General features: G+C 41.5%; 1 long non-coding RNA gene across 1 annotated transcript; it reads right to left on the reverse strand.

Moving 5' to 3' along the window:
• Window positions 1-34,314: 34,314 nt before the first annotated feature.
• LOC130608454 (uncharacterized) lies at window positions 34,315-42,765 on the reverse strand. Its single transcript, XR_008974538.1, has 4 exons — window positions 42,594-42,765; window positions 42,346-42,480; window positions 35,496-35,670; window positions 34,315-34,833 (listed from the first exon to the last, which is right to left on the reverse strand). It is a non-coding gene; the product is annotated as an uncharacterized LOC130608454 (long non-coding RNA).
• Window positions 42,766-72,089: the final 29,324 nt, after the last annotated feature.

Genomic DNA, 72,089 nt, shown 5'->3' on the forward strand with positions numbered 1-72,089 from the left:
AGAGACAGGAAACATGTGCCCTTCGGAGCTGCTCGTGGCCTTCCCTGCCTCAGGACTGCACCAGGACTGGAAGAGGAGGGACGGGGGCTGGCTTCTCTGGTCAGCGCAGTCACATCCACCTTTGAGCAGAAACCAGCTTGCTGTAAACTGCAAGTGCAATCTTGACCAAAAAAAAATGAACTTCCCTCCCTGCCAATTCAGAGAGCCACACCATTTATGCTTGGTCACACTGCGAGCCACCCTGTCTGCCCACAGAGAGGAAAAGGGAGTAGGGTAGGACGCAGCAGACCTTACCTCCCCTGCACAAGCCTCTTGCACCGGTCTGAGAGTTTTGCCCTCTGCGTTGAAGCAATTTCTCATGCATTCATATGAAGAGCAGAGCACAGAGACTGAGTTCTTTCCCCCTTTCGGCACAGCACTCTTCCAGGTTGATGGCAGGCTGATGCTTCTGGGCCAAAACGTTAATCCTCATGTCTTTGCTCAGCTTTTGTGTACCTTCCCCCCGCAGTCTGCAGGTCTTTTCTCTCCAACTGCTTATTACTGTCCTTGAGCTGGCAGCTACTACCCACAGCAGAAGGAAAATCTGCCATCCTTCATGATTTAATCCAGCTGGTCCCCACAGGGCTGCAAACTCCAAGCATCCCCACACAGGCTCTGCTCTGTTCCTGCACTGGGCACTGGACCTAGGCACAAATCCTGGCCAGCCCTGAAACTAACCTAGGGTGACTGTTCACAAGGGTTAGGAGGTTTGGGACACAGAGGTTCTCATTCTCCTGTCACCTGTATAGGTATCTCCACATGCCAGTGGAGGGGGAGCGGCTGAGAGATGCTCTGAAGAAGGCTAAAGCCCCCACCTGACAGATGTGCTTCAATAAGCCTGTCCATGAATGGATCTCCATTAACATTTAACTCCAGATTTGCATGGGGGTGGATAGAAACAGAGTGGAGTTAAGCTGAGACAAATCCAGGCACAGAACCACTTTCTCTGAGACCCCAGGACACCCACACAAGTAGCTAGTGAAGAGTGAAAGAATGAAAAAAGAAAAAGCACTTTTCCTCAGGGCACATGAGCTCTGACAGGAAACTTTAGAGAAACTTTGGGGGAGGGATAAGTCATTTGGATGATGAATCGCCCACTGCCTCCCAGGGTTGTTCCCTATCAAACTGTCTTTAGGAAGCTTCCCTGAGAGCAGAGCACAAAATCGTCTTCAAAATACACATGGTCTCAGGGTGAAGAAGCTGGGTGTATAACCTTAGAGGTGGGCTCTGCTCGAACAAATTGCTTGTTCATAGCTAGTTGTTCAGCTGCTTCGTCTTTCCTTTGTCAGTCTCCTGTTTTAGCAAAACCAAAGTCTATCAGTTTGTCCCTCACTGCTGAACATTCATTGACAAAAAGGTGATTATTTGCTGACAGAAAGAAAGACAAGAGATAGGAGTGGTTCTCCCAACCCAGGTGTGCCAAGTCAGCCACAGAAGGGCTGAAAAGGCATTTTGCCGTTTTCAGCTCAAAACAACCAAGCCTTCCATTCTGTCCAGCCAAAGCCAAGCACCCCTCTGCAATGCTCACTTTGTAAACGTCCTGCCAAGGAAACTTGCTTTGGGAGTTTGCAGTAAAACTTTACGTTTCAACACTTTGCAGAGTCTGATTCTGCAATTAACAAGATCAAAATCTTTCAAGTGGAAGATTAAGCCCCAGGATGCTCCTCACACCATTCACATCCAAACTGCTGCCTCGTTCATTCATGCTGCTTGCTTTAAGCTCCCCCAGACCCCTGCCACCCTTCCACGTAACCCGGTTCACAGCGTCTTATCCCTGCAGTATTTCCCCCGTTCTCCCCCGCTGTCCGGAAGCAGATGGGACCTCTCCAACTCAGTATCCGCAGTGCCACCTTCTGGTCTGCGACACGAATCCCAGCCACCCAGCAAGGCCCTGCAGCAAAAAGGCTTCCCAAGCCGCCTGTCCCCTCTGAGGCTGCCAGCTCGCATGCCCACATGCAAAATCACATTTTAAGATGGCCCCCAAGGAGCACCAGCCGCACTGCTTTAGTTCACCAGACTGAAGAGCTCGGAGCACTTGGGTCCCTTCTGGTGTGCCCAACACAAGCAATGCCACAGGAACCACTCCTAACTCCGCTCCACCCTGTGTCATAAACAAGTGCCACTCTTTTCTCCAGCTCCACACAGATCAGCTTGGGAATCCTCACACTGTTTTCCTCCACAGGAAGATATATAAGAGAAGGAGTAGCTGCCAATTCCCTGTACTCTTTTCTTGGCGTGGTGTCCCAGAATCCAGAAATAGGCTCCTGCTGCTGCTGCAAGTAGCAGTGTGTGAGTGATGCTTTAGTGTTAGTTCCCTGTGTCCTGAAAGGAGCAGCATCCTGCGAACAGCACTGGCATTTTACATACTTCAGGCTATCCCCCAGCTTGCAGAAGTGCCTCGGTCATTTCACACCCTCTGCGTGTGGGCAGGTGCATTTCTATTGAGGAGAAGTTCAGGTCTGTACCCTGAAGTGCAGCACTATCAGCTACTAACTAAGGTGAAAACACATTGTCAGGAGCATGTCTCTAAGTTGTTCTTTGTACTTCAGGATTAATTCTCTACAACATTATTTACAGCCATGCTAAAAGATAAAGTGCTTCATGGAGCTTCTCTGTGGGTTTTGGCTACATGGAACAAATGCGATTTCCTGATGCTTGTATCATGTTGGCAGCATTTCAGCAATTTCAGTGCATCTCTCTAAATAAGAGCTTAATTTATTACAGGTCCCATTACACCACTGGCAGTGGCTAAAGCGGCTTTATTTTTTGGCAGAAATGTCATGTATACCTGCCTTATGTCGTTTTTATGGCACATCTGATCTGCTATAAAAGAGACTGTACTGTACAGCTCCATGTTGCATCCTGGAAGCCAGAAGTTTTCCACTACCCCTGGCTTTGGTGAACTGGGAAGACAATTCAAGTGCCTGGTCTCTACTACTACTCTTATTTTTCTCTTTTTTGCATCTGTCAAGCCCTTTATAAAGCTCTATTAGAGTAACAGGTAAAAACAATAGAGGGGAAGCAGAACTTGTGCTGGAAAGGATGGTATTCTCTCTCTTCATAGGGGAGATGTAGGTCTGGCACCTGGAAGAGGTCTGGGGGATTGCATCCTTTTGCTCCTGTGCAGCAAGTGAAGTGAAGGGGAAACCCTGCCTGGAAAAGGCCTTTTCAGAGACAAGCACTTCTCCACCTGTGGAACTACAGCATGAAGGTGGAGTGTGCAAGACCCCTGCCTGCAATCCAAACCCAGAAGTATAACTTTCCTCCTGGTGCTGTTTCAAGGCGACCATGGATCCACCATGTGACCTTAGACTTTTTATCCTGCTCTATAAAACAGGGACAGGAATGCTACCTTCCTCTTCATTGCCTTCTGCAGACTGGAAGGTCTTCAAGGCATGCCTCCTACATGCATGGACCATGCCTGGCACAGTGAACTCTGATCTTGGCTGGCCACTACTGTAACACACAATAATATTTGGATGAGGAGAGTTTACACATATGGGAAGTCCCACTGGCTTCTAGAATAAGTCTCCTGACTTAGCCTGGGAACTGCAATTGGGAGATGTAATCATAACAACACACAGCCTTTTATCTCCCAGTGGGAAATCTTCCAACTTCCATTTTTCTTAAGCCTTATCCATCCCTTTGTAAAATACATATATTTAAAAAATGAAGATCTTCCAAAATGAACTCACATTTCTAAATATGATTTTAAAATTCATGTACAATTTTGGGGATAAACTGGCAAAATTCCAATTGAACTATCACCACTGCAATTAAAGTGATTTTTCCATCTGAATATATCCCTGACATGGAAAGAAATTACACTATCACTGTGTAAAGCAGTTTTGATAGATCAGTTCCCTCACTGAGCATATTTTATACTCAGCAAAACTATTTATACATCCTCACATAACAGAGCTATTCTAGGAATTTCAAATCTGAATAATAATATTATTCGTTCCTGAAAGAACAAACACATGCAGTATCCTTATTAATGCAAAGTACAAATACCTATGAAGAAACCGATTCCCTTTTTTTTCTGCCTGCTCTTATGTACACATGCACATACATGCATGCATGCACAGATCACACATCCCAGTATAGATTCCACTAAGCTTAATTGAAGAGCAACAAAAGGAAGCAGTTTCAGTCTATTTTTAAACATTCAGGCTCTAAACATGCACCAAAACAAAACTCCTTAACATATGCTCCTAAGAGCTTTTGTAAAATCCAGATTAAGGGAATTAGGCATTCAGATCTAATTGAATTTCAGTGCGATATGGACACCTAAATCCTTGAAGCTCCTTTGCAAACTCCTGTCTTGTCCAATATAGGGTTCATTTTCCAGCTGAGAAATACCTTAGTAATGGTACACTTAACACTCAACAGTCATTTGACCTATTTTACTAATGTGTTTGGGAAGGAGGTTAATTAACAGTGGATAGCTATATCCTTAAGCTTAATTTTTCCAACAACCCTGCTCATAAAAGGAAAAATTGAGTACATATTAAAGGAAGCAAGCAATTAAGTTGCACAAATAGTGAGCTCATTGAACTGCAGCTGACTTCTATCATGTCAAAGAACAACTAAACACAGAAGCAATGAAAAGATTGTTGCCACGACCGCCACTGAGAACTGCCTGGCAATAAAGATGAATAACTTCCTACTTGAAGATTACTGATTAAAGCTCTTAGAAACCAAAAGGTTAGACATAGGCATATCTGGAGCAAAATATTTTAATGCATGTTTGGCAGATTCTGTAACGTATTTACAGTGGATTTAAAACAAAGATTTATACAACTGGTAAACTCTGTTTCAAGCAGCCTTTAAAATCACAGCAGTTCCAAACATCACAAGCACAGGGGTAGCTTGCTCATTTTGATTCCTTAGAGAATGAAGGAGCTACCCTTACCATTTTCTAAAGACAGAGGTGAGGAAATGGAAGACCAAGTAATCATAGGGCTGAGCACACTGTGGGAGGGAAGTGGGCTTAGCGGGATGAATGGTGTATAGAAAGTACCAGGCCAACACTGGCTGGACCATTTTCATTGAGCTCCATGGCAGAATTTATTATCCTCTGTAAGACCAGGGCAATGCAAAGATGTACAGCTCTAGAGCCTCACAGTAACTAAATAAATCGTATCTTGATTCTTGATCCAGTGTGACCTAAGGATAAGGAATTAATGATAGCCCTGTGTCTGGCACAGTTTACCAGCCTGCCTGCCTGTCTGCTATACACCCAAACACCCATGACTGGGGCCACAGGGCAGCTTCAGCTGTTTGATTCGGTTGTCTTGCAACAGATCTCACCACTATGCATGTTGAAAAATATTCACCACTGAACTGGGGGGCAACCTGGACAGTGCAGAGACATTACAAAGTTCTTGGAGAAATCCCCTGCTGATAGCAGGGAGTATGAATAGGGAGAGAACTGTAACTGTGGCATTGTAACAGACACCAGAGTTTTCATTAGCCAGAAAGGCCCTTTTTGACAGCCAGTACAACATCGTGTTTGTTACAGTGACTGGGTATACAAATGAAAGCCAAGTAATTGGGGGCAGTGGATGCACTGAGCTGGTGTTTTGCATTGTGTATTTGCAAAGCAGCAGCAGAGCTCAAAGCCAAAAGATAAGGAGACTCCTGCAGAGCTGTAGCTCTTAGCTGATGAAAAGTCTGCTCTGCAATACATATAAATACAGTTTTAACCCCAAGAAGGGGTTGTCCTCATTTTCTCTTATCTATACAGACAAGACCAACAACCTGGGGAGCAAAATTCCTTTGAGCATTATTTCAGAGACTTTTTATTTACATTTCTTCCTATCCTTCTTTAGAGTGTTTCCACAGAAAGAAATGCTGTTTGGTTGAAAATGAATTTTGTTTTTAATGACGATACTGCACAGTGGTTCCCTGATGGAAATGCTTAGCTGCGTGCTTCTGGTTCACCTGGCCCACCAAGGTTACAACAGCCAAAATACAGTGCCCCACAGCAATCAATGAGATAGTTGCTCTATTAGAAAATCAGAAAACCTACCAACTGGCAACTTCTAAACAAAACAGATACCTAGAAGCCACTTCAGGAGAGAATCTGACACAGTAGTGGTTGGGAAGAGCATACCCCTGTCCCAGAGGGGTGATTCTGTAACATGCCCATAAGGCAGGAGCCATGCAGCACGGCGATATATTCCTTCTCCTCCTCCACAACACAACTTGCAACAACACTTCTGGATTTCCAGCCCTTTAAAGTTTTCACATGGGAGTGCAGGCCATGCACTAGCGAATCTAACAGTTAAGTGTGCTTTCCTGATGACATCTCATAGGACTCTACAGAGGCAAAACTGTGGCAGCCACGTCTTCCTGCACACTGAGACTCCCTGCACAGCAATCTGAAAGCCACTGGCCTAAACAGATGTGTATAGGCAAGAGAGAGACATCAAACAAAACGGTTGGGCCCCAGTAGTAGAATGAGGGCAATGAACTATGCAGAAATGTAGGGAAAAGAACTGGAAAGGCAGTTTGGCTGGGAACAGACAGTGAGAACATTCAGGCAGAAGACTCAGGAAAATTTTATTCAGATAAATTCTGATTATTTGCCGTCTGTGACTAAGCATGAGGCACCTGCAAATGCAATAGAGCAAAAATCTACAAAGCAGAAAGCTACTTCATCCAGTGTCCAGGGAACAACTGGCTTTGTCCAGCAGACACTTCATTTTAGGTAGACTAGGTAGAGAATCTATATGCAGTTCCATGACAATTTCATTAAATATGGTTATTACTCTCTTACCTCTCCCTGTAAAATACTCTGTGCATTAATGACTTGAATTTTGAGTTTACATTTTTAAACAACAGATCTAAAAACCAGAAAGAGATCTGTGGGTTCAAACAACAGTTAGCCCGTTGGCTTTTAAGTGCTTGACCTTTATTTGTCTCACATACACCTCCCCCTATTAACTCCTTGAAGTCAACTGGCATCTTCTGAGTTAGGGAGCTTTTGGTAATGCCCCAAGAGCAAATATCATACTATTTCCAGCACTGAATGCTGATGGAAGCAAGACTCGCTCTTACAGTGCTTTTAAATCTGACTTGGAAATAAATAACTCAGAAAAAGACCTCCATTTCCACCTACTTGCCCCTCTGACTTGTGTCTTTTTGCCCTTAAAAATTTTCTGAACCCATTTTCCCTGCAGTGAATCACATGAGGAAGTAAAAATCTTAATTGTAACATGAAAGCTAAACAGCAAGACATGACTTCATTACAGTGGAGATAAAAGGGCAAGGTATTGCTGGCATTTTCACCTCATCTTAATTCACTGGGCTTCTTGGGATTGATACAATACAAGCACATTTGAGTGCAGGAAAGAATTTCTTCTTTTTTTTTTTTATGCTTTTCTCTCAGTGCCTTTCCCCACCTAGCCCCCTCAGCTGCAGCCCTGAGCTTTGGGAACACATGGCTACACTCACACCAAGTTACTAACACAAAGCAGAGAAATAAAATGTCATGTTGGTTCAGAACAGGCAAGACTTGCATATCCAATGTGCCCACTCACCTATATTAAGGTAACAACAAGTGTTTAACTAGCCAAGGAGTGCCTCATTAGCATGAAGGTGATAGTGAGACTTGGAAACATGAAAGAGTGGCAAGATAAAAGGACAGTAGTGGGAAATAGATGAACTCTAATTACATTAGCAGCAGGAAAAAGAAACTCAGGTGGTTTGCAGTGACTGTGTAACTCACTGACGAGCGCATATTGCATGTGCCATCTCTGTCCAATGCAAACAGTTGATTATAGTTGTGCCACTGCCCACCCTGGCCAAACTATAGGTTCTCCTGTATCTAATTTCAGAAATACCCAATATTGGTCAACATGCTACATGTTAGAAACAGCACGCCCCCTTACTGTCCCTTCTAGCCTTATGATCTATGAATCCTCCCTACATTTATGGGGAGGAATCAGTTTTTCAATAGTTAAGACTGATCCTGATAAGACTAATTTACAGTCTCCCATCACCAAACACACTGAATTGCTTTTAAAAATAAATCAGCTTTGCATTTAGCATCTGCATTCACTGGCCAGTGGGTATTTTTGACAAAATAAAAACTGATACAAGGCATTTCCTATCTATGAATGTTTAAAAAGGTAAATAGCTGTGGCATTTTGCACAGCTTTTGTAGTTTAGCCTAGAAACATCAAAAAGTTTCTTTTGAAACTAAAACTAGTTTCAAAAGTTTTGAAACTAAAACTAGTTTCAAAACCAATTAATTTTAGTTCGCTTCAAAACTAGTTAGTTTCTTTTGAAACATAATTTCCTTACTAATGCTGTATACTTGTAGGATTTCTTTCTGTATATTTAAACTCATGTCTTCATATGATGCACATCTGCAATTTTAAATTCTATTCCTATTTGTCAATACATTAAACTGCATTTGTCTATGCAGCACTCAGCATTGTTGCAGCAATTCACACAGTATGTGCCTGCAAGAGTATTGGAGCAAACCAATTCCCTAGGATGTACCTCCTGTGACAAGAAGAACTGGGAGGAAACAAAAGGCACATCACATGCATGAGCATATGGCCAGTTCTTCTGGGGAAATCCATGATATCTCAGATGAGTGGATGCTTTTCATTTTGAGTGTCATAAGTGCATGAATAGGCACTTTTGTGCAGAGCCTTCTGATTAAAAAATGTCAGACTGATATAGAGGGAAGGCAGAAAAGCCAATAAGGCTAAATGAAGCATACTTCTAAAGGAGGTTTTCATGCCCCTTAAATCACAAAAACTTTCAAGTCTGCTTCCGTAGGCTCAGCTTTTTATATCTTACTAGTTGACAGTGTTGTAAAATCTACTTGGAAAAGATAAAAATTCAAGAGAGAACCATAAAAATTGACATTAAAATAAATGAAAGCAAAAACGCCACATACCACCTTGACCAATTGTGCTGACATGAACAGTGTTTCTGGAGACCCTGCATGATGATGGAAGCTCTGCAAAGTCAGACAAGGACAGATTTTGGCCATTTTCAATTTAGCAACATGTTATTATTTTTGCTGACATTTCAGTTAATGCATCCAGCCAAGGATCAGGGTTTTAAGGCTAAGGTGCAAACTATTTCATCCATCACAACACTGAAACAATTTGATGAAAGAAAGAAAGATGAAGAGAGGTCTCTTAGGTGTTCAGTATCCAGATGATGACAAAGCCTGTCCAAAGGCCAGAGGAGTGGCAGTGCTACTTTTCTGGTCATTCCTTAGGAGGTGCAGCATCTGCAGAAGTAACACAATAAATGAAAATTATTTTCTTGCTGAAGAGACTAACTCCATGATGAGGTAACATGGCATGACTGGGTTCCCAGCAGACAAGAATTCTACAAGAACAGGGAGTATTTTGTAGAAGCCAGAAGACCCTCCACTGCTCTTTGTTTTGCCAAAAAAAAAAGCGTCAGTTTAAAGATTTGGATTTCTGCTGGAGACCTAAGCTTGATCTTGCTGTTTTCCATGTAACAGCCCTCTTGTCATGGAAAAGAAAAGAGTGAACAAATACAGGAAGAAAATCGCACCCTCCAGAAAACTGTGTCTGACTCGTTGGCACTGGAAAACTCAGCAGCAAAAGTTCTGCTTACTAAGCAAGCAAGCCTGTTATCTAGCTAATTCAGGTAGAATCTGGAACAGCAAATGCAATTTTTTTACGATGGGATTTAAACTTTTTTATATAATCAGCCACCACATCAATATACCTGGCAAACAAAGGCCATGAATAGTACCTCCCTCACCAACTCATTCTTGGAGAGGGATGAGAGAAGAATGTGCTTGCTGGTACTTCTCACCTCCAGAAAAACAGAATGGAAACAAGTCTGCTTGTCACACTAGAAATTAAGGGGATGTAGATAAAAATGAAATTCATGTGATTACTGAAAAGTAACTCTTTTTGGTACAGGCATTAGTTCTCAGCTCATTATGAGGAACTATGAACTCAGCTTGACCACTGTGTTGGCGGGAGTTACTGCAGGAGTGGGGGGAACTGAAGGGGAAAAAGGATATCAAATATACAAGATTATGATAATAAACAATAAGGTTATTTTAATGCTATTCTAGGATGTTTTTTCAAGCAATTTTAAAATTCAGATGAAAAATACAGGCACATGAGAAATTTAGGGTTAGATTTCTTCTTTCTCCACCCCCTGCCTGCAGCTGCTCAGTTTCTCCTGGCCTGCACTGCTTGCTGAGCAATGTTAGTTGTGAGTAGTTTATCTTCATAGCTGTTTTGCTGGTTTGTTTGTGTTTAGCTGAAGTTTTGATCCTTTCTGGTTAGCGTCTTTCACTGGTAATTACAGGCAGTGTACCATGAAAAGGTTAGTTTGGTCAGTGGAGCAGAGGGTTGGGCAGGGGGGAGAGGGTTAGGAGAGTTTATCAAATGATCAGAGATGCCTTGTTGGCGCTCATCCTTTGTAAACAATAAGAAATGTCAGCGTTGCTGGTTGCTGTCACTGCTGACAGTATAAAGAGCAGAGAGTGCAGCATTCTTTTGGAAGCTGGTTTACTGGGAGAGGAAACACGGCTATGGGATGAAGGCACTTCATGGATATCCGAGTACCTTGGGAAAAGAGAGGAGTTTGGGCTTCTCACTCAGCAACCTAATGAAAACTAGACAAATAATCTTGCATTTAATATATAGTTTCCACCAATTCATGCTTCTTTTGTTAGGAACAATTCTGGTCTGTATTGGAAAGAGACAGTCAAATATAAAGAAATCATTTCACATTGACAAGCAAGTTTCAGATTAAGAAGCCAAAGGAAGTTTGTGAAAGAAAAGAGAGCTGCATTTGGATAGATAAATTTCCATTGCCTGACCTTGCATTCGTCCAACTTTGCAACAAAAAGAGCAAGAAAATCTGATGCATGAACAAATAATCAAATGTGATCAAGATCACTAAATAAGTGGTCTGCATTATGAAATGCTGGGATACAAACAGCTACAAGTAAAACAGAAACTTAAATGCCTGTGAAAGGGGAACTACAGCAGAAATAGAACCAACATGAAACAATTTACAAACACAAAGCTATACCTGCGGGCAAACATTTATCTAAAGGAACAGAATGTTCTGCTATTTAGGGTCTCAAAAGAATATGTCCTGTAAAAACACAGATACATCTCCAGGATTCAACTTGATCAGCATTATGCAGCATTTCTAATATGTGGCTGATATTCTTAAACTAAAAAAAAACCCTAACATTGTAAAATAAAGGCAGTCTTCCTCCAGGAAAACAAATTACACATGTTGCATTGTAATAAACAACATACTGTCAAAACAGTGTTACTTAAAACAACTGACAAGAGTCCATATTCACAAAAAGCAGTGAACGGATTTTGAGAGTTACCAGTCTATCAGTCACCCTGGGAGACTTATCGCACTCCAGTCAAATAAAACTCACAGAACTGTTTAACTCTTGATCTTCTAGACTCCACAGAAGGAAAGGAGAATGAAATTAATCTGGGAAAACAGGTAGGCTCTCTGAAGCATAACTTTAGCTGGTGTTAACTGTCACAGCTCCATTGCACTCCACTCATGTATCTATAGATAGTCCATAGGGACAGTCCATATCCACCTGTACTCCATGGCATTGTCACATACACATGCGTATAAAGCCACATAGTAAATTCACTTACATACTCAAGCCACAGACATTTAGAAACATTTAGGTGTGGAAACATTCTCAACAGTTTAGTGATTCTTAACTCCAGACTTGGGAAACCTGGCGCCAGAGATACCTTCCTCTGAAAATCACAGCCCTAACAGATGCCCTGAACTGGGCATCAGCATTGTTGTGTTTCACATTTTACATGTTCCACTGTGAAAATCATGTTTGACCTGTAAGAGACACTGGAACAAAGCCCTAGTGACCCCAACAGCCTGGAATTTTCCCCTTTTTTCAGGAACCGTGCTCTGAGTCACAACAGTTAGAGTGCCCTTAAATATAGACACAGGTGAGGCCTCTAACCTTCCACTTGCATTGGTTTAGACCACTGAAGTCAGCAAGCATGCCAGAAACTTTACTGGGCATGGGATCAGGGCCATATGTCTCATACCCCAAAACTGCTTTCTTTCCTGTGAAATCCTACAGCCAGTGAAATCAACAGGAGTTTCACCTAAAAAATTAACAATTCATTTTAGGTTTCTTATTCCTCAATGATAAGCTCAAAACAAAGCAAGCTTTATCAGCAACCTAGTACTGCACAGGGGTAAGTGGAACTCTAAAATATTTCTTTTTATTTTTTTTTTTTTTCTTTCTTTCTTTTTTTTAATTGCAAAATAACAGAAAAGGACTTCTCACAGTTTGGATCTCTTTTCATGCAGGAAAACGACAGACCCAGTCTTAACAAACAATTGCTCTTGAACTGCTTTCTGAACTAACAAATAGTAAAAATAAAATAAAATAAAAAAGATTTGCCTGTCATGGGAGTTGTTCAATAAAATGCAACAGTGTTTATTACAACATTTAAAGTCTGTGATTAAGAACACCAAAAGGCCTAAACTAGAAAGGGTTTTAGCCTGTAATTTCCCTACAGTCCTGGCCTGTACTTCCTTATGAGCTAGCTCAGCAGGGCTTTTCTTCCATGTCCATCATCAGCTTGTAATTATTGCCATTCTCAAAGCTATGCCAGATGGGCTCTTTAGAAGCCGGCATGCAGCTTGTTTATGAGAGAGCGAGCTGTAATATTACTCTACACAGAGACCTATCTGGTCCCAGTCAAAGAGCCATCGTGTTCACCCCTCCCCATCCCTCCTCACTCTCCCTGCTTCCCTAGACAAGCCTCTCGGTTTCAGCTTGCTTCCCCCACCGAATGGGGACAGCATGGGGGATACCCTAACCCGGAGCAGGGAGGCCGATCTCCCTCTCTCACTGCTCCTTCCTCGAAAAAGGTGCACTGAAATGGCACAGACCATTTCAGATGCCCAGGCAAGACACTGACTTTGGGGACATTTCCTTCTTTCGTGCACTTCCTTCCTCCTCTCTGTGCTTATATTTCTTCCTTTAAGTGAGCTCAGATGTTTAGGGACTGACTCCCCCATTGCTGCGCCTAGCGGAGAGGATAAACATTTGTGGAGAGCTTGAGGTTAAGCAGTTGTGCCCGGCAACACAGGGAACGGGCAAGTGGGAATAACTCAGAGTTCATCTTGTTACAGGCGGTCAGCGTTAGGTATCTTGGAAGGCCAAGACAGTGCTTCTATCAGTAGTTAATGAGGCAGGACTTGCAACAGACAGCCACTTTTAACTTACAAAAGCTTTTAGACGTCTCTGTTTACTTTGATCCATTTCAGTTCATTTGAGCCTTTTTTCTTTTCCTTTCTTAAAACCTTCCCCCTCCCCGCAGTCACCACAGATAAACTGCCTTCCCCCTCTCCGCCCTCCCCCCTTAACTCAAACAATAGTATCATTTACCAACTTTTATACTTAACAAGTTTGAAGATCTTTAGTCAGGTTCTGCTACAATGGCATAAAGAAAAAAACATGGCTCTTGAGAACACCATCATAAAGAGCGGGAGGGGAATCTGGCTGCAGAAACGTAATTAAAAAGTCCGACTGCCGAAAGATAAATGAAAGGAAGGGGGGTGAGGGGGTGGGAATAACAGGAAAGGCTGCATTTTCAGGAGAGATTTAAAGTTATTTGTTCCTGATTGGGGGAACTGCTCATTCTTTTATCCCTTGTTATTTTATCCATGTGATGCCAAAAGAACTTTCTTTGTTAAAATGTTCTCAGAACGGATAAAACTAATTTGCTGGAATGTGAAATAATCCAGAAAGTAAGAGGACTGTGCCTAATGTTCACAGACTGAGAACGGCAAATTAACCGTCCACGGTTTCCAGTCCCTGGGGCACAAGACTGGAATTTAAAGCTTCCGAAGAGAGCTCTGGTGCTAATGGATTTGCATGAAACTTGGCATGCTAATGGAGATTGTCTCTTGTAATGAGCTTTTAATTAGGTCTGCTTGGTGCTTGACCTTCTTGTAATATGGGGCCACTCCTCAGATGACAGCATTTCTAACCCACAGGTGTGGATAAACAGAGCTGTAAAGAGTCAGGATTTCCCCAGCATTCTCCAAATCCAGCCTCTTGTTTCCCTCAGGTTGCTTGCCTCTTCATCATCAGTTATTATTCCTTTCCTCCTGTGACAATCCTTGCTTCCTTGATGATTATCTTGAAAGAGATTTTAAGTCAGTTGTTCTCATTTTCTTGTCTGTTTAAAGACAATACTCCTACCTAATTAGAAAACAAAACAAAAACAGGAAGAGGAACGTGATGTTGTAAGCACACATGGGCAGCCCCAGCACAGCACAAGGATGGGGCACAGGATCTAAGAGTTCTTGTGATTCCCACTGTCCTTCCAGAAAATAAACCTGGGGAAAAGCACTTTAAAAAAAGGCGGGCAAAAGAGCCATCTCTAGACATACACACATGAGCCCAGTTACTGAGGGCTGTCCCTTCCTTGATATTCTGAGTAGCCCTGAACACAACAAGTATACGTATTTTGTGTTTTTATATTCCACCATGAAGAGTTTCTTACCTCTGTCTGGCTTTCTGAATCACTGCTTCTGCTTTTCACGCTTGCAGGGTGCCCTTCAAATACTGCCAAGATGTGGTAACATGCTGGAAGGCAGCACCTTTTCAGAACTGTCTGAATCACTTCTCAAAGCATCAGATTCTCACAGTGGAGGATCTCAGTGACCATGCTTTCCCAAATACTCCAGCTCCTCTCATAGACCTTAAAAACCTGGGTGTGAACCATCTGAATATGTAGCTAAAGAACAATGGATACCAGTAAATAAATTTAAACCCCTCTTTTGAAGCAGCCTCTGCCTATTCCACTGTCTAGGAATATCTGAGCTGTCAGCCTCAGAGGATACATATTCACAGATTCATAGAGTGTGAGGCTAGAAGAAACCATTAGATCATCTAGTGTGATTTCCTATATATCACAGGTCATTAACTTTCACTGGGTTACCCCTGTGCTGAACCCAATAATTTGTGTTTGACCGGAGTGTCACTTGTAGCTGGCTGACACATACGTTTCATAAAGGCAGCCAGTCTTGATGTGATGACATCAAAAGATGGAGCATCTATCAATCCTTTTGCTACAATCATTGGGTTGCTTGAATGATTAAGTACCCCTTTCATTAAAAAAGGTCTCATTTTCAGTTCAAATATATCTAGCTTCCTACTAGCAGGTTTCAGTGTGCCTTTCTCCAATAGATTAAAAAAATCCTACTAAGTATTTTATATCTGTGAAGGTATTTATACTTTGAGATAATTTATTATCGATCTTATTTTGACAAGCTAATCAAATTGAAATTATGAAGTCCTTGCTTAATTTATACCTACTGGGAAAGGCTGCAGATCTGCCTCCCAGCAATACAAGTGCAAAGGCTCTGAGGAACAAAATCTAACAAACTCTGTAATGGAGGAAGGTTACTAAAGTTACATTAGATACCCACACTGGAAATATTTGAGCTTGTCAGAGAAACAAATGAAATAGGCCTTTTAGGAAACATATAGTCTGAATCGGTTTAGGTGAGTATGGTGGGAAGAGACTGATACACCTCAGTTCTCTTCATTCACTATTTTGGAATCTAGACTAGTAGCTGAGGTGTAGACAACTTGCTGCTAACATCTCTATGCATCCCCACTGTAACTATTAACATTCAAGTAAAAATTCTCTTCATGCAAAAGCTAATTTGTATCAACCTAAAATAGAATAAAATCAGCTTTCCTCTTTAAAACTTATACACAAAAATAGAAGTCTGAAGTATCTTCCCAAACAGCAAAGTTCTATCCAAAGTAATTGTTATTACTGCCACAGTATGAAGCTTCCCTTCTCTTTCTGAAGCAAAGGCTTCAGATGGAAAATCTGGAATTGAAGATTATAATTTAAGCAGAATTCAGATACTCCTCTTGGCAAATGCTTTGGATAAAGATAAAGGACAAGCATAAGACAAGTTTGCCTTTGTGGAATGAGCCATGGGAAGATCAGCTGTCAAGGCCTACAACTCATTCAGTTCTTCTCACAGATGTTTTTACAATTAAGAAAAGTGACTTGAGTGTCAAGTGGGAAGAAGAGTATCCCCCCAGGATTTATCCATTAACTCTGTCAGCAGTACCCAAGCCTCCACAGGTTCCTTGACTGTTGACAACACAATAAAGAATGACTATTTACCATATGGTAATTATAGTTCAAGATGTGTTGTCCACATGGATTCTACTTCTGCTTCTCATGAATCCATGCAGGCAGTTAAGGTCTCTTGGATAGCAGTGCCTGATCTTTATGGTTGGATATGTATTTCTTTTGTCTTCAGATGAGCTACCATGACACAAAACACTTGGTGAACGCCTCAGGGCTGTGAAAAGGTCAAAGAGAAAACCCCATACTGGAATCCTAGTGAGATATCCTAGGCAACTCGAGGTACTTTCTGTAACACGAATGAATGAGCAGATGAAAGACAGCATCTTGCCACCAACTCTGTAATGAGGTATTAGGGAGGAGTGTCGAAAAACCTAGAAAGTTGTTGAGATATCCAAAACCCAGATGGGGATGGTAAATCTTTCTTGTGAGTGAAAAAATATTAGGAATGAAAAAAAGTGTCCTGATATACTGCATTCAGCTCGGGGGCCCTCAACATAAGAAGGATGTGGACCTGTCAGAACAAGCCCAGAGGAGGCCACGAAGATGCTCAAAGGGCTGGAGCACCTCTCCTGTGGAGACAGGTCGAGAGAGATGGGGTTGTTGAGCCTGGAGAAGAGAAGGTTCCGGGAAGACCTTAGGGCAGTTTCCAGTACCTAAAGGGGCCAACAAGAAATCTGAAGAGGGACTTTTGACAAGGCCTGTAGGTATAGGACAAGAGGCAATGGCTTTAAACTGACAGAAGGGAGATTTAGATTAGATATTAAGAAGTTCTTCCCCGTGAGGGTGGTGAGGCCCTGAGTGGTGGTTGCCCAGAGAAGCTGTGGCTGCCACAACCCTGGCAGTGTTCAAGGCCAGGTTGAATGGGGCTTGGAGCAACCTGCTCTAGTGGAAGATGTCCCTGCCTGTGGCAGGGGATTAGAACTGGATGAGCTTTAAGGTCCCTACCAACCCAAACTATCCTGAGATTCTAAGATTGTAAATTCTGAGGCTATCTCTTTTGGATCTGCAAGTTACAGTAGAGTCTACAGTACAGACAGCCGAGAGCAAAGTATGGAGAGATTTTGTGTCTAGCACATTGCTAAGACGAACAGTTTCTGTACAAGTAAGGAACTGTTTCTTCTTTTTCCAGTGATTATAAATCATAAATAGATTCCTCTGCATACTCCAAGTGTTACAATGGCTGTAAAACTTTCTTCTGAAGTCTGTAGCAGCTTGGATGCTCTGACGATATGACTTATATGAACACATTAAAATTGACAAATGATCAAAATTAGAAATTTCTTCCAGAATTTTTTTTTTCTCCCCAGTTGGCCTAAACTCTCCTGGTGAAACAAGCAGCAATGTCCTGCGGATGTCTGCAAGTCTGACAGATAACATCCACTCCAGATAGTTATGGAAACCAAAATCAAGATTCTCAGTACTGAAAAGCCTTGTTCTTTTATTTTCCAGTAAGCAACATGGACAGGATCCAATCTGTATAATCCATTTCACTGAAGTGAGGGTGTCTCATGTATATCCAGTTTATTAAACTTGCTCCTATCCCTGATGTTTCATAGCGCCAGCAAAAATAATTAACAAACATATTTACTACTTGAATACTTAAGGTGGAAATCTGTTCATTCATTGGACAAGAATTCAGGATAAGCCTTAATAAAATGTCTTTCTTGTAAAATAAAAAACGGTATGAAAGAGATCTACCATTGGCGATTTTCCCTCCCCCTTCCTTCTTATGGCTCAGAAGAAATCAGTATTGCTGGACAACTGAAATGAGAATAGAAGGGTAATAAGTAAAAGGACTCATGAGTATGGTCAGAATTCAAGTAAATCTCAGATAAAAACAATTCCTTTGCAGGTAAGTCCTCTTTAAGGCTTTTAGTGACCTTTTTAACAGAGGTGCGAAAATACTGAGCATTTCTCAAAGAGCTGCCAGCTGAAACTGGATCCATCAAAGCTGGATCCACCAAAGGCTCATTACAATTTCAGCAGGTATTCCCAATTGTTTTGAATCTGCCTTCTAGATGGAAAGGGCAGATGACAACAGGCCTAGATAGAAAATTTCTTTATTTACGTTCAAAGTACACTGTTCTAATCTTTCCAGCTAGGGAGATATTTTATGCACTTTCAGAAGCAGCCTTCCAGTATCTGAAGGGGGCCTATAAGGATGCTGGGGAGGGACTCTTCATTAGGGACTGTAGTGACAGGACAAGGGGTAATGGTTTCAAACTTAAACAGGGGAAGTTTCATTGGATATAAGGAAGAAATTCTTTACTGTAAGAGTGGTGAGGCACTGGAATGGGTTGCCCAAGGAAGTTGTGAATGCTCCATCCCTGGCAGTGTTCAAGTCCAGGTTGGACAGAGCCTTGGGTGACATGGCTTAGTGTGAGGTGTCCCTACCCATGGCAGGGGGTTTGAAACTAGATAATCTTAAGGTCCTTTCCAACCCTAACTATTCTAAGATTCTAACAGCCTCACTTTGCCTCAGTGAAATTAGCAACTCACTATCTAAACTGTGGAGTGAAAACACTGCAAATGGGGATACAAAGTCCAGCTACGTTATGGTGATGTTGCATCCTCAAAAAAAAAAAAAACACCAGCATTAGATGAATCATCACCTTTTGCAGACAAGAAAACCAGTGCTGTTTTGGTTAACAAATCATAGAATCACAGAATGGTTTGGGCTGGAAGGGACCTGAAAGATCAACCAGTTCCCATCCCCCTGCCATGGCAGGGCAACCTTCCACTAGACCAGGTTGATCCAAGCCCGGTCCAGGCTGGCCTTGAACACCCTCAGGGATGGGGCAGCTATAGCTTCTCTGGGCAACTTGTGCTGGTCACTCACCACCCTCACAGAGAAAAACTTCCTTATATCTAACCTAAATTTACCCTGTTTCAGTATAAAGCCATTCCCCCTTGTCCTATCACTAAGACTCTCAAAATCTTCTTAGCATGTTTTTGTGCCAGCTTTTTGAATTAACAGGAATTGGATGGAATGTGGATAGCATTTTCAGTCTCCACAGGGAGAATTTTCCAGTTTCTGGTCTCCACTCATTAAAGAGGCCAGGATAAAATCAGCTACAATTTTGGTCCTGAAACAAAAGCATTGATATTTTCTTTTACCTCTGACTGCAAATTAGGGTGCATCAAGAACTGTTATTTCAGGAATACTGATCATACTGTCTAGTTTCTCAGGGCCAACATCCTTTGAACTTCTTCATGAGGTGATCTGTAGAGAGGCCTTCTGCCCTTGAAAGCTAAGATTATGAGACTGTAATATTATGACCATAATTAAGAGATAATGCTGGTTTGATCAAGAGCTGAACTGCCTCCTCACCACAGAGATTAGACCTTCCTCTATGGAAGTACACTACATGTAAATCTGAATGGCCAGTGGATGTTTGCCCATAAAGCACATATAGTTAAAAAAGTGAGAATTGTCATACTGGGTCATAGAAAGCATCAATATCCTTTTCCTAGTAATGATGCTAAGGCAACATTCAGGAAAGAGTAAGAACAGGGCAATAATTTATGATACTTGACTGAATAATCTTTCAGCTTCCACCTCTGCTCAGCCTAGTGAATTTCATGGTTCTTCTAGTGTTTAGAAACACTTCACAGATCTCTCTTCCAACTATTTATACATTCTCCCTTCCAACTATTTATACATTCTCCCTTAAAACTATTTTTGCATCCATCTACACATCCTCTTGACAAGGAGCTCCAGAGAGGAACTACCCATCTCTTTAGCTGAGTTTGAACAGAACTCCCATTAGCTGAATTAGCTCCCATTGCCCTCTCATACTGACACCTGAACAGCTGATCCTTATCAATATTCTCCATATCAGTGAGTCTTCATAGTTTTTCCAGGCTAACAGACCTGGAAAAGACCTATCCTGACCACCACCACAGACATTTATCAGCCCTGTTCTTCTCTGAAGGTTTTCTAGTTCTGGTATATTTCTTTCAAGATGACAGTTTAGAATCATATACCACACCAAATGAGTAGGCAACAAATTGATTTATGCAGCTCCGTAAGGATCTTCTCTCTTCATCTCCACTCCTTTCCTAGTCATTTCTAACATATGATTTCGGGGTTTTTGAGTGCTATTGAGCACTGAACTGACACTTTCACAGAAGTATGCAAGAAAACTAATGATCATTGCATCTTCCTCCTGAGCAGTAGTGGTCAGCTTAAAGGTCCTCACTTCATATGTGAAGCCTGAGTTACTTCTCCCAGTGTGCATCTGTTCACAGGTGTCTGTTGAATTTCACCCTCTATTTTGCTGACCAGTCACTCAGTCTTGCAAGCTCTTTTACATTCTTCCACTGTCTATCAACAACTTTATTCCCCTGACTAAATCCTGCCTCACCAACAGATTTTCTCATTGTTATTCTCTCCTCCCCATCCAACTCATGAATAAGTTGAACAGCACCAGCCCCAGATCAGTCCACTAGTGAACTTCCCTCACTGCAAGAACTATTTATTTCAGTTCTCTGTATCCTGTAATTTTATGTTGGTTATTTATCTATGCAAAAAGCTTCTCTCCTGTCCTATGGCTGCTAAGTTTCATTGAAAGCCTTTAGTGGGAGATTCTTTGTAAAGCCTTTTGGATTTCCCAAGCTGATTCTATCTATCAGATCACTGTTATTCACTTGTTTATTGATTCCTCCAAAGAACTCCAAGACATTTGTAAAAAAGATAGAACTTCCATTCCAGGTACCATATTGACTCTTCCCAAGTAAGTCACATTTATGCATGTGCCCATTATTTTTTCTTAATTTGTCCATACAAACATCTGTATTACACTTCCATAGTTCCCTGGATCCTGGCTAAAGTCTTTTGAAAAACTGGTGTTATGTTTGTCCCTCCCTATTTTGGAAAGACTGGTAAAGCTGGAAGCTTTACCACACAAGTGACCCATGGAGCAGTAGCAGTTGTTAAGAGATTGTCGTGTTTTTACAGCCCACATAAATGGTCAGAGCTCAGCCAAACTGCTCAGTTCAGGCACCAGAGGTCTTAATTGCAACGGTTACTATTGCTATCTGCATTGTAACTTTATTTACAAGCACCTTACAACATCCAAAACTGTAAAACTCAGTGCTCTGCCTAGGCACTGCCAGTTTACACCCTGAAATACTTAAATTTTGTGGAAGCAGATAATGAAGAGTTTGTTCAAGAAAACTGCAAGTCAACCAACAAATAAACAAGACAAAGATAGACCCTGAGGACAAGCAGTTCAGCTTAGGACATTTACAACATCACCATTTCTGTTAAGAAGCCCAAGTGATCCTGGTGAGCAGGGCAGGAAACCTTCCTGCAGCCATCTCAGTGTGCATGCAGAGGGCAGCCACCAACCCCACAACACCCTACTGTTCTTCATTGGTTTCTAGCCCAGGTGCTCAAAACAGTGTTCTTGAAAATGATGTGGTTTCTCTTCAAAAATGAGTGTTTTTTTCTAGGGGGGTTTACACCTCCTGCTGTCATTCATTCCCCTTTTTATGACTCTGCTTCCAACACCCTCATGTTCTTTCCACTTCTGCCAAATATTTTCCAGGACCCCGTCTCCCTGCCCCGCCTTGTCCGTCCCCAAACCTGAAGCCATTTACTTTAGTTCTTTCCAATTAGTTCATCTCCTCATGGTAGATATTCCTTTCCCTTGGGTTCTCAACATTTTAATAGCTGACTCTTAACATTTCTTTAATTCATTTTCTTTTATGTGCATTAGTGATGAAAGGTCAGGCCATTACCACTATTTTACACATGACAGTGAATCACAGCAAATCTGAGTTATTTACTGAGTTTCACAGAGAAAATCTGTGAGGGAGTAAAAACCTGAACCCATGTCTCCCAGGTCCAAAGGAAATGCTCTTACTATGGAGCAGTCCTCCTCTCTCAGGTGGTGACTCCATTGTGGAAGTGGTGATGGCATGTGACAGAAAGAAATGAATTATTCTAAATTCACATACCTCACCCTGGTCAGTGTTCAGACCTCTGTAAGGGTCATATTCCAGATCTTTTCAAGCATACACAAAGGTTGGAAAAACAGAGCAGTTGCAGCCCCATCCTGAAATAAACCACTATTGGCACTCTATAGCTCAGCTAAATGAAGGCATTCAAAAGAAATACATTTGCCAGCAGAGCAGGGCAGTGATTTCGTGTAAAACGAGTCTCAGCAGCGGGTAAGCCCAGCAGCTCTGGCAGCACCAGCCTGTTTGTGCTAATGATGACAGCTGCACAGGAGAACTGGGAAAGTTTTAAACTTTGCATGTTTCCAACTCATCTAGTTGCCCTTTTCAGGAGTGCTGTCCAACTGGAATGGCCTGAGGCTTTGTCTTACCCCTCCCTGAAAATGAAAAGGCAGCTGGTATATTCCACACTGTGTACCAACAGCCTATAAAAATTAATGTTATCCAGCTGCCCATGAACCGGATGACTTTATAGAGCTGGAGTCACACTCTGGCACCGGTGCATTTGCCTAGTGCCTATGCAATGAAAGGAAGATGGGTCTCAGCCTCAGGACTCCACTCCTGCTCATGGGTCCCATGCCTAGGGACCACTTGCCGTGCAAGCATTCCCAGACAGATCAGGGAACAAAGTGTCAGACTTCCCTAGATTATTCACACTAGCCAAACAAGCAGAATTTGGCCTGAATACAGGAATCAGTCAGTTGTTATCCACTGCTAAAATATAGTGGATAATTGAAGATGAAAGGCAGCTGTAAATGAACAGCAGACCAGAATATTACACTATTCAACAACATTAGCAATGAGCTGCACATGAAAAAGTACATTCCTATTCATGTGAAATGAAAGGATAAACTTTGATAAACAGGACATCATTGTCAAATTATGAGTCAGATAAAGTGTTCTCTTCCACACAGACAAGAGTGAATGTTGTCACCCACAGAAGAGGCTATGCCAGGAACTGCCTCCTCTTGCCTGGAAACAGGTAGAGCTGAAAGCTGGGAAGAAGGGAAAGGGGAGGAAGCTGTGAAGAGTGCTGTTTGCTGCTCCTGCTGCTAGATGAGAATGAGAGGATAGCAAGATAGCTGCTGCTGCTGCTGCTAAGAAAGGCACCCTCCTCCACACACCCCAGCTCCTCCACAGAAGCAGCAGAGAAAGAGCTGGCCCTCCAGAGATCTAGCATGCACCGATGAGGTGGCAGGGCCAAGGAGTCTGCCGACTCCAAGACAACTGCTCTGTCTTGAAATACAACCAGCCCTGGTCTAACTCAGTGTTCAGACAAGATGCTTGAGTCTGCTGAGGAACATATCCCGGCCTTGGTTTTTCATCTCACCAACAGAGAGCGAGAGCCAGCATTAGATGCTGGGGGATCCCCACCTCTTCATTTGACTACTCACACACTGGATATCTTACCCTGTTCTTGAACACCAGGGACCTCACGCAATCATTGCAGCCACATTACAGCACATCCAGAAGCAGAGAAATACCTCCTGACACCCTGTGATGACATCCCTGTGCTCTCCATGGCACAGAGCATCTGCTAAAAACCACCATCATGCCACATGTGCATGTCCCAGTTGGACAGCTCTAAAGACCAGCCCTGCCAGGTCTTGCACAACCCTGTCTACAGACCAGCTGATCTGAACAGGAAAAGAGAAGTGTCAGTCTAATTTACTATGAATGACACAGCCTATAGTGTGAGACAGTTTTGGCTCAAAGCCTTGGGTGTGCTCATTCCTGCACCACCCCCAAGTTGCTGAAAGAATAAAGTATGACTCCTTCCCTGTTCACCACTTATTGCAGAGTGGGGGGAAACACAGCAGACCTGTGGCCAGATCAGCTTGCTCCTCCCTCAGTCCAGCTCAGCTCCAGGAACACTGCAGGAGAAATGAAATAGCCTGAGATTCTTCATTATCTTCTCCACCACTTGCCTGCTCGTCTCTGTGCCCCATCTCTAACCTGTCCCTTTGTCTCTGGGTGAGGTGGGAAACCAGAGGCTCCCATGCTAGGTGGGAACATTGCACATCCTGGTGCAGCTGCACTGTGGCTGATCCAGTTGAGCACATACTACAGAGATGATTCAGGTGCAACAGACTCACCACAATTTGTGTCTTTTCCTTTTTTAAACATTATCATCCAGTTTCCAAGAACAGACCAATAGCTTTTATAAGCCCTCCAAATATTCACCTTTAAAAATATGCTCCTTCTTTCTGGAGAAATTACTTTTATGTCTATTTTTAAAGCACAAAGGAGTTGTGGTTCTCCATGCGGTTTTACAGTTTATGGTCCCACACATTCTGCAAACTGTGAAATACGGATGTTACCCTAGCGGAAAAATTTCACTATAAAAAAATTCATGGAGTTTCCTGTTTTCACATGGGGCTTCAGTATTTTCTCTTTTAAAAAATATCATCCCTATGGAAGAATATGGCAGAGTTTAATGGCAAAGAAGCAGCATGCTACAGATGTGATAAGTGTCCATCAAAATGCAACAGAAAACAATAACTTCTGTTAAGAAAGCCATAGAGTAATTCAGAAGTCCCTATTACTCTTTTCATTTACTGATCTGTACCTTTCCGTAGAAGGCTGTTTTTCACTACAAACTGCCTGGTTTCAACCTTGTTACATCTCATTTTCCACTGAGATAGAATGAAGTAACACCGGTATAGAACAGATTGCACTGTCCAGGAGTGCCTTGGGACACTGGCACACACAGGCCACAAGGGCAAAGAGATCACCCTGAAGGCACTGGCATCCTGGAGTATACACTAGTGTGACAGTGACTTCACAGAGTGGGGCTGATAAGAGGGACCACGTCAGTCCCTGAGAAAGGAATCAGCAGGACACTCAGTGTACATGGGGCATGGGACCCACAGCACATGCTGCATAGGGCCATACTAGCAGAGGGACTGAAACATCTTACCCCATCCTCAGGAAATATCCCCTGGTTAGTACCAGCTGGAAGAGCTTCTGAGGGGCAAAGGGAAAAAAGTGCCACAAGGGAGTCACCCAGAACCTGAGGTCTCGTAGGCTGTCTGCAGGGTTGATGCAACTTAGATACCACTCCTCACTCGAGGCTTAAAGTGCTTAAAAGCAAATCGTCTTTCTACTTAACTGCTACCTTCTATCCTTCACACTTGTATATAAGAGTGATATTTTGACTCATGGCAGCACCAGGATGGTTCTCCATACCCACTCTGGAAGAGAGCATTTTGTGCAAGATGAGGACTGCTCCAACAGCCCAAAGAGATATGGGAACAGTCTGCCCACTGTCTGTGGTGAGAATTCGCTACCTTTCTCACCTTTTCCTCCTTGAAAGGAAGATCCTTGATTACAGTAATAACAATAACTATAGTAATACCCACACTGTGTCTTCAGAGGCCTGCCCTTTTCTTTTTTCTAGCTATACAAATGGGCCTGTTGATAAATATTACACGCAGGCTTTATTTCTCTTGTATCAGTAAATCACCATGTCTGCAGCAAAGCTACAAGTATTTGTCTCACAGTACTTCACATACAGTCATGATCCAAGCACTCACAGCAGCCTTTTTCACTCTATTTTAGTTTCAGCAACACAGGGATACATGTACAAAGTTATGGCCTTGCTTATCACATACTTACCTATAATGCTTGTCACATAATGCTTGTCACATAACACTATTAGCATTTTCAGTGTAACTCTTAGGGGAAGCCCACCAGCTGGGCAAGAAATCTTTTCCAGAACTTTTTGCACCTGGAAGAATATCTTCAAACTTCTACAAAACTCCGTGAAAGGGATTCTTTTGTCACAGAAAGAATTATTGGTTTTTTCCTGTCATTTCTGTCATCCCAGAGGAATTTGCCAAATGAGAAAATCCAGTACTGCCAATGGAGATCATCCTAGTTCATTTCATAGAATCATAGAACCACAGAATGGTTTGGGTTGGAAAGGACCTGAGAGATCATCCAGTTCCAATCCCCCTTGCTCAAAGCCCTGTCCAACCTGGCCTTGAACGCTGCCAGGGATGGGGCAGCCACAGCTTCTCTGGGCAACCTGTGCCAGCGCCTCACCAACCTCGCAGGGAAGAACTTCGTCCTAATATCTAATCTAAATCTCCCCTCTGTCAGTTTGAAGCCATTCCCCCTTGTCCTGTCACTACATGCTCTTGTAAAAAGTCCAAAAATTTCAAGATTTTCAATCTAGAATAAGTTCAAATCTGCAAATAACATGAGGTTGCTGCAGTACCTCAAGAGACCTAGGAGCCACACTGGAATATCTTCCTTCCCTACACAGAAGCCCTGGAAATTTAGGTATGGGGAGACAGAAGTTCAGAGACTTACTACAGCCACACAGCCAGGCAGCACAGAGCCATCAACTGAGCAATTTATTTTTTAACTTATTTCTCTCTTTCTCTCTCTCCTTTTTTCAATTTTGGAAGTATTCTCTGCATTCTCTCTGAAATTCTCTGCTTTTCCATACTGGCTTAGAGGCTGACTGCAGGTAGGGACAGGCATTTTTCTGCAGGTTCATTTGTATACATACAGGCTACCACAGGCAGGCTGAGAGGGCTGTGGTGCATGAGCTGGTAATAGATTTCTCCACACGCAAGGCCTCCAACAAGCTTTTCTCCTTGGGCTGTGAAACAACACAGCTCCACATCCCAGAACTCAAACTCCATTCACTTCCTACTCCCCCTCTATATTCCTCTTTGGTTTTGTTTTTTTTTTTCTTAACTGAATGGCTATAAACTTCACCAACAGATTCCATACGGGTTATGTTACACCACCACCACCTGACTCCAAATCAATTACAGTCCAAAGGGATAGAGTTGCAGAGAGTCTGCAAAGCCCAGCCCTGGGGTTTCCATGAGGGACAGAGAAACTACAGTGCTAAGAACAGAGCCTGGAGATCCAGCTGAAAGAACTGAGTGATTTCACGATGAAAGCATGGGACTAGGGGGCAGGAGACCCAGGCCTGTGTCTTAGCCCTGCTGCAGACAGCTTGTGTGAGATTGATCTCTATTTCATGTCTCAATATATGACCCCTTGCATATCAGAGTCCCCATCGTTGGGGCTTCTCAGTGCTATCATACCCCCGATGTTTCATGATAAAGATGCAGAATGCTTTCTGGAAGACTAAGGCACTGTGAGGGTCTGGGATTCTGTTTCAACACAACATCAGAGATTTTCACTGTAGCTTTAAGAAATATGAGCATGCTGATCAGTAAGAACTACCAGAATAAACCATACTCTTCTCTGACATCTGTCATTAGAAGGGAAATCACAGGAAGATGAGGCTGGAAGGGACTTAATTCACTAGGTTCTGTTTCCTGCTATTACAAGCATATAACCCTTTTCTTAAGCTGGACCCATTTGTTTGTCAGGTGGGTCTTATTAGGCTGAACTTAAGGTGTAACATAAGAAAGCAAACAACACTTTCTCTGCAAGCAACGGCTGTGAAAGATACAGCCAGAGACATAAGCGATGAGGTAGGTTGTGGCTACCATAGATATCATGAATGACGCCCCTCCACCACCAACACAGGATGGAAAGCTGTCCTCCACACCAGTGAAAAGACACACGGAGTACATCAGGCATGTGGCTTTGTCGCTTATATATGGGAAAGGCTGAACACAAAGATTGGTTGCCTCCCCTCCTTCATGTCTTCTCAAGACTGGAAATGGGATAGAAAAGATTGTGCTTCTCACAACCCTGGTAAACATGACATACAGCGCAGCACTATGCAGTTCAATGTTGAGATATCAAAGTTATCTCTGACAGAGAAGCAGAAACTATCTAGCCAAGGCAGAGCCCTTCTACATTCAAGCCACCTCACTGAAAGGGCACTGTGTTCTGCAGTAAAGAGAAAATATTTTGAAGGCTGCTGCCAAACAGGGAGAAATAAATAGCTGCTTTGCAGTGTCTGAAGACATGCGCATGTCCTACACATGTTGTTTGGGCAAGGATACTTCTAATACAGAAACCGTGGCTTTTAAAAAGTGGTCAAGAGAAGTCACACTGTGCCGCAGCTGTGAACAACCTGAATCACTGCTGAAGTCTGCTGCCTGTCAGCTCAGGTCTGCAGCCTTTGGGGCTCACTTGTTTTCTGTCATTGTCAGCAGAAGCTGGAACATTTCTAATGAAATGAAGTTCAGCTCCTTACCACTGAAGTCCTCTTCAGCTGCAACAGCTTAAGGTTGAGACTCACAGCTCTTCATCCTTCATTTACCTCCCTGAATTGAGAAACACAACAATTACCAGGCACTGTCATAAGAAAGAAATGGATCGTATCCATTGTATCCTGGTGAAACATGCTGCGTACCTGCGTGTCCCAGTGGGGCACAGCCTGAAGCCTTGGCTCAGTTTCTAACTCAACACAGCTTGGAAGATTATTAAAGAATGGATAAAAAAAGAAAGAAGTGAAGATATCTGGATAAACTAGTGGAAGATGCTGTTGCTAAGCACCTGTTTGATAAGTTAAATAAAGAAACACAACACATCACCCAAAAGCCTGAAGCAAAATTTCTCTCTGGCATAACTCTACTAAATCAATCAAATTACATGAGGAATGAACTTAGTTTAACACACCTCTGCCTAGCAGCCACTCAGGATCTGCCCTTCCCAGTTTTAGCGCTGTTTTCTCCAAAAGAATTGCAGTGTAGACCAGGGAGTTCACCAGAAAGTCAGCCTTTGTAGATCTGAAGTTATGGGGAGGGAGGGGATGGGGGTTACTGTTCCTCTCCTGCCTAACCTGCCTTGAACTTCTCTGCTTCAGAAACTCAGAGATCAGCACATATGTTAGCGCCTTTCAGTGCATTCATACTAGCATAAGCACAGAAAGAAAAAAAATCTTCACTCGCCAGCTTTTGATACAACCTGGAAAACAAACAGCTTGGAAGAATTCCTCTTTCCTCAGCAGTGAAAATCGTGGTAAAGCACCATCTTGATAGTTCCCAAAGAGATTCACTTACAAAGATCAGTATAGGGGAGGCTTGTTTGGTCTCCCGAGATGTATCTCATCCTCTGACAATTCACTGAGACCTTTGCTGTATCTAGCTATATGTGTACAATTATCTGCTCTGATACCTGAGCTTCTATGCAACAGTCTTACTCCAAGTAATCCAAACTATCCCCAAGGCATGGCACACACAGAATGGCCAGGGGAGAGAGGGGAGGAGGGGCAGCGGACTTCCCTGGTTTGCTGCTGGAAATCGGCATTTTAGGGCCTTGTAGTCATTTCCTTGCTAGTGTGAGGAAACTTTTTGTACATTTATATAAAATAGGAGGCCAGAAGTGCACACCCCCATCTTACTTCCTAATATATTATGTTCCCCCCTGCCGAGTCCTGGGACTTAGTCTGGATTTGGTAACTGAAGTAATATAAATGTTAGCTAAGAAGTATTCCAGCAATATGGTTCCAATTTTAGCTTGTTTTGAAGTCTAAAGGACTAATATGTCTCAGAGATTCTTCACTAGATGTTTAGCTCTAACGTAATTTGTACAGGAGTGCACACTGCTCTCTAGAAGCCCTTCTGCAACGCTCCAGAAAACAGGTTCCTTCCCAAGCAGGACACAGAACAATCAGGAGTCCTGGCTCTTGCTGATAACTCACTTGCTTCTTCTGAATTTTGGGGCTCTGCTTGGGAAACGGTGTCATATTTGCCAGGTCTTGCGGATAAATGAAGGTGCAGCGGCACTGCATATTGCCACTGGTTTCACTCCCCTCTTCCTCTTGCTTTTCAGGGATGAAGCAAGCCACCTCTGAAGGAAGCCATGCTCTGCAAGCTGTTTGCACTTTACTTCAATAACATGCTTCTTGCAATGCTGGCTTTATTTGTGTAGACATGCATTCTCAAGGTTTGCCTGCCCCCTTTTCCTCCCTCACACCCCTATGGAGCCCCTGCCTGAATCCAAGTAATGAGCTAACCCATGGAACTCATTGCCCTTTATCTTGCTGGGGAACGTGCACCTTTTGAACTGCCATCTGCAGATTGTGTTGATGCACTGACTTGTTAACTGTGCCATACTGTGAAGGAAATGGCATGATTTAGATCAAGTGCTCTGGACGGCTGTTCATAAGAAACACTTGAGCCAAGCTGTTACTGCTCAGGATGTGCCCTGGGGAGAGGGGTTTCGTTTCGGGTCATGCTCTTGCCTTGTATGAGGGCAGGCGCAAAGTACTGAAATCACAGTCCTTCCCTGAAGCTGAGGGGAGGGGGGAGGAGAAACATTATGAAACCATAGAAGCGAAGCTGCCAAATTAACTTCTCACCCTTTCAATCACACTCCAGAGGATAAAAGCCTAACATTTCTGCCTCAGAAATAGGCTCAGCTTACACAAAACAAGTTATTTCTCTAATTTATCAGACTTGCCAGCTATCATTCTAATTATTGGAAACCTCAGACTTTTTATGAAGTCAGAAGTACAGCATTATTTGCATGGCTGTAACATATCACTAGATAAATAGGTTTGGGGGAAAGAAAGGGTTTTTAGAAAGGAATCTGCAGGTTTCTTTACACAGGGGTTTAAGAACACTATCACTGAAAATAAAAAGGTTCTGGATTTAATTTTCAAAAAAAAAAAAAAAAGCAAATTCCAACATAATGTAACATAGTTCAAGTCAACATGAGAGGAGGAGACCATGACGGAAAGCTCATCAAAAGACTCCCATTGACTTTCACTGGCTTTGGATCAGCCCTTAATTCTTTACCTTCACTTGCATAGCAGCATAATCACAGAAACAGCCTAACACCTTGCAGTCAGGCTAGGCAGAGGACTCAGAAAGAGCCATCCAGACAGGCTGTTCACCAGGCCTTTCAAAACGCAAACACTGATTTGTCCACTATATGTAAATGGATGATTAGAGTCATTCTCTAAGACAAATTAACTTTTCTACACACTCTAAATCTGTTTAGTCACTTTAAAGGTGTCAATTATTGGAGCATGCTAAGACTATGAATTTCTTAGTAATAGCTTTAATAGCATTTTGAAATGAAAAGCAGATACCTTGAAGTTGGCTTACTTTGAAAAGACATATGAGTAGATCTGGTTTTAATTTATGTCCTATTCTACATCTGGAATCCCTTATAATTAAAACTAAAAGCTGGACTACTACTTCCACCTGTCAAATGATGAAAAGATGAATGCACTAATAGCTTACTAAATAGCCTAACATGATAGAGTTTACTTTCCCATTCTATACAGTAAAAAAGGATTTTGGACAGGAGGCTAAAGGTCTTTGGTCATTACTAATAGCACACTTTCAGTATTAACCTACGTACCCCACTACCATCACCACCAGTGCCTTTTAGCACCAAGATCTCTAAACTGCACTTTGCATTTTGATTAGATACGTGTATTCATCTCTGCTGCTGCAGTGTTTCAGGCTTTCCCGATCTACAGGTGGATTCTCTCCCCTATAACTATTTTAAACCACTCCCCATTTTCCTTCCTCTCATTTTATTCTCTAATTAACTACTTTAATCCATCAAGTTTTCTATCCACGTTTCTGAAGCATTCTTATTCCAAATGACAGCGTTCCTGTTGATGTGAGCTGTCCAGGGCATGTGACAACTTGGACTCTATTTTCTCATCTTCTTATGCCGTTTCTGTTTGATCTCATCCCCTCCTCTTCCTGTTGATTCACCTGTCTCATCTTACTACACTGTCTCACTCAAGAGAATTTTAACACATGTATTTGTACAGAATCAAACAGAACTAGACCCTCAGAAGATAAGCAGGGCCTTGATGTACAGACAGTATCAATAAAATGACACCTGTTAGATTAACAAGTTAAAACACAATAAAAATATTCTTCTATAGAAATACTGAACACTTTTCCCCTATTGTGTTGATACATCACCCATGAGTCTTCATAGATGTCCAGTCAGATTAGGAACCTCCTATGGGAATCCATGAGATTACAGCTCTCGAGTGTGAGCCTACAGCCTTTTTTTGGCTCTTAAGAGCCATCCTTTCCAGCACAAGCTTGCCCATTTATCATTAAAGTTGTATAAAAACCTAACCAAACCACAGAGGGGTGAATCCATTTGCAATGCTATACAGTAATTTTTAAAATAAATGAAGAGCAAGGGAGTGAGTTTCCAAAGGAAAACTTTGGTTCTGTCCTCACACAGTCCTTGCAGTGGACAGCCAGCTGTGTGGGCAGTCTCTGAAGATTGCCTCATTGCCTGCTCTTGTTTCCTCTATTCATAGAAATATGAAAACAGGATTTTACTCTGCTTGAAAAATAGTTTGGAACAGTCCAAAATATGAAGGTGTTTACTCTAGATAAAGCAGTCTTATTAACACTTTTAGCATTAATGCTATACTCACTGTTTCCAGTGGACAAAGAGCCCCAGTAGTTCTTACAGTTCTGCATACTGTTAAATAAATTATTTTCATATTACTGTATTCCTCAAAGGAAAATAAAAGTCTTGTCTCCTGAGTCTCTAAACAGCTGCTCAAAAGCCTCCATGGCATATTGATGCCAAGAGACAGGAATATTCCAGCAAAATGTTTTACTAAGACAGACAGCTATGGAAAAAGCTGTCCCAAATATTACAAACGCACAGCACTCAACTTCTTACGTCAAAGCAAAGAGTAATGTTTCAACTGCCCCAGCAAGTAGGAAATGATGCAGGTATTAAACACTATTACGAGAACAGAGACACATTAGTTACTGCTTATGCAGTAGGACTGTGAATGGAGCTTTTTGTTGTGGAGGATTTTCAGGGGGAAAGTTAATACACTTTGTCCAGACCATGAGATGGTACAAATCAGTGTAGTTCCATCTAAATCAATGGATCAGTGTTGATTTACAGCAGCTGAGGATCAACCCCCTCTTTTTTGGCCTGCTGAGGATTGTATAACATATACTGCCTAGAAACACTGATGACAAATTTGAAACTGTGTAGGGATATGCTGAACCAAAAGCCTGATTCAAACTCAAACTGGCTACTCTCCTTTTAAATCACTAAGAGCTGCTGTCTTAAATGTTACTGTCAAACCAGAATTTTTAAACATGTATCAAAATCTAGCAATGCACCCTCTGGTCTGTGCCACGGATGCTGCATTCCATACAAACTCAAACCCGCCTAGTGCCAATTCATAAACGATGTGTTGGTTTAATCTATTTTTCACAGGGGGTGTTTCAGAGCAGGAAAATTAGAAACAGGTAGAAGGGACTATTATTACTGTCTCATAGTGTGCTCTTGTACATGAGGATCAGATTAAGATAACATCTGGTCTATATTTCTTGAACTATTTCCCTTTTATCACAAGAAAATCGGCAACCCATCTCACAACTGCTCCTAATTTAGATCTAAATGTCACTGATGAAACATTGTACAACATGCTGTTATCTATTAAAATGATTTCCCTGAAGGAACAGTGGATACTTTTATATTTTCCAGTGAAGCCAACCATATTCCCCCTTAGCACTAACTAGTTGCCTTATAATCATATACTCAAATGGTAAAGGCAAAATCACTTTGGAAAAAACAAATGAGTCCCCACCAAATCTTCAGCTGGTGGAAATTAATGCCTGCTCACTGATTTCAGTGAAGCAAGCTCCATTTACACCACCCTCCTTACGATAATGGCTTTGATTCACACACGGTCCAAACCTGCAAGGTGCTAAGGCTGTTCTGCACTCACTGGTTTTAAGAGGAACTGATTAAAGCCAGGGCCAGGCTCAAATGCATAATTTAGCAACGTTTTTAAGTATGTGCTTCAGGGCTTGACTTTCATGCACACAGCAGAGGAACAATGAACAGTCCAGAGATTTTTGCTGGGAAGCAGAAAGGCAGAGCACAGCACACTGTCATCCCTCTCATTTGGTTCAAACAGAAAAACTGTCAGTGGAATGCAGTAATCTTTTTTTCAGCACTTTGCAGAGTTCAAGTCCCCAGAAAGTAGCCTATTGAGTTCAGCAAATAAAAACTTCTGTTTTCTTCACAAGTCTATAATTCATTTTCATGGACAGTAAATCAGAAAATGGAGGGGAAAAGTACTTTACAATCTCAAACTATTTTGCATACCTTTGCTGCACATCAGTTTTAGCCATTTCCATCATATCGTTACCACTTAAAAAGGGGGGAATTAGATAAGCATACGTCCCCTGTATTAACTGGTTTAATTTAAAAGTAATTTCTGCCATCTGGAATTACTATTTACTGTTGTTTGGAGGAAGAGGGAAAAAAAGAGAATCTGAAACTGTAGAAAAGATCATCACAATTTCTTTCAAAGAATAACCAGTCTGAAGGAGGGTGAAGCATACAAGGAATGTAATTGATTACCCACCAGTCAACTTGTATATTTTGGAGGGAATTCCAAGAATAAAAAGTTTCTAGCAGTTATCAGCGGTCAGACTGGAGCCATTCATTTTTCACCTGCTTATGTTTGTTGTCTGGCACCCAGTCAAGGGTGCTATTAGCAGAATTAAGCTCCAGAAGAAAAGATTACCCTGTAGGAGGTAAGATAAAGACTGGAAAGTGTGGCTTGTTATCAGTATCACAGTAAGGACCAGGTCAGAAAGGATTCAGTGTGGGTTTTCATTTCAAACAGGTAATCTCTACTGAAATAATAGAGTAATTGTTGCTTTGAAACCTTTATGTGCTGCAGCATACTACAGATCATTTGATGCAGATTCTGGATTAATGAAGAACTCCAACAAGCCTGAAACAGACACACAGAGAAAGCAAGAAAAGAACAGTGCACCAGTGGAAAATGTCTTTATCCTCTAATTCCAGGTCAATATAGTGAAACATAAAATATTATTCAGGGCAGTTTTATACCTTGATTTATGTATCCCCTCCTTCTCAGTCTGCTTTCTATCTGTCTATAAAGTTTTGGTCTATAAACATGCAGTAATGTAATACAAAATATTGCAAGAGTAATAACATATGCAATTACAGTACATCTCACAAATCCTGAACACAAGCAATGAATCAAAGCTTTCCAGGACTATTCCTTGAAAAAAAATTTTTCTTAGGTTTTATTCAAAGGCTTGAAACCAGTCACTGGGACAAGCTGCAAGAGCAAGATGCACATTGCAGATGATGGACAGCATTTTATGTTTTTCTGGCAAATTGCTTTAATGTTTGCCTTGAAAAGTAATTGTTGAGTGGGCTTTTCATTTTTTTTTTCTTTATAAAGATAGTGCACCTTTCTTTTGGTTTGGAAATTAACCTGCACTTTGGTTTCTTACTGTCTGCAGAAAGTGCTAACCAGCAAAATACTTGAACTTCTTAGTCTCAAAATACAAAGGATGAACTGGTAAACACTGGCAAAGTACAAAGAAAATACAGCAAAGAGTTCTTTCATCTATAGCTTCTTACCTTATGGCAATCTTCAGTTTTCAAGCCTTGAAGGCATTTAAAGAAAGCTCTACTTTGGTGTGGACTTCATCAGTCTTACACATAGTCCTTTTCCAGCCATGCCACAAGGAAGGAAGCCAGGTAAAAAGCAGGCCAAGGCTATAATATCTTCTGCTGGAGAAATTCTGAGTTCTGGCTGTGGAGGAGAAAACAGTAGATTTTGCAGGGTTATTTCACATGAAGGCAGTTCCCTGATCCTACTTCAATTACCACAGGGTAATTTACAGCCCTCAAAACAACCTGAAGAGGACATAGACTATGATTTCAGCCAAGAATTCCAGTGGCAAATCCACAGACATGGCTATAATGCCCATTGTTATGTGATGTATTTATGTGTGCTTGCTCCCTCCCTCAGTTCCTGATAGCACTTAGTATCATATTGGCCTATGCCTGGATTCAGGTATGCTATAATTTACACTTCAGAGTTTTGAAGAGTTGTCCGAGGATCTCTAAGCTTGCACAGTTTTTATTTTAGAAATCTTGCAAAAGCAGGGGATTTGCAGAAAATAATTTATATACCAAGATTTCAGTAGAACTATGGAATTGTGGGTAACTACAAACCGGTCAACACAGCATCAATTCCAGATAAGACTATTATAAGGTTGTGATGAGATGCAATCAGTTATAAAGCCAAAGTCTCACTACCCAGATAGTATCAATCCTCTTGATGAAATAGGAAACAGGTCTTAAATGCTTAAAATGGTTTCATTATTACATGTTTGTTTGGTTAAAAGTAGTGGAGCTGACAGAATAAACCAAAAAAATCTACAGGGTACATTTCACAAAATGTCGATTTTAAAACAGTACTTCATCAAAACTGATTCAGCACCCAGTCTGTGGCTTGAAAATGGCCAAGAAACCACTGCATGTGGAAAATCGAGTCCAAAGGTGCAAAGATCATAGTCTGGGAGCTCCAAGCGACATAGCACAAGGAGTAGTGCAGGGATCTCACTGTGGATAGTGCCATTCAATTATATTCCACAGTTCAGAGGAACAGACAGTATTGCTGCTGATAAAGTTTGCAGATGACAGAACACTGGGTGAAGGAATGAATAACAACAAGGGTATGTCAGTTTTTCAGTTTGTCCTGGGCTGTTTAATAGGTGGAGCTTATTTGTCTATTTACACATCTTGTAATACAACCAGATGCAAGGTCATGGCTCTTGGCAAGGTCAATGCAAGGCTGGCTCAGCATTAAGAGCTATTTGGTTCCTGGTTGGGGTATATTAGCTACAATTTTGCCCCCTGAACAAGGCCAGTCACTTCAGTAACTCCAGACCTGTCCTAGAGGAAATGTTTACACTGTCCAAACATTGTCTGCACTACCTACAGATAACACTAACTAGTTCTAAATCCAGGGAGGAGAAAGGAGCCAGCCTGGAAGGCAAATCTGTGTTCCAGCCTTTTAAAGTTATCACTGAAACAATTACTTACTCAAGTCTTGTATTTTGCTAACCTATTCCGATTACTACTTTTGCTTCTGTGATACCTTAGAGGAAAAGAAATCACCACACAGACCAAAAGAAAAAAAAAAAAAAAGAGAGAAAAGATGGAAAGTTCTTTATTCATAATAAAACTTTGACTCAGATTCTAAAACGAGCTCCACAGGTGCAGCCTCCCGGCTCTCCTGACTCCACTGGAGTCACTGGGGAGTACACAGGCTTGCCTACAGAAGGATCATGGCAGATTTGAGCACATGAGCTGAGGGGGTTGATCCTGCTAACACTTCATACCAGGCATGAAGCCAGGTGCACAGAGATAAACTAAATCCTAATTAAGTGTCTGAATTCCCAGAGAAATTCATGGGTACTTAGATGTCCAAATATCAGCGTGGATATTGAGCCAGATGCTTATCTCTGTGATTATGCCACTGATTTTCAGAGATGATGGCACTTGCCATTTTATTCCGATTTATCTCTTTTTCTTGAAGGGGAGAGAAGTAAGCCCCGAGGATGACTGCACTATCATTCATCGTTCACACACTAGCATTTTCTCAAAGGAAAAGAATGACTTTTATACCTAAGTTTGAACCTGAGCAACACAGGGAGAAAATTAGCACATCACTAGAAAGCACAGGGCTTCAAAATTTTGGCAAATATGTACTATAAAGCCTTATAAAAGAACTAGAAGATCTTATAAAAGAGCTAGAAGAGATTTATATAGTCTGAAACACAAAGACCTATATGCTTTGTACCACATTACCACTGAAATTAGCTGATAAAAATATTTAGTGACTAAACCAAAATAAAAACATTCTGATTTCACACTAAAGGTATGCTCTGCTTCTAACAGGAAATAAGAATCCTGCACATTAGATCATATCTTTGCTACCCACTCAGAGTAAATGATTGATGTAACAGTCATGTTGAATCAAGATGCTCGTTCATTCTTTTCTTTCTCTACAGAGTGACTTTCAGCCAACAGATTTTTTTTCCCTCAGAATATCTGTGATTCCTTAGATTCTTTGAGGCTCTTCCCTTAATAATTGGAGGAGCTGCCTGAGCAAAAAGCTGCAGCGCAATGCTTTCTCTCTGCTGTAAGAGTTCCCTGGGTCAGAGGCACACACACAGTCTGTGCTGCTGCAATCAAACCAGCCCAGCTTGAGAAAGCATAAACACTGTGGTGGGCAGAAGAGACAAAAGTAGGGGGCCAGGAGGGAAAACAGTCATGTCACTGTTATTTCTTTAGCAGATGAGGGGCTGATCCAGGTCCCACTGAAGTCAGTGACACAGTTCCTATCAAGTTCAACAGAAATGATCTTTAAGAGAGTGCTTTCTTGCCAGATACCTGAGTAATATGGCTGGGTCCTAAAGATTTCCACAGCAAAGAGAATCTTCCTTCCCCACCTCCACAGTTCTTCAAAGAATCAGACCTTCTTTAAAGGAGTAGCATCTTCAGGAGCGGGGGTATCCCATTAGCATAAATATTCCTCCCATCCCCAGGCACCTTCCTCCTCTTTGCATATTAGGACTACAGAGAGGATTTTCAGGTTTTTGGTTTGGGGTTTTTTTTTTACAGATGTGGGCAGAGCTTTAAAGACAGCAGCTAATTTTCTTCATTTTGTATTTACATGAAATTTCACTCTTCCTACTCATACCTGGAGAAAAGTAAATCTGCAGAATAATGACTAGAAAGTTATCTATCTCTGCAGTGTAATAGGTAAAAACAGCTATCCCCCCAAACTTCTGCAAACCAAAAGTAAATACTCACAAGCCACAGGGTTTTTTGACCTTGGATTAACAGATCCTCTAACTTTGGGCATCCTGGCTCTCTCCTACACTGTGCCCAAACATGGGGAAGCCATTCCAAGCTTTACACTTTACTGTATTAGTGCATGTGTGTCAGCCAAATCCTGGTGAGAAAAGAGTTAGAGCCATTGCTGCAGTATAGCTCAGAGCCACGGACGTTTTGAGTTTCAAGCTCATGTTGGTAGCACAGCTGTTTACGGACATTTTATATCAAGAAACCTGTCAAAAGTCAGAGGTAAAACTTTACGTACTATTTTATTAAATTACTTGGGATACAACAAAATGGAGTTCCAAGTCTTTCAAAATACAGAACTGTTTCCTGTTGTTTGTGTTCTTTTGCATCTTAAGGGCAGAAATGGGACTTTGCTGAATAGGAAGTGTAAGGTGAATGACATATTTGAGGAAAGAAGTACCCACATCATTACTATCGGGAAATGTGGTACATTAAGAAGGTAGGAAGAAATTTTTCAGTAGTCTAGAAGAGAGATTTTATTAGTTTGGATTATCCCAACGGGTGTTTGTTTCTCTCAAGACTCCAGCAAATTCTTTTCCTCTTTAAACTCCCAAATCAGCATACCTTTGGAAAAACACCTACATTTCCCCCAGTTACTTTCTACTGCCTCTGGTATATCCTTACCCTAAGACCAATGATCTTGCTCTTCCCTTAAAAGGAAAGAATTCTACAAGGATTTCTTCAGAATAAATCCTGAGTTAGTACTTAGCATGGATGAAAATGAATGAGATAAATAAAAAAGCAGAAATAAAGGCAATGCTGTTTCCTACTGTATGTATACCGGCCACATATTCAGCATTTATTACCAATAACATTTCCTTTTGACAGATTCCTGAAATCAGTCTATGTACTGCCTTCCTATTGCACCTTACTGCACCAGGTGTTAAGTAAATGTCACTCACCTGAGTGTATGCTTAAATTTACGATTTGTGTGGATGAAGAGATGGATACGTGGGAAAGCTGTGAGAGTTCACTGTAGTTTTGAAAAACCGGATTTTTAAGATAATTTTTTTTTAAGTTATAAAAAACCGTATTTGACCCACAGATGATTTTAGTGTACATACTCATGCTCTTAACTAAAATACCTCTCTCCAAGGATGCTACTGGCTTTCTACCACTTTCAGTGCGAAAAGCCTACATCTACAGGATCTGGGCAGATTCTATAACCAAACTATTCTGAGAAAACAAATCTTAAAAACAGTATATGCAATACAGCTGTTTAGTAGTTCCTCAGGGCTTACTGGTGCTTACTGCCAGCTCTCAGCTTCTTTGCTTTAAGCTGTTTCTTTAGATTACCTTTTGGAGTACGTACTCTCGCCTCCATGCTGTCACCCTAGATGGCTCTAACAAGTCTCCTGCTGCCACTTTCTTGTTCTCAGGAAGATCTGTTAACATTTTTGTCTCCTTTTGATCTCTGGACCTTTCTCTTAACACTTTTCACAGCCTCTTGAAAATGGGATTCTTGAAGTCAATAATTTGCTTATTGTCTCTCTAGTGTAAACTTAAAATGTTTTTCATCTTGGAAGCTATTTCCGTATGTGTTCTTTTCACATTTCCTCTTGGATTCAAGTGACCTGGGATTTAATAATCATTTTACCACCTGAAATGAACACTAGCACCTGCCTACTGCTCAGTAACTAAGTTGTTTGTCAGTATTCTGGGATTTGTATCTGATAGCTCCTCTCCTTTATACTGTTTGATCAGCACCTCAAAATACTGAGGTGCTGCAGCTGACAGAGGATTTTACATGTGAGGCCACATTTAAGGATGTGATAATAGAGAAGACCTCCTTACTCACAGGGAGTCTTTCCTGGCCTTTAGGGTCTATGACTTCAGACCCCTTCGAAAGATGGAAGCCTGAACAGCCATCCAGCACAGTAAGAAAATACTTCTCAGCCTATTATATACCCTGTAGCACCACCACCCCTCCAATTGATTAAAATAGCACAGTATTCTGTACCACAAAAGACTGTAATTTGTAAGGAATGCTAAGCACTTGGAAAGCACAAGGGGACACTGAGAGTGGGGAGGTCCTACCCCATAGACACTCTGTCCCTTTCAAACCATGGGAATACAGGCCCCTCAAATTGAAATGCAGACTTAGGAGATGAATGCTGTTCTTAGCTTGAACAAAACAAAACCCAATGTTTCCAAAACTGCACAGCTCTCCCTTACCCCAGGATCTTTCTTTTAAAACAATGAAACCTTTTCTAGGTTGCATGCAAAGGAGGAACATGGAAGATAAGTTTATTCTTGCTCCATAAATGAAATCTGATTATATGTCAGTGTATACCAGTGTTTACACATATGGAAAAGAGAATCAGAGAATCATTTAGGTTGGAAAATACTTTTCAGATCATCAAGTCCAACTGTAAGCCCAGCACTGCCAAGTCCACCACTAAACCATGTAAGCACCACCTCTACCTGCCTTTTAAATACCTCCAGGGATGGTGACTCCACACTTTTCTGGGCAGCCTGTTCCGGGGACATCAGACCACAAGTAGCATCTAACGCCACCTCCAACCCACCATGGAACTGTAGGAAGACTAAAATGAAATGGACTGAATCTCCAGTTGATAAGAACAAGAACAATCAACATAAGTACTTCGGGACATTAAAGAATTGTCCTCACCAACTACCTGCAGGAGAACCAGCACCTTAGTTCACAGTTTTCTTTATACAAGCAACAACCAGGAGTCAAAACCTGGATATAGATTTTACACCGGTGATACAATCACAGAACTCTATCTTCCTACTTCCACCGTTCACTCTTCTTTCTGGCTGTCGTGGTTTAAACCCAGTCAGACAGGTTGTTCACTCACTTCCCCCCCCTTCTTGCCCTCCCCCTACTCCCGGAGGGACAGAGAGGAGAATCGAAAAGAATGCAACTCCCACAGGTTGAGATAAGAGCAGTTCAGTAACTAAGGTATAACACAAATCACTACTGCTACCACCAATAATAATAATGATAAAGGAAATAACAAGGGAAGAGAATACAACATCTCACCACCAGCCAACTGATAACTCGCCCCCCCCCCAGCCCGACCAAGCTCTGACCGATGCCTCCTCCAACCCTTCCGGCTAACCCCCAGTTACATCCTGGGCATGACGTGCTGTGGCATGGAATACCTCTTTGGCTAGCTTGGGTCAGGTGTCCTGTCTCTGCTTCCTCCCGGCCTCCCCTCCTCCCTGGCAGAGCATGAGGTTCACAAAGTCCTTGGCCAAACCAAAACATCGCTATCAGCTCTGCTCCCAGGCCGAAAGTCAAAACACTGCACTGTACCAGCTACCAAGAAGGAAAAACATGACTGCTACTGCTGAACCCAGGACACTGGCCTACAAGAAAATCTTCTGCTGAGATATTTTTTCTTTGCAAAAAGTCTGAAGAAGGAAAAGAGTCTCTGGCTCAAAAATTAAAATATGATTAGAAAAGAAAAAATACCAGAAGAATTAACGACATCTGTTATAACTCATTGTACCTCTCCCTCATAAGGAAAGAAAAATGCTACAGTTACTACAGACATGAGTGAAATCACATTAGTCATAGTACCTTTGAGAAATACCATCAGATTTCATGAGCTACGCAGGTCAGGTGGGACCAGGACAGAGTTTCAGGCAGCAAGCTCTGAAGAGCGCCTGAACTGCTGCATGTGCTGCTGCTGAGCCAGTAGCTGCATCCTACTTTCTAAATAGATGACCCAAAATGGTATTAATGTCAGTTGCTAACAGACACTGTCTCTGACATGAGATGTAAAATCAAGAGACTTAACACTTTTGGTCATTAAAATGAGAAGGTACCTTTTGCGGGAAAAAGATTACTAATTGCAGCATTTCAGCCAAATTCCAACACATTCAGGTTGTGCTATCCAGGAGCATGGAGGCAGGTGGGACTCACCCACCTCTGGGAGCTTCACTTTCAGTTGATTTGAGGCTCATGGAAACACATCACTCTCAAAAGAACTCCAAAGAAGCCACATGTCCACAGTTTTTCCAGGAATGACATGAGGTGAAATTTGCAGGCTGCAGAGTATTGTGCTGTGATCCCTGGCCTTTTGGAATATGGGAAGTTGGACAACCTTCTGAGGCAAACTCTGCTGGAAGGAAAGAATGAATTTTTCACATCACGGTATTCTTTATGTGTTCCCTGGCACTCCCCTGACCCCTGATGCAATTCACAAAGGAAAGTTTTTGCTCCACCCAACCAAAGAAAAAGGGTAATTTTCTTTCAGATTGGTGAATTGGTTCAGTTTTTACCATGCACAAGAAATGCTGCAATAGAGGAAATCAATCCACATAGCTGGGAAGAAGGGCAAGGAAGAGGAGTGAGACTACCCCTTTCACCTGAAGTGAGCTGTTGGACGGATTCATTCTTACCATGTAACTTCCCTGCTGGTCTCTTTAAAAAGAGAGAAGATGGCTCAGTGCATAGAGGACCCAAAGTACCACCTAGAGGAACCTCTCTTCCCTTAGAGGAGAGAGTAAGCCTAACTTACCACTGTACTTAAATCTTTTGCCTAATAAGGACAGAATTAAAGCATCTCCACTAGATGAGGTAAATATGGGCCATGGTATCTATGCCTTAATTCATTCTTGCCAAAAGGTCAGTGTAGATGGACCCAGAGGGACGACTGCATTAAACATCTCATTCGAAAAAAAAATCCTCCTTTTCTTTTGAATGCATGCTTTTTGCTCCTCTGACCAGGCACACCTGTTTTCTCTACTAACTCAAATCCTTGCAGCCATGTGTGCCCAGGGGATGGGACAGGAGGGGTAGGAGAAGAGAGGGAGTGTAATAAATAGCAGAAGCAAATAATTTACCCAGTAAAGAGCATTCCATGCTTTCCGTATGCAAATTCTGCATAAAAATTCTACATATATGGTACAGAACTACTCTGAACTGAACTCTAAAAATGTTTAATGCAAACACAGCTGTTATCAAGTGTTGTTCTTTCCAAGACTCCATTCAGTTTGATAGTTATCACTATGCCAACGACATTCCCAGTACAAATCTCTCTTTCTGAGACTTTAACAACTGCTTTACACAAGAGAATTTCATTTCACTCTGAAACTTGGTGCTCTGGATCTTTACCAAATGTGCTCCTTCCTTCTAACAGCACCAGCTGAGCCCAAATCAACTCTAACAGATATGGACATTTAGCTAATTTAGGAGTTTAAGAATATTCTTAATTTAAGGACACATTTTACAACATCCAACTTCAGCAAAATATTGCAGTGTCTTTGAGCACATACTCAAATCTCAGTGGTGTCCTAAGAGATATGATATATATGTTTAAACCACAGTGTTTCGTAAAATCCAATAAGGTGTTTTGAATTGTAGTAACGCCTTATTCAAATATCAGTTTTTGAAGGTTGAGGTAGATCAGAGTATTCTAACAAAATATTAGTGTGCTATTTTAGTTTACTGGTTAGATTGTTATCTGTATTAGCTTTTAGGAAAGGGGTATTTTTCATCCAGCCATAGAGAAGGATTTTTTTAAGAATCAGAAGTCTTCTAGGTTTATAATTCTGCAAAACTAAAGGAGACAGTACTTCACTTGTATTTCCTTCAAGGGGCTGATCATAGGACCTAGCTGTGCATTGTGTCCTTGAGAAAACACCTAAAATAACGCAGCAGCTGGCATTTTCAAATGTCATAGGAACAGTAAGGTCAGCTCCTCAGCTGAGGTCCATTTAACTCAAATCAGGACCTGAACAGTTAATATAGAATATGGTTTAATATTATATACATGTATGTGATTTTAAAAATCTGAGCTGGAAAATTCTTATTTATTTCACTGAATGCCTACAAGAGAGATGGGAGCTTATCACTTCTTTGCATCCCTGCTTGTTTGTCCACCCTCATGGAATCAACTTCCATGCAGGAAGCAGGGATGGCAGCCTTGTCAGGGCTGCTGCTCTTCATCCTTTTCAGATGGGCGGATCTTTCAGGATCATCCTTCTCCACAAAACAGCCAGCTCCACAGAGCTAATGAGGTGGAGCAGGTCATCTGCACACAAAAAGGAATGGGAACAGACCTCCTTCCACTCTGAAACAGACAAGCATGTGCTGCAATGTGTGTTAGTGAAACATGGAATTAGGAGCATATCTAATATCAAGTCACAAGAGAAGGTAATTCACAGCATTATTGTTGTAAACCCAAATCTTACCGTTCAAACTCCGTTTTTAGAGTGAAGTAAACACTACCCTACACAACTTCAAACCAATCAGGATAGCCTCTTACTACAGCTCATCTCTCTCCCTCATTAGCTCACCAAGCAGCAGCATCAGAGGCAAGTGGGGGGTTACTTACGCACTGTAGTTATCAACTGATAGTCTGCCCCTGGGAAAAGCAGAGAAGTCTCTAATTAACATAGGCCAGTTACTTTCCTCTCTTAAACCTTCTTTTGCTAAGAGCTGGAGCTACAGTAGGGAAGCCCAATAAAAGGCCTGACAGTTTTTGCATCTCTGTGACTGGCAGTAATTTAAACAGGTTTGACTCCATCTGGGCACAAATATAGCTTTGAGAAAAGGAGGAAACAAAGGCATATGGGACTGTCCACTAGAAACTAAGTAATCAAGCCTGACTCCTAATGGTGAACAGCGATGTTAAGGAGTCCTCGTCTGACTTGGCAGTGGGCTGAGTTCCATGATGCCTCTGTCCTCAGTATCACACATGGAGACTGTATAAAGCCCACGCTCAGGATCTTTTGGAGTTCACGTGATTGCTTTTAGGATACTTGTCTGCATCAGGTACAAGGATGTGCTGTAGGTTCTGACTTTGATTTCCTAAGCTAATCTGTAGCCCTTTACAAGAGGGTGGTACTGATGGCATACAAACTGTGCATTTGAAAAGCAAGTGGCTGGCAGTTGACTTTCTGAGAATACTGCCAGAGTTGAACATGAGGCTTTGCTTTGTAGTACAGTTTCCCATCAGCAACACAGATGGACAGAGGGTCATCAGTTATATGACACTACACCGCATGTGCCAAATTTTGGTTCCTCCCTCAAAAGAGATATATTTTTGCCTTTATGAAGTACAAGATAATTGTTCAGGTGTAGAAGAAAGTTTGTGGCTGAGAGAAACATCTTTCCTCAATAGACTATTCCAAATTACTCCACAGGGACTCCACACACTCTCCCAGGGAAATCACACAAAAAGCACAGACAAGGAAACAAAAGATGACTGAAGCCATTTCACAGCAAGGAAGAAGCCCAAAACCTTTACCTCTGGGTGTATTTAATTGTACTTGGCATTTCAACATACGACAAGACTGCCTTGCAAGAATAAGCTGGAATGGCCATTGGCTCAATGCAGACAGACTTCAGAAGTCAAAACACAACCCTCAATTTGCCAAAGTCGATCGATAGTCTGAGAAATCCCTGAAGGAAACTGATGAAGACAATCTGCAAAAGACAGAAGACAGACAGTAGGGAAACTAGTAGTTTTCCAGGAACTAAGGTAATATATAATTACAATGAGTATGGAAGATTCCAAGTTCAGGAAGAACTTTTGGTTACAGTCCACATTGACATCCATGATGTTACACCAGGAACCATCCCAAAGCTCTTGACAGACTACAGAAAATAGTTTTTAAATTATCTTCTCAGAAAACTTTCCAAGCAAGGAGAACAATATGTGAAAGTTTCGTTCATTAAGTAAGTGGTGAGGGGAGAAATCTGGTTTTGTATAGCAGTGGAACAACTTTAAGAGGGTTAACAGCCTCCTGGAAGATTGGCTGAGAATCTCCTATCAAACTGGCTGAAAATGGGATAATTATGATACAAATGCCTCAATGCATACGTAATTGGACAAGGGTTCAATCAGGAAATAGCACTCTGATTCTAGGCATTATCTAGCCTAACAACATGTCACTGCTCCTTTGCTGCAGGTTACAAAACCACAGCTCAGCCAGCAAGAGATCATCAGATTTTACCTGGTGCAAGTATCAGCCTGATTAACAGTTTAGCAGTTCAGAGTAGCAATTGAGATTAGCAGTTCAGACAAGCAATTTTAGGACATGGTCCAATGGTGCTTCTAAGCAATTTAAAAGTAAACTGTCACTAAAAAGGGTGGTTCACCCTTATGCCTTCTCTTGTGCCATGTCTAGTGCTTATCTACCTGTATAAGATGGTTTAGGGTTGTCCTGGGTTCAGCAGTAGCAGTCATTTTTCTCCTTGGTAGCTGGTGCAGTCCAGTGTTTTGACTTTCAGCCTGAGAACAGAGCTGACAACAATGATGTTTTGGTTTGGCCAAGGACTTTGTGAGCCTCATGCTCTGCCAGGGAGGAGGGGAGGCCGGGAGGAAGCAGAGACAGGACACCTGACCCAAACTGACCAAAGAGGTATTCCATACCACAGCACGTCATGCCCAGGATGTAACGGGGAGTTAGCCGGAAGGGCTGGGAGACAGCAGGGTCGGAGGAGGTATCGGTCGGTGCTTGGTCAGGCTGGGGCAGGGCGAGTCATTGGTTGGCTGGTGGTGAGGTGTTGTATTGTCTTCCCTTGTTACTTCCTTTATCATTGTTATTATTGGTGGTAGCAGCAGTGATTTGTGTTATACCTTAGTTACTAAACTGTTCTTATCTCAACCTGTGGGAGTTGCATTCTTTTCGATTCTCCTCTCTGTCCCCCCGGGAGTAGGGGGAGGGAAAGAAGGGGGGGAGCGAGTGAACGAGTTACCTGACTGGGTTTAAACCACGACAAGGGTGCAGTTACACAGGACAGCTATTTAGCTGCTGAAAACTGGTAGATAGCACGACTGTATAGAAGGAACTAGGGAGAAGCAGAAGTACCTCTTTCAACAGCAGGGCAAGATGTTAATTCAGCTCAACTGTATGATATAACTTTATCGTCAGATTTCCTAAAAGGAGAGGTGAAAAATCAGAATTTAGCTTGACTGAATTACTCCCCAGAGATTTCTCCCCAAATTATAAAAGGAACTTAATATGATTGCATCTTAACCCTAAGAAAAAGTGAGTAATTACCAACAGGTTTTCCTTTTTCAAGCTGCCTCACTACACAGCCTCATGTCTACTAAAGCTTGTGGGAAGAAGGGAGTAGGAAAAGCAGAGATGAGTGTGATGCTGAGGCAGTTCTGGTTTAGAAAATAAAAACTTGTGGACATGCACTCTGATTTAATCAGGCTGATTTTTTAAGAGCTGGGGAAGAAGGAATCTTTACATTCTAGTGGTGAATAATAGCTGAGGATAATATCTGAAACTGGCGCTGCCAGACCTAGAAGATGATGTTTAAGGGTAATTTAACGTGTTGTGGTTTGAGAGAGACTAAGCTTAAAAACCTGCTTTCGAGCCTCTGTCTGTAATGGATAGAAAGAAAAACTGTATTATCATGGATGGATCCATTGGCCATTTTAATACATATTGAAACATGCAGGTTTTGTCAGCAAGATGGGAGATTGACTTGGAAAGCAGTAAGGATTCAAGGGGACAGACATGAAGCCCTGACACACTGTGGCAAAAAATAGTTTGTTTGATCATCAGATGTCTATGAAGTGGATGCAGAGATGCAACACTCCCTTTGTATGCAGATGAGACATCTGTTAGAGCAGCTGGTGAGGTCTGATACCCATGCTTTAAAGGAGGTTGGAACATTCCACAGCTATTCAAAGAAGGGCTACAAAAAATATTGAGATATTGAAAACGAAAGCTTATATTATGAGGCTTATTGAGTTCAGTCTATTGAGCTTAATACATGGAGAAAAGACCTGACAGACAGGAACTTCCTGATCTAAAAAAAGTATAGCAAAATCCTGTGGCTGGATGGATGTGGATGGAGTGGAGACAGATGAATTCTACTCTAAAATAAAAAGTAATTTCCTTGTAATAAGCACTATCAAATATTGGAACATCTTAGTACAGGTTATGGCTGACTTTGTTCTTCTTAGCCCTTAATCAAGACCAAATACAGTTCTAATTTAATGCTTTAATCCAGCTTCCAGGAAACACCGTATGGCCTACAGAAACAGGGAGTTGGAAATAAAGGATTGGTGGGGTGGTCCCTTCTGCCCTGAGAGCCTGTGTACAGGTAGCAGGTACTTCTTTAAGAAAATAAACAAAGACCCGCTTTAAAAGCCAGAGTGTAAATTGATCTGACTGATGTGGTCTGATGCAACAGACTTAGCTTTATTGGATTAACTAGCAAACTTTATCAGCTTCCCAAGAGTCCTATGAAAACATTCTAGTGCTCACCTTTTCAAGACTGTTGCTTAAAAAGAACCTGAATATGAGCAACTTTAAAAAAAGGTAGATGAAGAGGGCAGAGTTTTTAACCTTTGTGTGCAGTGGTCTATGAAGGCAGTATGATTCCATTTCTAAAATCCAGCTGCTCTTATGTAAAAGAACAGTCCTTTGAGTAAATAAGCATCAAGGAGCAGAAGTACAACTTGACTTAATCCTTGACTATGGAACAATAACCAATCTTTCATATCACTGACTTGCAACCTGTTATCAACAATTTTTAAGGAGTCATCAGCATAACAACAAAGGCTATTTGCCATGATTTTAAACTCACTGTGCAAGAGTCTACACTGTACAAGAAGTTTCTCCTCTGGGAGACTTCTCAGAGACTGCAAACTGAAATGTTTGGACATCTCTAGCTTAAATTTTCAAGACACCATTTGGAAGCTTCAATTTTTATCAGCATTCTTGTGATTTTATTGTATTTGGTTTTGGGGTTTTTCTTCAGGAGGCAGATCAGTTCCTTTTTTAATCCCAGCAAATTGTCTTTCTGTTTGTTTTTCTTTTCCTTTGCTTTTTCTAAGACCTGTGAACAAATCAGAAAAGCTGTCACACTGTATTTGACAAACCAGTTCTCTAAGAATGAAGGTATATGACCCCAAAAAGCAAGGCGCAAACTCTCTAACAACTGGCTCTTCTTAGAGCTGGTACATCTGCATTGTCAGCTATTCTCTGAATAGGCAGGTTGGAAGGTTTCTGAATGCACAACACACCATGTGGGCTCCCAGCCTACAGTACAGCTCCTGAAAGTAGATTTTGATGGGTCAAAGCCATTTTATTGAATTAGCCCTTTATTGTTTACATTAAATACAAGTGAGCTCAGAAATACCGACTTATCCTTCTGAAAGGCTGGATTATACCGCGTGGCTCGGATGCAAAAAAAGATTAGGGTTTTTATACTAATTACTTCCAGCATGAGGAGTGCCTGGACCAAAGAGTATTGACTTTGGAGACACTCTGCTGGGCATTTCAGTGCAGAAATGTTTGTCATCTTCTCTTGCCACAAGTAAAATGACTGATGATTCCTTAAATTTGGAGTGCCACACTATCATTAAACCCTGCGGATGAGCTCTGCCGTGGCTGTGACAGAGGGTAGCAACAGAGCTTTCCACTTGTTTCTGGTTGTTTTATCCCCTCTCCCACTGTCACTGTTGCTGTGAAGTGCAGTGTAGCATCGCTTCCTCCTACTTCACATCACTCTTTCAGGAAGTAAGAGAACAGAAAAAGATTATCTCATTATCATTAAGTGAGCTTTCATTCATTCATACTTAATCAGCTAAGTAATCCATCAAGAAGCAAAGTTTCCCAGACTACAAAACCCAAGGTATTTTCAGCAGTCTGAAAAATTAGAGTTGAATATAGATATGAATATGTTGGAAATCTGATATGCCACGTATGATTCTATGATTATTGTAGCTCTCAAGCACTATAGGCAGATGAGAAGGACAGACTTTCATGTGATGTGTATTCTTCCCTAAATGGACCCTTATATTTCTCATAATCAAGCAGTCACCTGCCTATGCAGAACAGACATTCAGCTTCTGGGCAGCTTTCATGGCCAGTGGTGGAAATCATTCACAGGCAAATCAAAACTATCAGGGAGTTTAATAATTTCTATGAGCAAAACAGATGTCCCAGAAGTGCACACAGCTTTCAGTGAGTAACTCTGCACACAGTGACATCAGATCTTCCCACTACACAAATTACTACTTGGGGCCTGGGGTCTGCTGGTATTTGTTTGAGTGATGATACCCTGTGTAGCTTGTGAAACAGAACAAACAGAAGGCTTAAATGAGCCTGAAGATTTGTGAACTGCTGATTCTACACAAAGGACACCCTCCATTGCTTTTACATCCAGCAGTATCCCAATACAACATGGGGATCTTAAACGATTGTTCAAATGATATTAAGCAAAACATTTGTGCTCAAACTCTGATGTTACCGAAAAGAAATGCACAGATCTTTACACTCACACCAGCTGTGATGCGGCAGGTAAGGCTCACAAAAGGGTCTTGTTTTAAAACTTGCATTCAATAAACTGGTAGAAGAACAAAATGAAAACAAGCTATTGTGTTAATCTCCAGATTAGCCCTCATAGTCTGTCAATTTAATACTGATTAGTAAACAATGTCCATAATTAAGCTGTTGTTGGAGACACAAATGCCCCACGAGCCCGAGCTAATGCGTAGTATTCAATCCTTTTACAAAGGACGGTAGATACAATTCCAGGAATGTTAATGCTGTCAAGTATCCATGATGTACATAACAAAAGAGAAGGCAGAGAGTTGAGGTAATTAAGTCACACTAGACCTTCTCTCCAGCCTGTACGTGTTTATGGACTAAATGTTATTAGGTGTAGTAAATAAAATGCCACTGAGGCGTGGGAGTTGGGACCAAAATGGTATGAGGTTTACGGGGCCGTCAAACTGTGGATTCCCCTGGCATCAAAGCACACACATACCCCTTGCTAAGGCTAGTGACATTAATGTGCATGACAGGGGTCCATGGGGCCGTGGTCCCCTAATTGTTTAGGAGACCTTTTAGTCTGGTTGCAGACTGCATGTCTTGGTATTTGTGGAGCTAATTGCACTAAAATCCGCCAGCACAGTGTTTGCGGTGATGGGTTAACTCATTTATCCTCAGGATAATACTCAGCTCTTTGTCAGCCTGGGCTCCCACATAACTCCTAGACTGTCACCCCCAATGCAGGAGGAGGAAGGAGGCTTCCAGCAGTGCTGCGATGGAAACTCGCTGCACGTGTCCAAAACCATAAACATTTAAATATGAAACAGTGCCATTTTCCTTAGTGTTTTCTTGACTGGTAACCACTTCTACTTTTCTCATGAGAGTCACAGAGCCAAGACGAGTTTAGAACCTGTCAAACTCCAGCAGTTGGGACCAGCAGAAGGGCTTGGCCTGGGCTCCTCTTATCAGTTTACTTTTCTATACTGAATCTTGTGGCTCTTCAGTTTTGAATTAGCCCTGTGCAGCAGAACCCAGACAGACTAATGCTCTGGGTTCCCCATGGCTTTCTTTTCCCCCCCCTCAAGAAAAGAAAAAATGTGGACATAATTGTAAGCAAACTTTTATCTCCGTATTTTTTAACATGGGGACAAAGTGGCACTAGCCACAGTCTGACAAGTGACATAATGCAGAAAAATATTTTTTCCTAATATGGACTCTAAGATTTACAAACTTCAGAGTGAGAGGAACTAAACATTCTTTCAACATTTTTCCAGAGTTCTTTATGGTATTTTCTCACACTTCTTGCCTCGTGTTTACAAACATAAAAGTAACTAGCAAAATCATAATTATAGCAATTCAGATAGGTGGAGCACTTTCCGTCCAAGAATCCCACACAGGGTGGTACCACGCACATTTCCTATGGGATCAAATGTATTGATAGCCCCATTGTACAGTTTGGACACCTGCAAATTAAATTGTTCTGCCAAAGGTCAGAAACAGCGTAAGTTAGTGGTAGCACTAAGGGAAATACTCAACAGTTTCTTCCCCACTCTCCGTCCTAGACTACCCATGTAAAAGCAGAACAGCACTAGGTGGTTTCCTGGTTGGACATGTGGATTTGATTAAAGCAAGCCACAAGCTCCCAGAATTTTTTGCCAGGTGGTGATTCTGATTCTTGAGTGTTACAGACACACAGCACCTCTGCCATTCCTTCCTGCCACACTACAAACCCCACTGCAATCAGGGAGCAGCCTTGCCTCACCCTCAGCTACAGGCTTGCTAGAGAAAGGGGAGGGGAAGAGATGGGAGTGGGAATGTGCAAGTAGAGGTTAGGGGTAGCACCAGACCACAGAACACCAATTTACTGTGGCTTAAACTGCTATGGAATTACAGCCTCAGTGAAAAATGCTCCTTCTAGAAAGAGAGGCAACCAGCCAGCATCCCCATCCCTTGAATACACTCATTAACATCACTGAGACACTCTTTTATCACAAGTATTAAATGCCTCTCCAAAAAGCCTTTCTTTTCCTTATATAAGGAGTAAGATTTGCTCTCTTTTCACAAAACCTACCAGAAACAAAAAACAAACAAAACCAAAAAACCCCCCCAAAAAAACAAAACGACACATTTCTGCAGCAGTTTCTTTGGGGTGATCTTGCAGGTCAAGAAGAGACAGCACAAAGCATGCTGGAGGCAGATGTCACTGTCACAGCAAGCCTGTTGGAAAGGCAAACAAGATTGCTGTAAGTGTTCCCAGCATACCTTCAGAGTGTTCACCCATCCCTCAGAGCCCTGGGAACTGCGGCCTTGCCAACGAGCTTGCTGGTCTCTGCAGGTTTCCAAAGTTTAAGCCTTAACAGAACCTGCTTCTCTGCCTCATTTGCCCATTTCAGGCTGTCAAAATGACAGCAGGTGAGACAACAAAGCACAAATATGCAGCTCAAATCTCACTGAATCAGACAGTGGTATATCAAAGGGGGCAAAGACAGAAGCTGACATAGAAGGAAATTTGGAGTTGCGACTGAAGTACAGAAGTGAGAACTGGAAGGCAGAAAAGGTTTTCCCATTTGACACAGGAGAGTCACAAAAGAGACTACCAGAGCTTTTACTGAGCCACGCAGGAGATTAATAGAGGAGTAAGTTCCTTTCCACCTACTATCCTGCTTAGATGGAGAAAGGCTGCTTAGGTGAAGACTCCAGTTCTGCTGAAGAAAGCATATGTAGCACATAAATCACACTTTAAGCATGAGCAGAAAAACAAGAGTATGGATAAACTGTAGTTTCACTTCATGATTCAGAATAAAACATGAACTTCTCATTGCCAGGCAAGAAAGGAAAATGTGTTCATATCTGGATTCATAGAAGAAATGGAAGCAGATCTCCTTTCCCCTTGTTCTTTTAATTGTCTCAACATGAAACATACAACTGATTTGATTACAATTTGCAGAGAACTTGGGGGTACTTTGATGAGAGATACAACAGAAGCACTCACACAGTGTATTTCAAAGAAATATTACACCCTTTCTATACATGAATATGGATAGGCATATGAAAATTGCTGTCTCTTTTTCCTACTGGCCACAACTTATAGCTAATGATTCATATGTGAAAGCAAAAATGTCATAACGCCCTTAGCCAGATGTGAAATGCTGAAAATGGAGATGTCAGTGGACAGCTGTCCTTAGCTCCTTACTGTTGTAGTAATTTCTTTCCTTAAGACCTGGAGTAGAAGAGTTTGAAACTTCTCTATACCAGAGACAGCCCCTTTTGGTAACAGAATCAGTACATTTCAAAAATAAATTGTTAGCCATAGTAGTCTCTAAATTAGCTTCATGCTGTCTGAAAACCAGCTCTTTAACATTCACATAGAACAGAGGAGCTTTCGTACCATCAAGTGCACCAAGAGGCAAATAATTACCTGCAGCACACTTCACCAATACGTACCACTGGAAAAGTCTCAGCACAAAAACAAATTCTGCTAACAGCAGCTTTTTCTTGACTCTTCAACCACAGAGAGCTGAAGGGAGGTTCAGGCAGAATGGAAATGTGCAGTTACTTACTCTACAAACATCCTCTCCCAGATCCGGCAATACCTGTGGAAAATGGGACAGCCTTCAGCCCTGTCAGTTTCCTTGGAAAATTGTTCACGGAAGCACCGTATCGCATGCAAAATTAGGGAAGGCCTGTTGCTTTCATCAGTTAAACTAGCCCTGCTCCTTTAGCCTGAAACAGGACTGACAGGAGCACCCCTGTTGGCAGCAACTGCTTGCCCCACCTCAGTCTGCTGTGTAGTGCAGTATCTGTCTCTATCAAGAGGAAGGCAGCCTACTGACCAGAGTGCACCTGCCTCTAGGGAAGTCAAGCCTAGTGAGGCTCTGCTATACAATTCCAATGCGATCTTGGCTGTGCAGCTTGGATTCAGATCCTCTGTGGGACTATTTTTACGGAGCTTTAAGTTACTATTAGGAATTACACACTTAAAAAGCTTTGTCATCTTGGTTGGTCAAAATTTCTCTGCGTTCCAGTTGTTGAAGGGAAAAATAAGACAGCAACCCTTCCATATTTCCCAGGAATGTAACACCTATTAAGTGTCTGAGGTGCTAAGGTAAGTATCAACAGAAAAAGCCACACAAAGCTTGTACTAAACCATCATTTGAAAAACATGGGATCTAGCCCAGTTTTCCAATTACACGGTGTGTGTTTGTCCCCTCCACAAACATTACCCACTTGCCGATTTCAGTGATATGCAACTGGACTGAAGGGAGGAGGCTTCAGAGAAACTGAATACTTGTAATTGTTTAAAAGCTGGTACCTCCCCTCCATTATAGGAGAGAAAGCTTAGCAGTGTATCCTGCCACTGAAGAAAACCCCACATGACACGGTCAGCTCTCAGCAGGCATTGGGAGCCCACAGAGCAAAGAGCCTTTACCTCTGCCCCAAACACAGGAAAATTTCAGTCAGAAGATCCAACCATGAGACACATCAATACAGAAACCAAGACCGTTTGTTCCGCTCTTTGCTGAACTTCTTGCTTAAAAATCCTTTTCACTGCTTCAATCTTTATCACTTTGCTTGTTGCCTTCCTCTCGTTTTTGAGCACCTACCATTTCATCTACATTTCATACAGGGTTACCAGACTGCAGAGGTAAATCTCCCCTTTTTCTTGATCCACCAGCTCAGCAGCAGCAATAAGGCTGAACTATGTGGTGTCTACAGTCTCATGTTTGCTGTGCTTTTGCCCCTGACTCCTTGCTGAGCACTGCCCATATCTGAAATCCCATCCTGGCTGATAGAGGTTCCTACCCTGTAGTCTTTAACCTGTGAAGAACCTCTACAGTCCTTCCCAGTGGGCTTGAGAGACAATGTGGCTATGCAATGCTGCTGAGGCTTTTTTCTCCAACTAGACTGGAACAATCCTACGGGATTGTTATTTTTGAAAAATTAAAGTGCATTTGCCACCTTCTAGTATTGCTTTATTTGATCAGCCAAGGACACAGGTGCTATAGTCACTATTTCAACAATCTGTTGCAAAACAGAAAGGAAATGGTTTCTGTGGTTGCCCAATGGAGAGGATATGGTCTAAGTGACTATGAATGGAAGTGTTTTTACACACATGCTTCCAAAAACTATAACAGCATAACAGCCAACAATGAAGATTGAAGATAAACAGCTGAGCATTTAAGTACACAAGAAAGAGCACGGGAATTGCCCACTGTGTCTGACCTTAAAACCTGCTGAGTTCAGTCTTCAGTCCCTGGGAAGGGAAGAGGGAGAGAGTAGTAGATATCAAAGGAGGAATATAAAATACAGGCCAAATACAGTACACCAGCTTCCAACAATCAAAGAGACATAGAGTTTTTAAGCCAGGGTTGCACCAATCACATGCAAAAGCCACCACAGAACCCTATGAATCTCTCTAATCTCTTCTAAAACTCCATTTTCACTTCTTGCCTTCTTAAGTTGTTGGAAGGTCTGTTGTGATAAAATATCCTGGAACAATTCACAATTATGTTATTTTCTCACATTACTTAGAAAAAGGTAGATTGCTTTATTTCACATCATCCAGTAGTTTCCAATCAGCATGTTAACTACAGACTGATTAGCTGAATTGAATCATTGGTTTTCACACAGTTAAGCCAAACCCAAATGAATAATTTAGTTCTCCTTTTGCAAATTAAGATCCAGCCTTACTCCATTTCCCATTTTATAAGCTTCCAAGAACTGTTGTGGTTTGCTGTAGGTCTTGATCCCTTGATAATTCTGTTACCAATTTCTCCTGCAGTTGCAGAGGCAGAATTCCCAGTCTGCTAAGGAGAAGAGTCTGCTAGATTATTTGCTCATCTTTCAAATCTGACTGTTCCTCATTCCCCACGTACAGGTGTATGGGAGAGATGCACTGAAGCAGAATGAAGAAGGAAACACATTACCCATACCTATAGGCAGTTTAGGTAGAATTAAGAAATTGTGGGATATTTTTCTGTAAACAAGGGCCAAGTTAAAGTTTTCTTTATGCAATGAGAATTTTTCTAACAACTTCAAGGGACTTTGGATCACTTCATAAGTGAAATGAACTGAAGCTTTTGTTTCAGTTTTCATTTACCAAGCAATAATCCTAACAGAGGCAGCAGTTACACCATGGAAGGGTAGAAGATGGGGGCTACAGACAGAATTCACAGCAAGTGTCACCCATTACCTCTGCTCCCAGTTCCAAATATCAGGAATTAAGAATGCCATGGAAAATCATACTGAATTTGCTCCTGAGGCATTCCCTAAGGCAGAAGGAAAGCAGGTTATAATTTGCCCAAGAAAACCGAGCATTACTCCATCAAGACAGGGTGAAAAAAAAAAAGAAAAAAGTGATATTTTAAAAGAAAATTATGAAATCAGATGCCATCTTGTGGCCAAACCCCATTAAATTGCTATGGTAGATACAGTACACGAAGCACACAATAAATACACAGACAAAAGAAATAAGGTCTTAAAAGATCGGCGACATGCAATGGAAGCTTTTCATCTCCAAGTCTTTAGTTGTCTTCACTATTCAGTATGTTTCTGCCCACAGGAATAGAACCAACTCCTCCACGTTTCTGACAGTTAAGACTCCATTAAAAGATAAGTGTTATTACTGAAATTTTCCCCCACACTAGTTTTATGTGCAAAAAACCTCCATACATCCTCTACAAGTTCTGACTGAACTGAAGCAAAAGAAACTGCAGGAGACCAAAGACAACGAGGTCACTGCATGGTGTTACTCCCCGACATAAAGTAGGTGCCTTTCCTGTAAGATAAATGCTCCTACTAGGACATACCTGTGGACTCTGAGACCTAAATGCTTGGAAAATGTCTGCATAGAGGAAATGAGGATATTGATGATAGCAAAAGATCTGAAGGAGAACGAGAAGGTGTATGTAAAGAGACCACCTAAATGTACACTGCACAGGTTATGGAGGGAATAGAACACACTCTGCCAACCATAGATGGAACCAGGATTTTTTCGTGGTCCCTCTGATGTGTCACACTATCAGAGGCATGAAACCATTAGCACTGCCCTCACCCTTCTGTTGAACAACCTTTTTTTCAAACCCATTGTCTGTGTTTTCTCCCTCCTTTCATAGCTGCCAACCTGCCAAAATCTCTGGATGAAGATCATTCACTCCCAAAGCAGCAGAAGCTTTACAACCTGCTATCTCACACCTTACGCAAGGAATGAGAGGTTTATACCACTGCTAGGGAACACCACAAAAATTTGGTGTTAGCTCTTTCAGAACATGAAAATGATCACATATTTATGCATAGAAAAGCTACTTTTGGCCTTTTAGATGATTTCAGGTCACCTTTCATGTTCCATATGGCTGGCTGTAACTAAGTGACCTGTGTGGTCTGGGCAGAATATAAAACCACCACATGCTCAGGTAAAGCCTTTACTGACATATGTTTTGAGTGACTCATTCCTCTTTCATGGTTTGCTTACCAGAAATCATGTGGCCCTCCTCACTGCACTGTGAGAGGACCCCAGTGCCTGACTGTGCTCACTGCAAATATAGAAATAAGTTTCTAACCTAAACACAGGCATCTAGTGACACTGAGAATACCTTACAGTATCAGAGACATCTGCAGAGCACTGGCAGATAGAACAGAGAACCTACAGGAGACCCGTGCCTGTTCCAGAGGGGCAGCTGGAGACCAGGTGGGATACCTTACAGCATGTAAAATGGTGCTAGACGCCTATGTTTAGGCAAATGAACTGTTGCCACCCCATGAAAACATACAGGACTGTACATTTGGACATATAAAGAAATGTACTTGATCTAGTAACAGCAGCAGTTGTGAGTAAGGGGTTAACCAGCAGCCATTATTATATTGAGGAAATTGCCTCAACAGAAGTATAATCCACATAGTAGAAGACAAGTGTTATTCACAAGTTATTAATAAAAGAGACCAAAAAGAAGGCAATGGTATACTGTTCTGTTAATCTCATAAGCCCAGATGTTCATGAAATGAAAAACAGCCCAAGTACATGACCTTTCATACTGATGTAAAGGAATGTTTAAGATATGATGGGATGTTATATATCACAAGATGTTAAAAACATCATGGAAAAATTTAGTAAGGATAGGAAAAATCTAAAGAATTGAATACTTACAAAAAGATGTATCTGATAAGATGCAAAAACATATCAAAACAGATTATACTCTTCCATAATCATAATTTTTCATACTTTTACAGACACCAGTGCGTACACAATGCTGAAGTACAATAATGGCAGGAATCACTATGGCATAGGATTGTTACAGTTTCTTGAGCACTTTCTCTTACAGTGAAAGACAGTGTTCACTCTTGGGAAGACACACGATGTTCTTATGCACAATAAAATGTTACTCAGAAAGCACCCTATGTGCAAATAAAAGATAAAATAATAATAAAATCAATGGCCTCTATTTCAGCCTGCTCTTGGGGTCAGTTCTTGAAGTATTTGAGTCATTTGGAAGCAAACCAATCTGGGGAAGTGAGATTCTGAAATAAAATATTATCCGAATGCTGGTCACCCCTTTCTGTTCTAGCACTGGTGAATGAGCAGATACGAACCACCACAGGCTTTGTGGGGAGATTGGGAGGAAAAGTCTGTGTGCATACAGCAAAGAATTCAGACATAATCTCTTGGTCTTCTGCCTTGTTTCTTTTCTTTTCAGATACTTCAGTGTAAAACATGTGGTTTACACTCCTCTTTGTGTAAACTTCTCCGGAGCAAGTTTCAGACAGAGGGCAGTCCCTCTGTAAACAAGATGGACAAAACTGAGACTCAGAATGTGTGGGAACATGTGTCTATTGTAGCTTTATATTAATAACACCACCTGGTTGATGTGGGTTCTGCAACTGCAGATCAGCACAGGCCTATGGGAAGCAATGGAATAAAGGAAAAGAAACTAACCAAAATGTAAAATGTTGTCCCCCACTCTCCCTTCCCTGCATCCCCACCCTTGCTGATATTGAAGCAATCTGGCCTAGAAGAGGGGAGCGTGGGGCAAGTTTGGGAGGTCAGTTTACACATGGGTCAGCTTATACATGAGTGTATACAGTATCGGGATCTGTTTTCTATTTGCTTGTCAAATACCAACACCATAAAGAAAGGAACAGTACTAAATCCACCATTTTAACCTTACACACACCCACAATTACAGCTGAAATAACTCAGCAATTTTTGAGTTATATGAGTGCAAAGAAAGCATCTGTAACCAATCACCTATTTTTTGTTGGCTATTTTTTTTCTTTGGCAATTCTGTATCTTAAAAATTGTGAATGCAGTTCTATTTTATTTTTTTGTTAAAAAAAAAAACAAACAAAAAAACAACAAACCAACTCGTTAAAAAAAAAAAAACACAACACATGTGCTCCCAGGCTGAAAACACACATGCCAAATTCAGCCTGGAGAGAATTTTTACGGCTGAGTTATAAAACCCTGAAAATAGGGGTTTATAATGGAAATGCTGACAGACCATTAACTACAATAATAACATAAATGGAGCAATAGAATTTCCAAGTTATCTCCTTTTTGTTTGTGTCAGCATTCCTGCACCAAGAGCCTGTGCGAGGCGCACACAGCATTAGCAGCACATCACTTAGGGTTCTCTCTACAGCATTCACAGAATAGAGAGGAAGACACAGAAGAGATAGCAGCAAGGCATAAGGTATGCAGTGTATGTCTCTCGATGCACTCACATCCCTTCAATCAAATTGAATTGTGGTGTTTTTAGATGTATGTTTAGTGAGGAATTGTGCCACCAAGCCAAGGCAAGTAGCAGGATCCTGGTTCACCTGCTTTGCTGGATGCCCTGTCCACAGAGGAGGAAGCCACTGCTTGCTGGTCCCACACAAAAGCTTTCGCTGCCTGAGGTCTACTTTCAGCTTCTTGTGTGACTCACAAAAGAAAGGTGTTGGAAAATGGGGTGCAGAAGGACTACTACAGACTATAACTACATGTTGTATGCTCTTGCCTTAAAAGCTCAAGCTATGTCTTCCCTGGAAAGATGAATATACTGAAAATATGTAAACTGTTATGCTGCTCAAGATAATTTGTTCCCTATTACAGACAGGGATGAGTTGTTTAAAATTAAAATAGGTGACAGCTAATGCTACAGGATCTGTACATTCTTCACCCTTACAAGAAAAAAGCTCTTACTAATGAAGACATTTTTAGCCTCTGCTAGTATGTTGCTAGTTAATAACAAAGCACATATTCCTAATGAAAACATAGTTTCAAATACTTCTGCATGGGGTAGACACTGGGAATGAAAGAGGACTGCAGATCCTTCTACAGTTCAGATTTTGTAAGATTCAGGGTTTTGAAAGACACTCCAATCAGCTTCTGACTTGTTCCCTGGCTCATTTGTCCTTTACATCCTAAAACACCTGACATAACATAGCCAGTATCATTCCCATTTTACAGATGGTTAAAGAAAGGCACAGCAATGGAATAAATTCCTAAATATTACATATCAGATTTCTTCCAAAACCCAGGAAAAGAACCAAATTTTCTCCTTGTTTTAGTAACGTCTGCTGTACAAAACCCAGATTTCAATCTTTCTCATTTTAAGGGTAAAAAGGTTAAACATGACCCATGAGTTGACATAACTCATCTGCTTCAGAAAAGCCCTGGATCACTCCAGAAGTGGATAGCAAATTCCAGCATCACAAAAATGATTTTTTTTTCATAAAAACCCTGAGTTTTAGACAAAAAGAGCAAGTTTAAACAAAAGAACAGCACAAAGCAGCAAAACAGTCTTTTTCTACTGACATTGTCAGCAAATCCTGACAGTCCCTCCCTGCTACCAGCCTCTTCCAACACTCAACAGCTCCCTCAAAGGGGAGCCATTCTCTTCAAAAACATTACTCTCTTTACTTATCTGCATTGAAAGAAAACTACTAGTGGCCGAAATGACCCAAGCTGCTTTCCTAAGTACTTCTGCCACTATTGCTCTGCTTTTGTTCAACACACGTGTCCAAGCCTCATCTATGCTAGAGCTATTTGGCACGCTGACCATCCTTTGTCCCCCTAGCACGCCTAGCACACTACAAAAATGCTCCCAACGGTGCACAGGCGCTCACGCCACTGTTTGGATCCAGAGCGCTTGTAGATGACACATAGCTTTGTCTGTTGTTTACAACCCACGATAATGCAACAGACATTCAGTTGTCCCGGTGTCTCGCCAAGATTAGCACGTGGAAGAGCAGGGGCTGGCTGAAGCTAAGACTCAGCAGGACAGAGGTTAGACTTGTGGGCAGAGTGAAATGCTCTAAGGAGCGCTGTGGTTCCCCCAGACCAAGGACGCATGCTCACAGATTATCAAGAGAATCCATGTTCTGGAAGCCTTTTTTTTGTCTCCTTATTCATATTGTGCTCTCATACAGCAACATCTGTGAGAGATGCCTTCTACCATCTCTGACAAGTCAAGCGTCTGCATTACATCCATGGGATGACCTGGCATCAAGGATAAATGCCTTCCTCACTTCCCATCTGGCTATGGCACTATAGTCCATTTGGACTTCAAGAATTGTTACCAAGAAAAACTCCAGCTTGTACCAAAGGCTGCAGCACACTTTCCTACCCATAGTAGAACATTTTTTCCTGTACCCAAGGCCACCATGAGCACTTCCACCTTCCTGCCCAAGCTCATCCGAAATCTTTCATTCCACAGGAGCAATGCACAACCTACCCAATAAACAGCAAACCAAAGGTAACCGTCCTTTCATTAACATTTGTCTCTGCATTTACGCAATCAATGCACTACTATGCTTTGAAACTGCAAAGAAGTGGGGGCTTTTTGCAGATGATCACCAGAGGTGAAGCAGTTAAGAAGTGGACAACAGAGCACTAACCTGGCAAGCTGGTTGCCCTGGGGAGTTGAAAGAGGGTGGCTATTCCCAGAAAGAAAATTTACCTCAGCAGTCCCCAGCCTTCTTGGCACTACACAAAAAGGTTGGCACACTGGAGCTTGATAGTATGGTATTAATCATGTTCTTGTCCTGGATACTCATCATCAAAATCAAATAGCAAAAACGAGAGAAACAGGAAGTGCTGGATTAAGGTAACACTTCCCCAACACAAACCACCATACAGTCCTAATTCTGTCCCTGCAGCAATGCCAACCCTTGTAAATTAGACAACTTCTCAAGCTGTTTGAAGTCCTGAGCAGCCAGCTCTAAGGGGAGGAATAAGTACATGACTTCAAGCCACATTTGCAATACCTCCCTGCCAATTTCTGGCTTGTACTTCATACTCCCCAGATGCAGGTTCATGAGCCATGACAAAATTTGGGGGCAAAGTTGAACAGATGCATGGAATTGTTTCTCCCGGTTTGAGGTTTCCCTAGGAATGCTCCAGACACCTTTGGTCAGGATTGAATAGAGCAGGCAGTGCTGGGTGGTGATCAGAGCTCAGCACCTACCCTCATCCTGCTATGCGCTCTCTGGTTTCACTGTGTCCTGTTGAGAAGAACAAACATTCACTCTATGCAGGCCTGGCTTTTAAAGTTACAGAACTCTTTCCAAGCAATTTATAAGGTGCTGTTATAAAGTTGTTTGAATTTCTGAAAAATGGAGGTGCTAGAGGTTTTTATTTATTTAGTGCTTAAATTGGGTTGGTTATTTATTTCATTACAGGAGATCAAAAATAATCCTGGTATTCGCAATGAGCAGTAAAGGCCATTCAAATCTGTCGGAATAACTTTAAAAGCAGGTGGCTACCTTATTAAGTGCTAAATATTCAGTTGAAACATGAGTCAGTTTCCATCTAGGGCATTCAGTAAATGGCTTCCACATATGCATAACAGCCCATTAGCACAATAAAAAAATTAGTTATCCGGTTGAAATTAGAACAAACATGTAGTAAATGCAAGACTTTCAAAGGATCAGGTTTGGTTTGTGAGCCATTGTTCCAGCTGGATAACCGTGGTTCCCCTCATCTAGACAAACACTGCAAAATAGAAATGATTCTTTACAATTCTTTTACCCATAGTACAGTATCTGTGGAAGGGGAGGTGGAGGGACAGAGAGGTTTGGACTCATCAGGTACATGACAGAGAACCTTCTAATCTCCACTTTCTAAATAGTTCAGAGATACCATGGGCAGAAAAGCAACTTCCAAGATGAGGTACTTGCTTGAGTCTGCAACATCTACCTAATTCACCCCTGAAACCCAGTTTAGTGAAGTGAACTAAAATTGCTCTCAGCATTTTGATGGCACACTAGCAGATCCCTGTATGAGCAGCCCAGTGCAAAATTAATTTGGTGAACTTTAACTGATTTTTTGGGGAGTGAGATATTCACTGGTAGGTGGGCTCTAAAGGGCTGAGTATCCAAGCTTAATAAACATGCAGTCTATCAGCTTGTGTGTGTTTTAATAACCATTTCTGTAGGCATTCAAAAAACCCAAAATAATTTCATTTTTATAACAACCTGTGTGAAGTCAAACAGGGAATAGGGCAGCCTAAAGCTCAAATAAATGTCCATAAACTTTTAGCCATATATGCAAAAAATAAAATGGTAACTATAAAAGCAGTTTAGTAGTCCCCATGCATACATTTCAGCAGAAGGTAAATGTTTCAGTCACATGTTCTTTTTCTCTGGAGATTTCTGTTTGGTATTTTACACTAAATTCTGGCACTATTTTTCTCCTGTTAATTGGAAACTGCAATCACTTCTGCAGTGTTTTGCTCTACTTTCTATATCTGTGATTTGCACTCCAGTGTCAAATCTTTAATGGTGGAGGAAAAACATTTATAAAATTAAGGCACAAAATGTTGTTTCGAAAGCCCGCTGGCTGTCCCAGCAAGTGAAATCACTTAGATGGCAGCAGATCTGTCCTAGCTCTCCTCAAACCTGACCTTCCAGAAAGTTAGTCCTGGCTTCTACAGGTAGCAAACAAGTAGTTACTAGAAATACAAAACCCAGTTCTACAACCTGCATGAGAAGAAGACTCCAGTGATGGCAGCAGCATTGTGTGTATTCACACCAGGCTAGAATTTCCCAGCCATATTTAACAAAACATGCATTTTGTAGTCAAAGAGAAAAATTTTAGAAATAATGCACACCTCCTACACGACAGGTCAACATTCGGTTTCGGGTAATAAGTACGGCTCCCAGCCTTGCCACATAATATAAAACCTGATGTATAACTTAAAACTTTACTGTCAAGGTTGTTATCATGGCCAGCGTTAAAACCAACATTAGTTACAATGACTGCAGGACTGCGGTATCTCTCATGTAAACACACATATACACACGTGTGTGTGTGTGTGTGCATGTAAGAATGTGTACCACGGTTTTCCTCGTGTCAGCAATGAAACTCTGATTTTAAATACCACCTTTGTATACTTATAATATTTATCCCTGGGGAGAAGTCTGAGTCACCAATGCTTGCTAAACCATGTTTGACCGCTATGACCCCTTCAGTAAGTAGCTCCTCAAAAGTTTCCATGAACAAATCTGATTTTCATTCTGTATCTATGAGAAAAGTACAGGACATTCCAGCACTCCCTCCCCCACCATTTAAGTTCACACAAAGATCACAAGATGTCCTTAAACGGGACAGCTCCCTACATACCCTCAACGAATCTGCCCAGCTAGTTTCAGCATTACCTTTTTGTTTACCAGGCACCACACCCTGCCAGCTCCTCCAACAGCATGCAGGGACATCTAGTGACCAAAAAAGATATTGCAAATAAATATAGCATTACAAAGCAATTTACACTGTTTTGTTAGTATCAAAAGATCAAAATTAAATGCTTGAAAACTAAGAAAAAAGAGATCTCTTTTGTTATTGTTGTTGTTGAGATATTTTCTACCCACTAAAACAGCCAAGGCCTTGTCCACTTATCCACTATCTTCACTTGGTTTTACCCTCACCAGGGAAAAACAGAAGGCAAGTCATTTGGGGTTTAATTTTACTCTAGAAAAAGATTTTATTTTCCTTGAAGTAAGGCCTCAACCGAAAAAAGTTGCCTACCAAAAAAGGTTTTCTTCCTTGCACTGAACAACCAGAATTCTGGGCTATTTAAGAGGACATTCACGAGTTTTGTTTCATTACTCATTTCTTAGGCTTCAAATAAGACAAAAAGCAACATTCTCCATCACTATCGTCTTTCTCCTCCACATCTATAAATACTCTCATGGAAATGGGACTGGTAAGTAAACCCATATTTCTGACCTGCTGCATGTCTAACATTTCTTCCTTAATAACTCCATGAGCAAGGCAGGCTCTTCCTATTAACTACATTACATCATCATTATCAAAGACGAAAGGAAATTAATTTTGTTTTCCAAAGACTTGGCAATAGTTTGGTTCTTTACTTCATCAGACATCTGCTGTTTTTCTACGTATGTCATTTGTGAAGCAGAGTTTTCCTTATGACTTTATTCTCCTAACAGTTTATCATGCAGCACTGTTTACGGGTAAAATAAAGTGGAGCAGGATTTCTCATTTGCCCTGTAAAAGTGTAAAGCTGACTTGAAGCCACTATTATAATCTTTATTTCATTTTCAAATACTTTTTCTCATTTAAAATAAAGCTCAGCAAAGACTGTCATGCTAAAATAACCTCTCATGGTCTTTGCCTGAAATTTATTACTAGGGCTGCAGTACTTTGTTTTAACAGATGGAACTTTATCAGCAAATTATATGGGCAGGCCACCAACTTCCCTCAGGAATGGAGGAGTGTTAGTATTTACTTGGGCTCTTATCTCTGTACTTAAAACCATATTCTAACCACAGAATTTATTGATATAAAAGACAAAACACAGAAAATCATCTGTGCTAAAGCACGCTGCATCCCCAGCGTTTGTCTTCCTCATGTACAGGTAGCTGCTGGCAGATATTTCATGGCAGCAAAACATTTTTTCTTTTCCTTCTTAAAGTTGAATGGACTTCATAATGTTGCCTTATTCACCATACAATTCCATTAACGTTGTGCAAAAGGAGACAATTTAGATCACTTTTGAAAATATTTATTTTGCTAAATAATTTGTTGTGATTCTGTTTGGAGTTTTTCTGTACTTAACTACACTGTAATTTACCCTTTAAATAATAGTCTAAAAGAGAATTTTGCTCATGACAAGCACTTTTAAACTATCACTCTCTACAGCTACCTGAAAGGAGGTTGTAGCAAGGGGGGGGTGTGCTGGTCTCTTCTCCAAAGTAACAAGCAATTGCATGAGAGGAAACAGCCTCAAATTGTGCCAGAGGTTTAGGATGGATATTAGGAAAAATGTTTTCGCCAAAAGGCTTGTCAAGCGTTGGAAGATGTTGCCCAGCGCAGTGGTGGAGTCACCATCCCTGGAGGTATTTAAAAGACGTATAGATGTGTCACTGAGGAACATTGTTTACTGGTGAACTTGGCAGTGCTGGGTTAGCAGTTGGACTCAGTGATCTTATTGGGTGACATGGTTTAGCGGGTGTTGTCCCTGCCCATGGCAGGGGGGGTTGGAACTAGATGATCTTAATTAAGGTCCTTTCCAATCCCAACTATTCTATGATTCTACGATCTTAGAGGTGTTTTCCAGACTATTCTGATTGTGTGGTATTGTGTGGTACAGCCACCAGCACATCAGGAACCAGAAGGTTTAGTGAATGTATCCAGAAGGAGTGATCCCCATTTCATCCCTTAAACTAATCCCTTTGTGCTATTAAAACAGCATAGAAGGGATCAAAAAAATGATCTGTCAGTTCTGAGAAGAGAGCATAGGGTGCAGGACCACCACAGCTCTAAGTACACCACCCACCAGACAGCTAGAAGGGAGAGAATCCAAGCATGGTGCAAAGCCACTCATCCCACTGCCAGCCTGGCCAGCACCTGTTCTGTGGTGTAAGCTGTGGAATGCTGTGCACTCCCACCAATGGCTTGCCATCCATCATAAGCAGCAGGTGAGGGAGAAAAACTAAATAAATAGCAACTCTAGGGAAAGAAAGAAATAGTGATAAGCACAGAGTGTCACACTAGCTGCCAGCTGCTATATCCCATTACAGAACCTGATATTTATTCTTACTTCTAATCAAGATCTAAACATATCAGAATCGATTTCCGAATTGCATCCATAATCCTACAATAAACTGTTTTTGAAGGAATTTTGAAAATGTGCATTGTTTGTCTAACAAGCCTCCATTCATCAGCAGTGCACTCTGAAAGAGATAGTATTGTGAAAAATATGGCATGCTGCTTATTGCAAGTTTCCTCATGCAACACTGCTCAACAAGAGTCTGGATTAATAGAAAGGATGCCAAGTATCTTATTTCAAATGGGAGAGAAAATTTTAGCAGACCATGTGGAAACTTGCCAAAACCCCACTGAAACCCTGTGCTTTGTTCCCAATTATTGAAAATATCATTAAAACTAAATTATAGTTTCCTGTTCAATGTAATTCTTTCAATATAGGTTTATTTGTAAATGTTACAGAACCTATGCTGCAGGACCCAGTCCTGTAACAACTCCCATATAAGTGACTGCTGCTTATTACTTAACGTGGTGTTCGACGTGCTATATACTTTTTTCACTTTATTGTGCTTATGGTTTCTACAAAGATGCTTTTACTTCCTTTTTTTTTTTTTTTTAACTGTAAACAAAATATCCTTTAAATGTGCCTATTAATAAAAGCAAAAGAATGAGTGTGAAAATATAATGGAGTATTGGTCTACATTTGACTACTGGAATTTTTTCATGAAACCCACCTGTGACTATTAGAGCAATGCATTTAAGACTTATCATTTGGCCAGATGAGGCTCTTTGTTATTAGAAAGATTCCAAGTTAATTGTTTCTGTGCTGGATTCTGAATTTTATAGTTGACAATCTACACCATTCTGAGCTACAGTTAAACAAACTGTTTCACTACAGTTAGATGCAATTTGTCTTAGTTCCTCCTCCTGACGACTTGATTGTCCTATTCTTCAAGCACATACAAAGCCCTGCAAAGCAATGAGAGACCTCCACTGTACTCAGTGGCTATTGGATCAGATCTTGACAGCCAAAGTCTGCTTCTTTTATCTCCACAATGAATAGTTCCTATTCCATGGGGAACTCTCCACAAAACCTGGTGTTACTTACTGCAAGAAAAGGTATCAGAAACTGGACCTCAGAGAATAACTTAATAATACACTCCCAGCAAAGAAAGTTTGAAAATACACTCACCACAAAAGGAAGAGGATTTGTAAAGCAACATTGTGAAAATCTGCTAATGGTTCTGGCCCAACAATCCATATCTGAATTTCAAATATTCCAGTTTGCAGATAGAGATATAAACCAAATGGATCACTGTAAGGATAAGGGTTATTTGCTATACAATAGCTAATATCATGCTTAGAGGCAATAAATAACTGCCAGAGGTGTAATTCGTGTGAGAGCAGTTAAGTAAATTCCAAGGTATTTTAGCTGAATATTGCATTCAAATTCTGACATACAGGGATAGGAACTCATATGAAATGTGGAGCTGGATTTAAATTTTAAACTTCTTGCCATTAAAGCTCAGGGTATGTTTGGGTCACACAGCTCAATGCGGGTTTAGATCTCTACAGAATATCAGGTTTTTAAAGATACTTTTCATTTTCAAATGTGACAGTTAAAAAATTCTGGGTACAATAAACCATTTGACTCGGGGAAAAAAGTTGAGCTATAAACTGAAACCAAAGTAGCTCAACTTGGGAGTGTCCCAGCTGCAGAAAACTCTTAATTTTAAAGCACTTTGATTGATCCCCAATCTCTTCGAATTACACTGCAGTAAGGACTGTGGGCCCTTCTGAAATCAGGCTATGCTTCAATTACTTCATCTGCGTATAAATTTCATTGTTATTTGAAACACATGCAAAACACAGATACCAGTTTAGCCTAAAATTGATTAAATATCTACCTCATTAAAGTACAAACCTTACAGTATGAGAGGCCCTACTATGAGGGTTCACTTTGCATCAAGAATGCTAAACCTTGCCAGTGAAATACCATTCTGGATCAATCCAGTTGAGCTGTGCAACATCTGTATTTTAGCAGCTGGACATTTCTACTACCAACACCCTCACTAGGGTTTTCACTGAGTTTCTGCTGACAGAGTGAATACAGACTGATTCCTGCAGAGAAAGGCTGCTCATCTGATTCACTCAAGCTATCCAAATGTGAAAGGCAAACAGAAGCCAGCCTCAGCTAAAAATCTGGGGTGAAAGCTTCATCCCATGAGCCAACATTTTTTAGAACTAAATTTGGATCTGAGTATTTCAGAAGATTTTATGTATTCAAAAGTGACTTAAGGAAACATGAAACCTGACAGGCTATTAGTCCATTCTGGGGGACTATTACCTTCCAGACAATTATTTTCAACATATAATTCTGAGGTTTGGAAACCCCTTGTGCCACTTCCCATGAGGATTCATAGTCTGTTGGCCAAATGTGTCTCTGCATTGTGATACCTGCAACATACACAGTAACATTGTGTTTGCTGTCCTTGACACAATGCACCAGCAAGCATTTATAGGAAGGAGGAAAATTTCATACCTTTGTTCTAAGAAGCTATTAAAAAGGAAAAAAATCCCAATAATTATTTTAAAATGACAGAAAAACTTACATAAACACAGAACTGTCAAGAAAACGCAGGTACATTTGGTCCTGACTTGGCAAGGAAGCACACTGGATGAGGAGTATCCAGACATTCTGAATGGACAGACCATTTTTTTGTTGTCCTTCTGCTAACAAGGATTTGGAGTGCTCAAATAGCTGGAGCAGCACTTCCTGGTTCTCTCTGTTTTCCACGCATGCACATGCATGCAGGAAAGCCTCTAAGCACCCCAGCTTATCCTTGGAAAAAATAAAGTCATGGATGTGCTGCTTGTGCAGCCAGTTCCCAGTCACCGCTTTCTTTTCAGGAGGATGCAGACTGCAAGCCAGACGAACTGCTGTGAAGGCGGTAGCTTACACTTTGCTGATATTTCTCACAGGACCTCACTTCTGGCACCATATGCCCGATGGATGCAAGTCCAGAAACCCAACAAGGAAAACAGGGGTCATGATCATGGGTTTCCACCACCAAAACAACTTTGGAAGCCAACAGTCCGCACTTTATATGCTCCTGAGTTGCTACCTGAAAAGAAGGCACAGGTTGCAAACTTGTTTAATCCTTTGAGCAATATGCGGCCTGTGGATCACAGGATGATTAGCCTTGCCATCAAGAACCTCTCTTAAGTGTCTTTGAGCCCTATTTTCCAACTACAATTCTGTGTGAAGCAGTACAGCTCCATATTATCATAGAATTACAGAATGGTTTAAGTTTGAAAGGACCTTAAGATACAATACAGTACAAGTTGTAAGCTAAAGCAGCTGTTTCAGAGAATACCACACCCCTGGGCTGTTTACCAGGGATCATCTAGTTCCAGCCCCCCTGCCATTGGCAGGGACACCTCACACTAGACCATATTGCTCAAGGCTCTGTCCAACCTGGCCTTGAACACTGCCAGGGATGAAGCTTTTACCACTTCTTTGGGCAACCCATTCCAGTGCCTCACCACCCTCACAGTAAAGAACTTCCTTATATCTAACCTGAACTTCCCCTGTTTAAGTTTTAACCCATTACCCCTTGTCCTACCACTACAGTCCCTGATGAAGAGTGCCTCTCCGGCATCCTTGTTAGGCCGCCTTCAGATACTGGAAGGCTGCTATGAGGTCTCCACGCAGCCTTCTCTTCTCCAGGCTGAACAGCCCCAACTTTCTCAGCCTGTCTTCATGTGGGAGGTGCTCCAGCCCTCTGATCATCCTTATTGCCCTCCTCTGGACTTGCTCCAATATTGCTACTGCTCAAAGCAATGTCTACAAGGTGTAAACCACCCCTTCAGTTAAGCAAGGAATTTGAATGAGTACTTGATAAACAAGATGAGTTACAGAGTTGTATCAGGTTTAAATCAATCCCTCTTCAACAGAGCACTTAGGTATGTGATTACCTTTAAAGATGTATGTTCCTCATTAAGTTGCTGGGGTGAAGTGTGCCCTTAATGATATAAGAATGGGAAGAATATGCTCCACTATTTTACAGATAGCAAGTTTCTCTGAACCA

Source organism: Pezoporus wallicus, unplaced genomic scaffold (assembly GCF_028554395.1).
Source record: "Pezoporus wallicus isolate ANWC-B61680 ecotype Strahan unplaced genomic scaffold, APGP_CSIRO_Pwel_v1 contig_8403, whole genome shotgun sequence".
NCBI classification, from domain to species: domain Eukaryota; kingdom Metazoa; phylum Chordata; class Aves; order Psittaciformes; family Psittacidae; genus Pezoporus; species Pezoporus wallicus.